The sequence below is a fragment of the Coffea arabica genome, chromosome 9e (genome assembly GCF_036785885.1).
Source record: "Coffea arabica cultivar ET-39 chromosome 9e, Coffea Arabica ET-39 HiFi, whole genome shotgun sequence".
In the NCBI taxonomy this organism is placed as follows: domain Eukaryota; kingdom Viridiplantae; phylum Streptophyta; class Magnoliopsida; order Gentianales; family Rubiaceae; genus Coffea; species Coffea arabica.
This window is the reverse complement of record NC_092327.1, coordinates 25930968-26003056: the sequence shown is the minus strand read 5'-3', so window position 1 is coordinate 26003056 and position 72089 is coordinate 25930968.

The following is a 72089-nucleotide window of genomic DNA, read 5'->3' as shown; positions in this document are numbered from 1 at the left end:
GCTGTAATCAGTACAACTCAGTCTATACAGGTCCAAATTCATTGATTCCAAAGGCATGCAGGTAGCTAAGGCATCAAGCTACATTTCATCAGAAGACACCAACATCCAAATCCAAAACAATTCCAGTCAAAACAGACGATTACAAGCGCAGTTCGCACATTCTGATCAACCCATAATAGCAACAGTAAAATCGACATATCTCATTCTACACTACTCCAATTGCCCTGAAATTTTACAGGTACCTCAAACACATCAATACCTACAACTTTCATGTTTTAAGCAAAGGCCAATTCGGCCTCTAACCATCAAAGATATCCACAACATCACATTCATATTAAACCATAAAATTCCTCAATAAATTGAAAACTTCACCATCAATTCCTTCAACCCATGAAATACTCCACAAAATAACACACATGGCCACCACAAACCATTAATTAACCAATACTAGAACAAAAGTAACTTGTATATTCAACTCACCTCAAATTCAAGAGAGCTACCAACTTAGAGCTTCCCTTCAAAAACCAATCCATCCAAAGCTTTAAACCACCATAGTGCACCCTTGTGTGAAATATTTTCCAAAACCATCGGTGAAATCGCAGGATTTTGGGACAAAATTGAAGTTGGAAAATGAAGAGGTTTCTTTCTCTCAAAGCTCACGGAAGAACCAGGGAAGAAATGAGATATTTTGGAGGCCAAAACAGTTTAAAAAGAAAGGAAACAGTCGGTCAAAGCTGGTGACCGACTGTGACACGTCACAATCCGGCCGGAATCTGGCCGGATTTCCGGCCGGATTCCTGGCCGGATTCCAGGCAGTAGCTGATCCAATTTTTTTTTCAAAACCTTCAAGCAATCCGGCCAGTAATCCGGCCAAGAACTGGCCGGATTTGTGGCCGGATTTGGCCCCTGCCATTTTTTCCAAATTTTTCTTTTCTTTTCCGAGTTTAAAAACTGTGCTACTCCGCTCGAACAACAACGATATCTATATTAAATTAAAAACCCTTCATCATACGGGGCGTCACAATCTCCCTTCCTTAAAAGAATGTCATCCTCGACATTCCATCTTGTACTAATCAATTCAAGACATTCCGCAAGAATCACTTAAACATTCCAAACAATCACTAAGGTTACTCTAATGTCACTTGTCCGATTTCTCATTCTTACGTACCCACAGTCCGGCATCCTAAACTTCAAGCCTAGGATACCCTACAGAGATCTGAAGCCTAAGCTCTGATACCAATTGTCACGACCCCACCTCCCCCTAAGGCGAATCAGAGGGTTCGGCGGGCCGCCTGCCCAGCTCTCGCCGGGACTCAGTCGATCACTACAGTCCTCAAACAAATACAAGATAAAGTCTCAAATAAAAATCAAATATTCCAACATTTACATATCAAAAGCGAAGCGTCCACGCTTCCACTGCCACTCTGATCCTTGATCACAATGATTATACAAGAGGAAGTCCAAAAGTAGCCTATTACACCTCCAATCAATTCTAAACGTTCAATACAATCCCAATATGAATGATTACACAAAAGGAAATCCACATTCAGTCCATACATGAGATAATCCAGGATTAAACACTACAAGCCCTTCCTTCGCCTTGAGCCCTGTAGAGGGGAATAAAACATTTTGGGGTGAGCTAGAAGCTCAGCGAGTAACCAGTAAAATCAGTTATCAAATCAGTTTCACAATCGTTCATTTCAATGATGTCATTTCAATATGGAGTATCAATAATTCACGAAACATTTACAATGGAAAGCGATAGTAACATTCATGAAAAGGATACGTTCGTTCTCCTGTCATTTCGTTGCATTTGGTTTCATTCGTGCATTCATTCACCCCGTCCCTGGCTTTTGGCCAGGCTCCACCAACCTACAAGGTAATACTCGAGTATACCGAAACGTTCACCCAAATTCCTAGTCGCCCGACCGAATCCGCTTCTGGCTCGAGACGACCGGTAACAAGGGGCAATGGCCAGTTCAGCCCAAAAGGCTTACATTCATGCACAATTAACATTTCAATCGCTCAATCATTAAAATTTCACAATCACTTAGGCTAAGTGCGATAAAGTACACACTCGCCTCGAAAACTCGTTTAGCAATCATTGAAAGCAAAATCAATAATAACAAGACACTGATATGCAAGCACGCATGATATGTAAGAAAACAGTTCCAAAATTAACTTTGAAAACAGCTCAAAAGTCAATAATGCAAGAAACGGTTCATAAATAATTTTTGAAAGAATTTGAGGTCACTCACCTCCACGGCTCTGAAACCATCCATCAAGCTCCAAGTAGTACTAGTACAAGTCAAGCTAGGGAAAAATCCGGAAATGAAAGTTAAGCTCAAAACCAGAAAAACAGTTTTGACGTCCTTTTGCGGTAATGGCACCAAAGGCGCTACGATTGTCGGATGAAGGTGCAAAACCCACCGTTTCGAAGCTAAGAACCAGGGCTACAACAATGTAGAAGGCCACTTAGTCCAAATCCTATCACAACTAGGTCAAATATGCAGAATACCAAACCAGAACCGTAATTGCAGGTTTACAAATCACACTATGCTGTAATCAGTACAACTCAGTCTATACAGGTCCAAATTCATTGATTCCAAAGGCATGCAGGTAGCTAAGGCATCAAGCTACATTTCATCAGAAGACACCAACATCCAAATCCAAAACAATTCCAGTCAAAACAGACAATTACAAGCGCAGTTCATACATTCTGATCAACCCATAATAGCAACAGTAAAATCGACATATCTCATTCTACACTACTCCAATTGCCCTGAAATTTTACAGGTACCTCAAACACATCAATACCTACAACTTTTATGTTTTAAGCAAAGGCCAATTCGGCCTGTAACCATATGATACAAAACCGGACAGAAAGGGGGTTATGAAACCCTAACTTTTCACGAAGTTGGAAAATGAAGAAGTTTCTTTCTCTCAAAGCTCACGGAAGAACTAGGGAAGAAATGAGATATTTTGGAGGCCAAAACAGTTTAAAAAGAAAGGAAACAGTCGGTCAAAGCTGGTGACCGACTGTGACACGTCACAATCCGGCCGGATTCCAGGCAGTAGCTGATCCAATTTTTTTTTCAAAACCTTCAAGCAATCCGGCCAGTAATCCGGCCAAGAACTGGCCGGATTTGTGGCCGGATTTGGCCCCTGCCATTTTTTCAAAATTTTTCTTTTCTTTTCCGAGTTAAAAAACTGTGCTACTCCGCTCGAACAACAACGATATCTATATTCAATTAAAAACCCTTCATCATACGGAGCGTCACAATCTCCCCTTCTTAAAAGAATGTCGTCCTCGACATTCCATCTTGTACTAATCAATTCAAGACATTCCGCAAGAATCACTTAAACATTCCAAACAATCACTAAGGTTACTCTAATGTCACTTGTCCGATTTCTCATTCTTACGTACCCACAGTCCGGCATCCTAAACTTCAAGGCTAGGATACCCTACAGAGATCTGAAGCCTAAGCTCTGATACCAATTGTCACGACCCAACCTCCCCCTAAGGCGAACCAGAGGGTTCGGCGGGCCGCCTGCCCAGCTCTCGCCGGAACTCAGTCGATCACTACAGTCCTCAAACAAATACAAGATAAAGTCTTAAATAAAAATCAAATATTCCAACATTTACATATCAAAAGCGAAGCGTCCACGCTTCCACTGCCACTCTGATCCTTGATCACAATGATTATACAAGAGGAAGTCCAAAAGTAGCCTATTACACCTCCAATCAATTCTAAACGTTCAATACAATCCCAATATGAATGATTACACAAAAGGAAATCCACATTCAGTCCATACATGAGATAATCCAGGATTAAACACTACAAGCCCTTCCTTCGCCTTGAGCCCTGTAGAGGGGAATAAAACATTTTGGGGTGAGCTAGAAGCTCAGCGAGTAACCAGTAAAATCAGTTATCAAATCAGTTTCACAATCGTTCATTTCAATGATGTCATTTCAATATGGAGTATCAATAATTCACGAAACATTTACAATGGAAAGCGATAGTAACATTCATGAAAAGGATACGTTCGTTCTCCTGTCATTTCGTTGCATTTGGTTTCATTCGTGCATTCATTCACCCCGTCCCTGGCTTTTGGCCAAACTCCACCAACCTACAAGGTAATACTCGAGTATACCGAAACGTTCACCCAAGCTCTTAGTCGCCTGACCGAGTCCGCTTCTGGCTCGAGACGACCGGTAACAAGGGGCAATGGCCAGTTCAGCCCAAAAGGCTTACATTCATGCACAATTAACATTTCAATCGCTCAATCATTAAAATTTCACAATCACTTAGGCTAAGTGCGATAAAGTACACACTCGCCTCGAAAACTCGTTTAGCAATCATTGAAAGCAAAATCAATAATAACAAGACACTGATATGCAAGCACGCATGATATGTAAGAAAACAGTTCCAAAATTAACTTTGAAAACAGCTCAAAAGTCAATAATGCAAGAAACGGTTCATAAATAATTTTAGAAAGAATTTGAGATCACTTACCTCCACGGCTCTGAAACCATCCATCAAGCTCCAAGTAGTACTAGTACAAGTCAAGCTAGGGAAAAATCCGGAAATGAAAGTTAAGCTCAAAACCAGAAAAACAGTTTTGACGTCCTTTTGCGGTAATGGCACCAAAGGCGCTACGATTGTCGGATGAAGGTGCAAAACCCACCGTTTCGAAGCTAAGAACCAGGGCTACAACAATGTAGAAGGCCACTTAGTCCAAATCCTATCACAACTAGGTCAAATATGCAGAATACCAAACCAGAACCGTAATTGCAGGTTTACAAATCACACTATGCTGTAATCAGTACAACTCAGTCTATACAGGTCCAAATTCATTGATTCCAAAGGCATGCAGGTAGCTAAGGCATCAAGCTACATTTCATCAGAAGACACCAACATCCAAATCCAAAACAATTCCAGTCAAAACAGACAATTACAAGCGCAGTTCGCACATTCTGATCAACCCATAATAGCAACAGTAAAATCGACATATCTCATTCTACACTACTCCAATTGCCCTGAAATTTTACAGGTACCTCAAAAACATCAATACCTACAACTTTCATGTTTTAATCAAAGGCCAATTCGGCCTCTAACCATATGATACAAAACCGGACAGAAAGGGGGTTATGAAACCCTAACTTTTCACATTTCCTTCCAAATCCAAAATTGGTTGGAATTTCCAATCATTTACACCTACTAGAGTCATTAACCATCAATTCCCATCATCAAAGATATCCACAACATCACATTCATATTAAACCATAAAATTCCTCAATAAATTGAAAACTTCACCATCAATTCCTTCAACCCATGAAATACTCCACAAAATAACACACATGGCCACCACAAACCATTAATTAACCAATACTAGAACAAAAGTAACTTGTATATTCAACTCACCTCAAATTCAAGAGAGCTACCAACTTAGAGCTTCCCTTCAAAAACCAATCCATCCAAAGCTTTAAACCACCATAGTGCACCCTTGTGTGAAATATTTTCCAAAACCATCGGTGAAATCGCAGGATTTTGGGACAAAATTGAAGTTGGAAAATGAAGAGGTTTCTTTCTCTCAAAGCTCACGGAAGAACCAGGGAAGAAATGAGATATTTTGGAGGCCAAAACAGTTTAAAAAGAAAGGAAACAGTCGGTCAAAGCTGGTGACCGACTGTGACACGTCACAATCCGGCCGGAATCTGGCCGGATTTTCGGCCGGATTCCTGGCCGGATTCCAGGCAGTAGCTGATCCAATTTTTTTTTCAAAACCTTCAAGCAATCCGGCCAGTAATCCGGCCAAGAACTGGCCGGATTTGTGGCCGGATTTGGCCCCTGCCATTTTTTCAAAATTTTTCTTTTCTTTTCCGAGTTTAAAAACTGTGCTACTCCGCTCGAACAACAACGATATCTATATTAAATTAAAAACCCTTCATCATACGGGGCGTCACATTGCTGTCTCGATCCAATCGACTACCAATGGGGTTGAGCTCAGTAGTATCAGTTGTGGCCGTTGGATACTCGTCCATACGACACTAAATCCAGTATTTCATGTACTATTCAAATACCACAGTTAACAGTCATATATAATACAAAAGGGGTGAGGGCGATCAAGTACACCCTCACTTTAATCAGGTTCACCGGTGCAAATAAACCTTCAAGGCATCAAGTTCAAATATAACAAAGCCACATTGTAAACAAACAAGTGAGTAGTACACTCACCAAGCAAGCAAGTGAAATTTCATGCACTTCCGCCCAACGAGCGTCTTTAATCACCGACACGTACTAAAAGATGCCAACAAGCACAATAAGACTCGATTACAAGTCATAAACCAATTTCCACATACTACCAAAAATAAGGCTTCATTAGCACGTATAAGTACTAAAGTAAGTTAGGGAAAATCCGGAAATGCAAGTTAAGCTCTAAGACCTAAAAACAGTTTTGACGCCATTAAGCGTATTGGACACAACCAGCACTGCGATTATCGGATAGAGGTGTAATACATACCGTTTCGAAGATAACAGAAAGGGCTACAATATTTTAGAAGGCCACTCAGTCCAATTTGTAGTGCAACTAGGTCAAAAGATCAATATACAAAACCAGAACCGCATAGACAGGTTAATAAACTGCATTCTGGTTAAATCATCATAAGTCAGGCTACCAAAGTCCAATTCAAGTGATTCCAAAGCCATCCGAAAGCTAAGATACCAGGCTATATTTGTTAAGAAGATATTAACAACCAAATCAATCGTATTCCCAATCAAATTAACCAATTACCAAAGCTGATTACCAAGTTCGGACAAAAATATGGCAGCAGGGGTATTTCAGTTTTTTCACAGGATACGTTGCTCCGATTGGCCTGAAATTTTGCAGGAAACTATAAAATATCATTCCCTATAACTTTCATGTTTTAACCCAAGGCTAATTCGGCCTCTAACTATGAGGAAAAGGACTGGGCAGAATGGGTTGAATTGAAACCCTAAATCCGAATTTTTTCCGTTCAATGAGGAAATTTTCCGTAAACAACCACAATTTACGCATTCTAGCTTCATTCTAAATCATTTCCAACCATCATACATGGCCACATCATAGTAATCATATTAAAACAGAAAAATCATGAATAAATAGAAAAATGTCATCAATCTCACTAAAATCATGAAATAACACCTTAATCCATCACTTCATCTCACATATGTCAACAATTAAGCATTATTGAGTTGCAAGAAAGGTCCCTTAGTTACTCACCTTAACAACCCAAGAACAAGAGCAACTTAGCACCTTAAACCTCCAAACAACTTCACTAATCACCTCACAACCACTCACTTAAGGATTTTTATGGAGCAAATGCAAGATTAAACGGTTGGAATTGAAAGATTGGGCAAGATTGGAGACTAGAAAATTGAGAGCTTTTCCTTTCTTTTCCTTGAAGAGAGCCGGCCACAATAGCTTGAAATGGAGAGGATTTTTTACCAATTTTTGGTTTATTTAGTAAAATGGTAAAAGGGTGAATAGTAGTCAAAAAATAAAAACAAGTCTCCAAGTGACACTTGTCACTATAATTAATACATGGCTATCCTTTTGTCCTCTCACACCAATCCATTTAGCAACCTCTAGTTATCTCTTAACACTCGATAAATTAAACCCAGTATCCAAAACTTAACCTAACTGACCGAATTTTTTTGAACTTTCCGCGCTAGCGGGTCCCACGTCCAGTATACGTTCTTAATTTCTCAAAAACTACCCAATACTAGAAAAATCATCTAAAAACTATATTTACTCATAAAAATTATCTGAAAATTTTTCCTAATAAAGAAAATGCAGAAAAACATGCCACTACATAGAATAAAACCTAAAAAATGAGAAACTTTACGGGTTGTCACATGTCGCGCCCCATTTTTTAAATGAAAAATAACATAATTAAGTGTTTTATAAAAATGAATGATTTTTTATTTAATTTTGATTGAAAATGATTTTTAATTTTTAGAAAATAAATAAAGAAAATGGGCCTAGAATGGGACTAGAAAGTGCGACGATTTTGACCTAAATTAAAAGTTTAAAAAGGGTTTTTTAAGAAAAAATAGGAGTCGGCACTTTGTATTGAGTTAAGGTGTACCAAGTCATCTAAAATGAATTTTTCAAGAAAAAAAATAAAAAAACTCCTTTTAAACGACTCCAAGTTTTCGAAAATCAGAGAAAAATGTTCGGGAGTCACGTTTGATGAAAGGGAATGCAAGGATAAAATCCAAAGCACCCTTTCAACCTAGTCAAGGCTAGTTGCATGATTTAGTAAAAAAATTTCTTATTTTAATCTAAGAATTTATCACATTTGGATGTCACTATATGGATGCAAAATCTAAACCTAGGAGGATATTGGGGGGTCGGAATTTTCTTCAAAGCTTAATTGTGATGCCCAAGAGTGACTCTTTGAAGAGGTCACGAATATGCAAACATATGAGATTCGAAGAAAAATAAAAGAAAAATAATAATTATACAAATATACATGACCTAAGGGAATGCATCATAATGGGTGCGGGGAACTAACACTCGTGACTTTTAATTTTCCCTTTAATAGAGGGAATACGAGCGTGCTAAGGCTAGAGAGCCATACTCGTCCATATCCCATATTTGAGAGGTTAATTCTCCTAATTTAATCAAGCAAATGATCTAACCTATTTCTAACTTAAACGAAAATGCAATTCTAATGTCATGTCTCACATGTAGGGATAAGGGATATACATATAAGGGAAATGCCATGCAAAATGATAAAAACCCTAAAAAGTAGAAAAAAATGCATGAAATGTCGTGATTATCACATAAGCATGATCTAGCGCGTGGATGATCCCTAAAGGTCTAACGTTGGATTACCCCATGTCTATAAGTTCTCACTAGCATTGAACTAATGAGAAATTGAAAAAGGGGGCCACAACTAGCATTGGACTAGTGTGGAATCGGAAGAAAGGACCACAACTAGCGTTGGACTAGTGTGATGACGTCATGCATTTATTATAATCAAATAAATCATATAAACATAATAAAGCAAATAAATACATAATATCACGTAAAACACATAGCACATAAGCATGATATCTAGATGTAAGGATCCTAAGAAAGTGAGTAACACGTAAACACACAAGCATGCAAAACACACAAAGCAAATAAAAACCTAACTATTACATTTGGGGGCCCTAACTACAATCTAAAGGGGGAAGTAATAAAATAAATAATAAAATAAATACCCAACTATTACATCTTGGCATTTAAATGCCTCTCATATAACCAAAATTAAATAGATATACAAAATTAAAATAAATAAAGAAATAAATGAAATAATAAAACATTCAAAAAAGCATGCAATTTCACACATAAAATCACATAGTAGCACATAGGATCATGTAAAATCAAAATAAAGGAGTAGAGTGTACCTCCCTTGAATTGGTGATCTAAAGAAATGAAATTTTTCTTATTTACCCTCCAAAACAAAGAAAAAGATCAAGGCATCACTTTAATTAACAAATAATCACACGAAATGGAAATAAACACGAAATTGAATCCATCAAAGCATTCAAATGAAAGTAAACAACCCATGTTCAACAAATTAAAATAAGCAAGGACCTAATTGAAGCAATTAAAAAAACTTTAAGGGTCCAATTATTATTGTGGCTAAGATTAGAAAAATAAAGCTTTTAAAAATTAATGGGGTTCTACTAATTATCTCCTAAAACCAGAAAATAATCTTACTAAAACATGGTTAAAACATAAAAACAATTATTGAATTTCAAAAAGGGTAAAATTGATTATTTTTCCATATTTTTGGGTCATAGTAGCATTATGGGGAAATTTGGGGGCAAAAGTGCAATTTTTGAAAACACGTTTCATGCAGGCTTCGCAGACAGTTTTCTTCTTCCTGCAAATGAAAGGAAAGCTTCTGCAATCCCATATCCGCAAGTTTTCCACAACTTACAGCTATGCTATTCAGTATTCACGTCTCTTTGCACAACAAAGGGAAAGGATAAAACCACCACATGCCATTTTAACAGAGAAAACAATCCCAATCTTCTAGCATAATGATCCGAAAACATTACCAAACACGAGAGAAGGAACAAGGAAGCATCAAAGTCTTAGGTTGCTTTCAAATTTCTGGTTAAGGAAGACCATTTCAACATTATGAACTCACCCTATTACCAAACACTAAACCCAGAGTAAAAGAAAAGGAGGGAGGCTACGCATATACAGAACAAGAATCGACTAAAATGATCACAAACTTCAGTTGAAGCAACTGAAGCTTCCAAAACGCGAATCGACATTGTTGCAATAGACCTGTCATATTGCAGCCTCTATCCCATCACAAAATCACTCCCAAATGATTAATGGTAGATGTTGCGCATGGTATCCCCAGCCAAACAGCAAGCAAGCCAACGAAATGCAAGACACACATATGAGGAGGGGACTAGAAGATTACAAAGGAACAACTTGTTTTGATAATGCAGCATGGAATTCATTAAGACCGTAGTTTGCAATCTTGTGGGAAGTATTAGATGATTCCATTCATGACCCTTAATAAAACAAAACCATTCCTTCGACAATCAGCTGAACATACGAAGGTTGAAAGCCACTAGAACAAGACAATAACAACAACAGGTTTGTCAACACAACAAGTCGAAAACTTCGAGCTTGTTGCGCAGATTTGCATGTCGAACGTAGTCCAACCATGACTCAAGCAAGCATCAAACTTTGAAGCCCGAGACAACAACTTTGCCCAAATCCAAATCCTGTTATCAAACTTGAATCCTATACTTTACAGAGAAAATTCTTAAATTGTGATGAAAAAAAAAAGTTATTCTACAAAGGGGGTAATTTGTGGAGTTGATTCCAGACTTGTGATCTTCGCATTTGTGAAATGCGAGTTCAGGTACCTCGCATTTCACAAATGCGAGGTAAGTCTTTTCACGAAAAAAGAAAAAGAAGATCGCATTCTCCTCGCATTAGGAGAATGCGAGATTAAGTACCTCGCATTTCATGAATGCGAGGTACTCAATCCGAAATCAACCAGACTTCCCAATTTCGCATTTCTCTTCAGTCGTGACTCCCTTTACTCTTTTCGTGCAGCCTCCTCACTCTCAAAATTGTCTTGGTCTGAGCTTTGTCATCGGAAATCAGAGCCACAGCTTTGTCGTCGAAATTTGTCGGCCTTCTCCTCGGAAGCTCTGCAATTTTGTAGAGTTGCGGCGTTTCTCCTCAGGCGAAACCAGAAAGGCCGCATTTCTTCTCGTCCGAAACTGTCATCGGAAGCTCTCTGCCATTGCAGAGCTTCCACTTTGGGAACCCATGTCTGGTAGCTAGCTCCATTTAAGTCGGGCATCCGTCTTTCTCCATTTGCCATTCCTTTCACCAGAAACAGCATAAGAGGTAAGATTTTTTTTTCTGAGTTTTAATTTTTTTCTGGGATTTTTTTCTGAGTTTTCTGGCTTTTATGATTTGGCAATTTATTGGACATTGTTGTTGTTTCGGTTGGCAATTTATTTGGACATTGTACATTGCTTGTTATCGAAGCTAAGTTTCTTCTTGTGGTTGATTACAAGAATGGCATGTCCTAAGTTTCGGTTGGTCTAATGATAAATGTAGACAATAAAGAAGATAGCATGTCAGATACCTTAAAGATCAATCATGCTATGAAAATTCATAAAGGACAGGAATCTTTTTACGTGCACACAATGCGCAGGAGTGCTTGAATATCCTTATATAATAAATTTTTTTTGATCTAACAATTAAAGATCTAGCAAGTAAATCTGATATAACTTTTAAGATCATGCTATCCTTTGAATTTTTTCCCCTGTTGTTGTCTGTACTTTGAAAAATAAATGGAGTAAGAATTTGTTTATGCACTTACAAAAAATTAAAATAAAAACAATTTATTTACACACTTTCGAATTTATCCATTAATTCTTTGTCTATCCTTTTCATTTTTCATTTTTGCAATTGAAGCATGTTAATTACTTAATCTTCTTATGCCAACTTGTTATTAAGTTATCCTTAATGGTGTAACAATGTTTTGGGCAAATCAAATGTTGGAAAAAAAAAATCTAAGTCCATAATGACATCAACTGCTCAAACAATTATACTTGAATTTAAGCACTCTTATCCTTCCAAATTTTTAAACCCTGTATACGAACTTTATATTAAACACCATTTACTAAAGCTAACATTTATGGAGAAAATTCTTAAAGTGTGATGAAAAAAAAAAGTTATTCTACAAAGGGGGTAATTTTTGAGGTTGATTCCAGACTTGTGATCTTCGCATTTGTGAAATGTGAGTTCAGATACCTCGCATTTCACAAGGTAAGTGTTTCGACAAAAAAAGAAAACCAAGATCGCATTCTTTTGGAGAATGCGAGATTAAGTACCTCGCATTTCTTGAATGCGACGTACTCAATCTGAAAACAATCAGAATTCCCAATTTCACGTTATTATCTGTCTCACTCTCCCTTCACTCTCTCCGTGCAGCCAAAACTCCTCACTGTCAAAATTATCTTGGTCACCGCTTTCTCATCGGAAATCAGATCACTCGTCGGAATCTCTCGGCCTTCTACTCGGAAGCTCTTCAATTTTGTAAAGTTGTGGCTTTTTTCTGAGTTTTAATTTTTTTCTGGGATTTTTTGTTTTCCTAATTGAAGTGGCTTTTATGATTTGGCAATTTGTTGGACATTGTTGTTGTTTCAGTTTGTCTCTTATTTGGACATTGTACATTGCTTGTTATCGGAGCTAAGTTTCTTGTTGTGGTTGATTACAAGAATGGCCTGTCCTAAGAATGTCTAATGATAAATGTAGACAATAAAAGATAAAGCTTTTGCATTGATAACGCTGATCCTTTAGGATCACTAAGAGCAAAAGAATTGTTTTTCCCTTTCCAATACGCTTAGCAATCTGCTGAACCACATCAGGTTGCTGTCTCACTAACATAGTGACGATTTTGCTGCACTGATGTGGAATGGTACGGCCACAACCGTTCCTTTGAACCATGACACAAAGAGACATGTTAGTTTTTTTCTTTTTCAAATCTGAAAATTTAAAAAAAAAAAGAAGATCAAGCTGTTTAGGTAAATGGTAGTTATATTTGAGTAAATTCTTAAGTTGTGATGAAAAAATAAAGTTATTCTACAAGAGGTGTAATTTTTGAAGTTAATTCCAAAAGTGTGATCTTCGCATTTGTGAAATGCGAGTTCTGATACTTCGCATTTCACAAATGCGAGGTCAGTCTTTTACGAAAAAAAGAAAAACAATGCGGTTGCATCCACATACTTTTTCTTTTATTTTGATTAATTTTGCTGGAGGTTAGCAGTTAGCTATTGCTTTCATGTGGAGGCAGCATGGGATTAACGTGGATCAATATTGTATTGCAGAAACATGAAAGAGAAAAAAAGGAAAAGCAGCAATCAATATTGCATTGCAGAAACATGAAAGAGAAAAAAAAGGAAAAGCAGCAATCTAAGAACCATAGCTAGTTAATGCCAAGTTCTAAGTAGCTAGCTAGCCTACCAAAAAAATAAAATCTTTAAGAAGCCATGCCGAAGCTGCAAAGAAACTTTGTCCTGGCTTTCTTAGTTTTTAGTCTAAAACACCCTGCCTCAAAGATATTAGTTGTCGCATGTGGTGATTACAGTATATGTTAGGACTGTTGATATGTGTAAATTGCTTAATTGGTTTATAGGTTTGGACTTAGTTAAAGTTTTCCTTAAGCATATGGTCTGATAGGCTTCATGAAGTTGCCCAGTTTTTTTTTACAGAAATGGAGCAGAGGATCTGCCTAGTTGCTGGGCTATCATGCTATTACAATGTCTACACATTTGACTGCTATGTGTTTTATCATAGTCTACGGTATCTGAGTAGCTTCTGGTATAATTTCTACTTTTACTGCTACTAGGGGCATCTGTACTTGGAAGTACTGGCACCCTCATGCTATCCATGCTAGCTTTAGAATCCATCACACTTTCCTGTAAACTCTGGAGAAAATTCTTAAATTGTGATGAAAAAAAAAGTTATTCTACAAAGGGGATGATTTGTGAAGTTGGTTCCATAAATGTGATTTTCGCATTTGTGAAATGCGAGTTCAGGTTTTGTGCTCATACATTTTGCTTTTACTCAGGAAAAGTAATTAAAAATATGGCTTGGTAGCAGCAAAACTTTTTTTGTTTATTTTCTTTTTAATGGACTGACTATAACCATTACTTGCTAATTGTCGCTATGAAAATGATGCTATATATATCAGATTGAAGCCATAGTTAAATTGTTGGAAATCAAAAGTGAAGGAAATGGTAAAGAGCATAAACTGTTAGACTCGCATATGAGAAATGCGAACCTAGCACAGATCGCATTTATAGAATGCGAACACCTCCCTTGTCGGAATAGGACACCAAAGTAACCCCCTTCGTGGACCTTTTTTATTTTCTATAAGTATGTTTTCTATACCTATGTTATTTAGTTTACCAACGCATATTTTCTTTGAAATTGGGGGAATAGATCCAAAAAGGTATATCGGAACAAGCAAGATCTACGGGACGAGGTGGTTCATCTGAACAAATCCCTCATTGCACCCCAGATCCTCTGCTCCAGTACCTTATCTTGGTTTTCTGTGATCTTCATCATATTCATGTAGGTGCATACAAAGTTTTCGACACAAGCCAGGAGACTTGAAGAGGCTTTGATTGGTACCACTAGGAAGTTGTCCGCAGAAGTGCATCTTCAGAATCTGAGGCAAATCATTGGGTAGGTCATGTAGTTTACAAGTAGATTTAATTGTAGTCATATTAATGTTCTAATTTTTTGAACTTTGCTTGGATTCGTTTTATGGTGAATTCATGAATGTAAAGTGAGACCTTCTACTGTAGTATATTTTTTAATTGCATGTTATGTTGGTTGACAGGGGAGTATAAGAAATTATTGTTGGGAAGCACTCTACTATATACATTATATTATTATTGTAGGTTTGTCAAATATCACAGTTCCTTGTCTTCTATAAGAAATTATTGTATATCAAATTATTCTACTGTATTTGCAGTGGTCTAAATTATCTCATATTTCTCAATTGTTTGAAAATCGATGTGCCTATGTTGGTTGGCAGGGAGTTTTAGCCTAGTTACAGGGGAAACTTTGTCAAAACTTTTTAAAAATATTTTTGGGTGTTTTTGATTAGTGGTTGCCTTAAGAGTATAATAAGACAAATTGGCGACAATATGGACTCAAAAGGGGGGGGTGCTTGGAAACGTTAAATAAAACAAGATATCTGCCTGCATTTAATAAACTTATACTCAATTTAATTAGGAATTCTTGACTAACATTTTGGCATGATGCGTAACAAAGATATGGCGGTTAGAGGGAATATTAACTTAGGTATAGAACTAAAAATATGTATACAAGACAAGCATGTATCACATTTGCTTGTACTACTAAAATATGAGAAAAATCTTAAATTGTGATGAAAAAAAAAGATATTCTACAAAGGGGGTAATTTCATGCCAACTTGTTATTAATGACAAGAACTACTCAAACAATTATACTTGAATTTAAGCACCCTTATCCTTACAAATTTTTAAACCCTGTGTACGAACTTTATATTAAACACCCCTTACTAAAGCTAACATTTATGGAGGTAAAGGCAAGGTTTGAAGTAAAAATGCTTAATATTCCCGCTCCACTACTTTTGTCTTTTATACCAATCCTATATTTAGTATCGCTATTTGGAACCTATACCTTTTGCTAAAAACAGTGGGAAAATATAAACTATTTATGATTTGACAATTCTAGTTATTATTAATTCCCTAAAGACCCCTTTCCTCGATTTTTAGTCTTCTTACGTTAACCTCTGTTTAAATTATCCTCATCATTCTAACCATTATATATGCAAAAAACAAGAGGATAATAAAACTATACCTACATAGTTGAATGTGATGCAAAGTTTAGATTTGGTGTGAAATTTGGATGAAAAAATCATGTGGGTTGTGCTATTTTGTTGCATTTTTCCTGGGTAATTCAGTGGTAAATTTGGACCACATAAAAAAGTAGGGATTGTTATTTGTTATATATTTTTGTACCACATGAGCTAACTTATTTTATTCCAAAATAGGGATTCTTTTCACACGTATGTCTATAGAAAGACCTCTGCGAGTGTCTCTTTATTGGGGAGGTAGAATACACTACGAGGATGGGTCAATTTGTTACTTGCCTCGTACGTGCAACCGTACATTCTCATTACGATCCAGAATTGGATATGATGAGTTGGTGGATAGAATTTATCAATATATGGGGGTCAATAGGGGTTGTTCAAGTTGAATATATTTCTCCGCCAACCTTGTGGCCGGAGCTCTTATAATGTCTCCCCAGTGGTGGATGATGAAACTCTAGAGATAATGTATGATGTATGGAACGAAATTGTCCCATACATCGCAGAACTTTATATCGAGAAGGAGAAAATATTCCAAAATCCTCGAGTCACCGGGACATTCATTTCACCAAATACCAATTGTGGTCCGATGATATCGCTTGTCCATGCATGCATGGATCCAACAAGGTTTCGACCAAACTTTAGTACAGCAGTACCTGAGACAGCATCGGTATCACAATTGGCCCAGGGGGATTGTGTTAGGGATTCGTTAGAGCCACGTCTTCCATCAGGCTTAAGGACGGATGTTGAATCACCGGAACATGTTGGTAGTTATGGCTTGGATTTCACTGCCGGTCCAAGTCATTGTAACAGCCCCCTAGCTGATGATTCGGAGCATGATGTGGAAGATATAGAGGAATCTGAGTCGGTTGATGTGTCAGGCAGTGACTCAGATGGCGAAATTGAACAACGTGGAGTCCACCAGGATCTCGAGAACCATCAGCCCTTTGATGCATCTGGCAACCTCTCATATGCTCCACGAGGATTGAAATTCTTCTCTAATCTTGGAAACATAGATGATGACGAGCATCTCACTGATGAAAGTGAGTTGGAGCGCATTGTGACATTCAGTGAGGAGAATAATAATATAAGGATGCATATGAGATTTCAATGCAAACAACAGCTGAGCAGGGCTATTAGAATGTGGTCTATCAATAATAATAGGGTGTTCAGGGTTGTTGAGAGCAAGAGTAACACCTGGGTTGCCAAATGTAAATCTGCAGTTGAAAGGAGTTTCACCACTGCAGCCGACTCATTGGAACCTCCATGCGACTGGTGTGTCCGAGCAGTGAAAAAAAAGACACATGGATTGTGGCAAATAACTAAGTGGGTGAACGATCACAATTGTCTAGGTGATTTGATCAGTAATAGCAATGCTAGCCTCACATCGTCGGTTATTGCCAGACACATTGTTCATAGCATTGAAGACGATCCAGGGTACAAAGTAAAGAGCATAGTAAGTCATGTTAAAGAAGTGCTGAAGGTGGATGTTTCTTATAAAAAGGCTTGGTACGGCAGACGCAAAGCTATTGAAGTTGTATTTGGTTCTTGGGATGCCAATTTTGCCGACCTACCAAGATATGTTGATGCACTTATTAAGTCAAATCAGGGTACTGTGATCAGGTGGTTGCACCATTCTGATAGTACGGATCACGTGAAGACATTTAAGTATGTGTTCTGGACCTTTGGACCGGCTATTGATGTATTTCACATGTGTCGACCGGTTATATGTGTTGATGGCACGCATTTGCGTGGCGAATATAAAGGCTAACTACTTGTTGCTGTCACGCAAGATGCCAACAACAGGATTATTCCAATAGCTTATGCCATTGTCGACGAAGAGACTATTTCTAGTTGGTCTTGGTTCATGGAGCAATTTAGATACCACGTGGCCCGTGATCGGTGTCCTATTTGTGTTATTTCAGATCGGCATAATGGTATCATTCATGCCATAACACATTTTTGACTATTGGCAAGAACCTCTGGCCTTTCATAGGTTTTGCCTACGACACGTTAGGAGTAACCTAATGACTCACTTCAAAGGTTTGCACCTAAAAAGGTTGTGTTGGGCAATGGGAAGAGCCAGGCAATTGCGCAAGTGGCGGGCATTCAAACGAGAATTGCAGAGCACGTTTCCAGGCGCATGGACTTATCTGTCTAACATTGAAATCGAAAAGTGGTGTCTAACACATGACGGTGAGCATCGGTGGGGTATTCTGACAACCAACATATCCGAAAGTTATAATAATATACTTAGAAGAGCATGTCATTTGCCTATCCGGGCTTGTATTGATTTGACTTTTCATCGGACAGTTGAGTTGTTTAAAACAAGAAGGGAGGAGGCCAGACATTGCCGTAATCCATTTCCTCCAAAGATATGGCGAAAGTTTAAGTATTCGGATCAGAAAGCGGGAAGTCACAGGGTTGTTGAGTTCGATGGCTCTTCCGGGGTGTATAAAGTTGTGACAGGGCAACGTGTGGATGGCAAAGGGGGTAATACACAAACGGTCAAATATTTTGAAAAAACTTGCTCTTGTGGTAAGTGGCAGTGCTACAGACTGCCCTGTTCGTACGTGTTGGCTGTGTGCAGGCACCGAAGGGATAATCCAGGAGCGCTTGCAGATCCTCAGTTCACAAAAAGACGATGGGCAGTGCAGTATTCAGGAAAGTTTAACCCTTTGCCACATCGGGATACTTGGCTCCAACCAGATTGGGAGCTGCAGGCAGATAGAAGTAAATATGTTGCCCGTCGGGCGGGAAGGGTACGAGCTAGAAGAATTCGGAATGAGATGGATGAGAGAGACCTTGAGGAACCAAGAAGGTGTACAAATTGTCATCAGTCGGGCCACAATAGAAGAAATTGCCCTAATTTTAGAGCTTGATTTTGTTATTTAGCCAATAGATCCATTGTACTTCTCGTACCTGGGTGGGATTTTCGAAGTAGTATATTATAAATGTGATACCTTTTGGATGAAACATTTTCATGATATTATAATTCTGATTTATTTTGAGCTGTTTCGCATATTTAAAGTCGATATAATATGAATTCGCATCTAGATCTCCTAATATACTTTTCTAATGTGTGTGGTCGTATCTCTCACCTATGCAATTTGCAGATACTGTTTTTGGTATGACAGACATCCCTATACAGCCAGACCTACATCCGGGTCCATTTGTGTATGATGTTATACCAGCAGGTTCAGTTCACCGAGCACATTCTATATTTCACGGGCATATTGTGCGTGATCAGCTGGATGTTAGGAGATGTGATAGGGGTTTTTGGGAGCATACACCTATCCCCGAAACTGTTCGGCATTATATTCGATTGGCGGGTTTTGAAGGGGTATTAGAGTGTGGATATATGATGATTGACCATGCCTTGATCACTAGTTTAGTGGAGCGGTGGCGGCCCGAGACTCATACATTTCATCTCCCCGTTGGGGAGACTACGGTTACCTTACAGGATATAGAGGTCCTGTGGGGGCTACCCATAGATGGACCTCCAGTTACAAGGATAGATACATCTCATAGCGTTGAGGAGTGGAGAAATTTATGTGATGAGTTGCTTGGTTTCTCTCCAATGATGTCCGATTTTGATGGACAACGGCTCAAATTGGGGTGTTTATCTAGAGTATTAGATTCAGAGCTGCCACCAGATGCCCAGGATGTCCAATGTCGACTGCGGGCCCACATATACCTGCTTCTGATGTTAGGGGGCCACTTATTGTCCGATAAATCCGGTAATAAAGCTCCGCTATTGTATATGCCATTATTACGAGACTTGGAAACTGTAGGACAATACAGTTGGGGCAGTGCGGTTTTAGCGACTCTGTATCGTTCATTGTGTGCCGCAACATCTCCCTTCAGATCTGCTATTGCCGGACCATTAGTTTTGGTACAGGTACAGTACCCTAATTGGTATCTTGGCTTTATGTACCTGTTAATTTACTACAACATCAAAGTCCATCGAATTCAAATCTAACTTTTTTCCAGCTATGGGCGTGGGAACGGATACCTACAATGCGTCCTGATCGAGTGCAACCGTTAGAGCACTATCCTGGACCGTATGGAGCTCGGTATTTATATCAGATATATATGTATATATGCACCTAAAAACGATAAGACACTCGAGATGTTGGGGAGTTATAAAGAGTCATGATTTATTGAATGCAGGTGGAATGTTCAATTTGATCTACACAGAGTAGCGAGACATGTTGTGTCCATATTTCGAGATCAGTTGGCAGGCCTACGTGATCTTCAGGTCTTATCACTTCGTAATAGCAATGTATTATCAAGTATCTAATTTGTTTATATTTGAGCAAATGTAAATAATTTGTTTAGATTAGTTGGACATATACAAGATGATGCTTGTCCTTGGTCAAAAAATTGTTGTGTTTGGCAGGGAGTTTTCGTCTAGTTATAGGGAAAATGCTGCCGAAATTTTCTAAAAACTAATGTGTGTTGAATAATTATTGTCTTGCAGTTCATATGGCAGCCATATTCGGAAGATGTTCTTGCTTCTCTGCCTGCATATTGTGCACCAGGACGCGATATTTGGAGATCTGTCACATATCTCATATGTTGGGAAGTTGTCGAGCCACATCATCCGTATCGCGTTATGAGACAGTTTGGATATCATCAGCCCGTGCCTGATCTGAGATTGACCGAAAATCAAGCAGCACTACATTCTTTGGATCGTCGTGGCAAGGGGAATCAGAACTGGATAACTACACATGGAGCATATATTGATGTGTGGACTGATCGTCATTCTCATGTGGAAGACGGTGTTGTAGCTGAAGATTCTAGATATCCATCCGATGAGTATCGTCAGTGGTATCGCGAGCGGACAATGCTGTATGTTTCAAATCCTACTAGGCAGCTCGTTTTTCCGGAGGGATTTCAGGGTGATAGCGCCAGAGCTCAATATCTGGTAAGTTTTTCTTACAATTAATGAAATAGATTCCCATCCAGGTCGATATAGATTTAACTCTATTAATCCTTATTCATCCCAATATTTGCACACCAGATGGATGCTATGACTCAGGTGTATTACATGGCAGAGACCTCTCTAACACAGAGTGACGAACAGCACGCGAATTATTTTAATGCAATGAAGAACTTTGCATCCATGACATTGGAAACTGTAGGGGAGTCTTCCCGACTTGCATTTCGCCCTCCACGAGTGCCACAGAAAATTCCACAGCCAGCAGACCCGCGTCGCGTTGAAAGAGCTCCTAGGAATGTTCACGGAGGCAAACATGGCGGTGGACGGCGTCGTAGATTCCGATCCCTAGAACCCACCGTCCAAACTGGATTTGATACTAGCTCACAGGCTACTGAGCATCAGGGCACGTCTACTGGACCTATTGGTCATTCTAGGTCCCCAGTGTCTATGGCGGAGTTCACGGCCAATACAGACTTACATCATGGTAGTGGTGAACAACATGTGGGAGGTACAGATGCCCTTCCGTCCCCTCGGCCCTCTGTATAATGTTTATGTACTGCTGTAATTTTTATCAATTTATGATCCTTATTAACTTGTCATTGCATATGATCCTTATTATAGGCTGATTAGCCTAAACCAACTTTTTTTTTGGTTTGTCCTAAAATAGATAAGCTGATTAGCCTAAATCAAATTAGATAAGCTGTCAGCCTATTTGTCCTGCAATTTTCATTTTTTTTTGACTCGATAGATAATTTGGTTGGCCTGTTGTTGAGTTGCGCCGTTGCTAGGACAAAAGGTTTTCGATTGTGACCCACGGACAAAAGGTTTTCGATCTAATGGAAGTAAAAGGGCTTTCAGAAACAGGAGGTCACGGAATGATTTAGTAGCAAGAGCCTAGCAAGGGACTTATATTATTTAATAAGTGGACTAGCCCCCTTAAACCGTGGGTCACAATCGAAAACCTTTTGAGGAGATTAATTAGGTGTTGTTTGATTTAATCAGTTTTGGTCAACGAAGCAACGTTGCAAACTTGAGTCAGTTGACAATGCCACCTAGGAATACGAAAAGAGGCACACGAAAGAGGAGTCGGGACCAAAACAGCGGTTCTAGCACCAGTGCAGGCCCCAACTTCGATGTTAGTAGGTTCACTTCAGTTGAAAATCAAGATTGGTATCTCGTTCGTGCTAATAATACAGTTCTAGTTGAAGTGGACCTTGATCCTGTCTTTGATGGGAAATTTCACTTTCGAGAACAGTTTGCAACAATGGGGTGGGACTGTATGTTGAATCTACCTCGATGGTATTACCCGAATTTGGTGCGGCAATTCTATGCTAACATCTCGGATAAAGGGATTGTCAGTTCTGTAGAACTACAGAGTTATGTGAAAGGGGTACATATAACTCTAACGAGACAGACTCTGTCCGAGATTTTAAGAGGTGATGACGAGGGTCCCACCTTTGAACATGGAAAGTACATAGTCCGAGGTGATCTAACATGGCAATTCGAGGTCACTCTCCCTAAGTATACCAGTAGCTTTAAATCTTTTAAAACCATAGCGGATCCTGTCACGGGGGGACTTAAGAATGGAATCAGCACCTATTCCCACAGGGTGTCTTACGCTCCGGCACAGTTTATTGGTATATTTGTTGAACCACAACATTCTGCCGGCTTCAAGCAGCAAGAATGAAGTCCGGGTAATGGATGTGTATTTCCTAGACAAATTAGAGGCTGGTTTAGGCAATGTATCAGGGATTCCGATATCCATAATCATACTCGGTGCCATGTCAAGAACTGCACGGTTTAAGGGGGCTAAGAAAGCACTACCCTATGCTAGGACACTAACGCGTATCTTTGAGCACTTTGGTGTAAATTTGATAGGTGAATCGTACAACACTGCATCAGCAATAGTGAACCAAGCCACAATGGACCGAATTGCCTATCACCATGAAACGGAATTGGGTGAGGAAGAACAACAAGAAGAGGGCGAAAATAGGCAGGCCACAACTGATGCAGGGTCTTCTCAGGCTACAAATGGGCGAACGATTCAAGACATGATTGGAGCTGTGATCACTGAGATGCGTGCAATGCATGAAGTGGTTGATCGGTTGGATGGGAGAGTACATGCAGTCGAGGGGCGATTGTCTGCGATCGAAGACAGATTGGGGGCATTGAGTGGTGGTCAAAACACAAGCCGAGTGGAGCGAAATGAACACGGAAATTAGTCACAGGCTATAATCTTTGTTTTTAGATTAATCTTTTGTAGCTAATGTGCTAGGCATATGTTACAAGTCTAACACAGTTGACATGTCAATATATTGTTATTTCAATGTAGGACTTATTGTTCAGATTAAATGTTGTCTATTTTGGATTTGCTGGCAGGGAGTTTAGGCCACTTTTAAGAGGAGACTCTGTCAAATTTTTTCCTAAAATAAAAAGTAAATGTATATATGTATGTATATTAATCATAATAAATTACAGTAAACAAATAAGCAAATCTAAGTTATAAATAATCTAAGCAAATCTAAGTTATAAATAATCACGTAATAATCATTTCATAAAGGGTTAATGCAAAAAACCCCTACAAACTATATTTTTATATATTTATAATATATTTGTATAAATATTATATATTTGTATAACTTATATGTAATATAAATATGTAATTATACATTTATTTAAATATTATATATTTAACATACATATATAATATATATTATACATTTATATATACGTATTTATGTAATTATACATTTGTATACATTTATATTAACATTTATGTATATTTATAATATACATTAATATTATGTATTATGAATAATATTTATACATTTATACATTTATATTAATATACATAATATTAATTATACATTTATATTAATTATATTAATACATTTATACATAAATTTAATATTTGTATTTATAATATATTAATTTATACATTTATATAATATTCATTTTTAATTTATACAATTTATACAATTATATTATATTTATATTATGTATTATATACAATATAATATATTTTTGTATTTTTATATAATTATATAAATATATTTATTTATAAATATTTATAAATTTATTACAAACACATAAATGTATATAAATATTTAAACAATAAAAATTATAAATTACAAATAATATTAATTATACATTTATACATAATATTAATATATATATAAATTATAAATTATAGATTTATATAATATTCATTTATAATTTATACATTTATATTAATTATACATTTATAAATATATTTATATTACGTATTATATATATTATAATACATTTATACATTTACAGATTTTTTTATCAATACATAAATACATTTATTTACAAATATTTATAAATGTATTATAAATGTCATTTAAGAAATTTAGCTTTTCCACTACATAATAGCAAATTAGAGAAATTGATTAATCAATTATTAGTAGTATCAATAACAAAAAAATAAAATACTATTCTTGTTCATTCTTATTTTTTATTTCACTATAAATAATAATTGCTAACTTTTCTTTTTTATGTGGTATATAATATGTTACTTTTAATATAAGTAGTTGGGGGCCACTACGAATTCTCAATTAGTTTATAGATACTTAAATTATTGAATTACTAGATTAATACACTTTGTAAAAATTGTTGACGTACTAGATTAATACACTTTACAACATCAGCTACATATATTTTTTAACAACAAAGAGTTTATGGTAAATTATTAAGAATGAATTTAACAAATACACAAATTTAAAAAGTAATTTAAAAAATATTAGAATTTTTTAATGCAATTTTCTAGGAATTTGTATTTATCGGATGCAAGATAAAGTCCAACCAAAAAGCTTGCTAGATTGGTTAAGATTTATTCCCCCAAATTATTATCAACTATTGATGTCAATATTATGGGATCTTTTTTTTCCAGTTGTGATGAATTTAGAGCCTTAAGTAGTAAAATTTGTAGAAATTTGCATTGCAAATTGTAAATGATTTACAATTTGCAATGAAATCATAAAGCAAGAGAAAATGGCATTACAACTGAAGCAAAAAGAAAAATTTTTAGGCAAAATCTAGAATCCTGTTGTTGGAAAGCAAACAACATAGGTACATAGTGAATACTTGATCACTAGCAATAATCATAAGTGTAAAATTGCAGTTTGCAGCGCCCACTAGACAACTGAGGTTTTGTGGAATGCGAGGTCAGCTTTTGTTTTTTGATTTTTTTTTTTAATTTCGGTGGTAGAAAATTTAAGGAGAGTTCGCATTCAGCAAATGCGAGCTCAAGGAACTCGCATTTGATGAATGCGAAGACCCAAAAAACAGAAACCAGTACACAAAATACCCCCTTTGTAGAATTTTTTTAAAAATCATCATATTTTTAGAAATTTCTCATACTTTACATTCCTAGGCATTCTCAGCCCTAGATCACACAAACAAGAACCGAAACGCAGCCTTTAGTTAATCAACTACACAGGTCACATATATGAGAAAAAAACACTATCTATCATGGCCTTTGAATCGAATTCACAGTTTCAGATATTTGTTAAACGAACACAGGAATCAACACCAGGACTATCATAGCACCACAACAGCACCAAACTTAACCATAGTCCTCGAGCATTGACAATGACAAAACTCAGGAAAGGAAGGAAAAAATCATGCATAAGGGGCCCTAATCTCTATGAAAATTACATTAACCCAATCGAGCCCTTCATACAGTGGCAGAAATGAAATCATGATCAACACAAACCCTCATAAAGATAGTAAAACCTTAATCAAAACAAGAAGAGAAGCAAACAATTCACATAGCTCTCCTAGTTCCACATATTCATCAAATATAAGAAGGGAAAGGAAAGGACGAAGCTTTATGTTGTTTCTCGAAGTTCTAACAATGGCGATGGTAGCTAGTTTCAGCAAGCGATGGCAGCTCCAGCTCCTCCTTCGTTCCTTGGCTGTCTTTTACTCTCTCATGCTCTCTTTTCCAGTTGCCAAACCCTTTGTTTCCCTTTTCCTATTTTCCTTCTCTCTGCCGATCCTTTTTCTTTTCTTGTTCTTAGTTTTTTCCTGAGTTTCCTTAGTTTTCTTAGCTTTTCTTGCCCTTACTCTCAGCCCTTTTCTTTTTCTAGTTCCTCCCATTCTCCCTCAATCTACTTGCTACCCAGATTCTTCCCTACTCTCTCTAGCCGTCTCTTTTCCCCTTGCTTTCTTTTTCTCCTAACCCTCACTCGATCTCTCTATTCTCTCTTGCTCTCTCCCTTGTTTACTCAGAAACTCCTGTAATTGCTCCTTCTTTTTGTTCCTCAGACCCGTAGCTTCCTCTTCCCTTGCCGTTGTTTTTCCTTTTCTCCTCAGCCGTCCCTCCCCAGCTCTCTCGCTTTCTCTTTTTTTTTTCCTTTTTCCAATTTCCTTTTTCCAACCAGCCCCTCTACCCGTAGCTTTTCCCTTGCTTTTTTCCTTTGCTTTTTTTGTTGTTCCCACATTATCCTAGGCCTCCAAGTGTCTAGCCACCTAAACCCCCCCTTGCATCTGTTGTCAACCAAGAATGAGAACATTTGACCTATTTGCATGCACTTCACTTGTCTAATATTCCCCTAATACACTTGTTTAATGATCCCCTAATACACTTGTCTAATGATCCACTAATACACTTCTCTTCTTATTTTTATTTATTTATTATATATTTTCCAAAAAAAATTTAGGTAAATAAATAAAAAATTGCTAATTCTTATTGCACAATTTTCATTTATCTTAAAAAAATTAAATCTAAAAGGGTTAAAGACAAATTTTGAATTTTTGTGAGAATTTTTTCTTTTTTAGAAATTTAATGCAAAAAATACCTTAAAAATGAAAATTGTAAACCTAATTTATAAAAATAAAAAAAATGAACATTAACTATCATTTAATCAATAAAAATAAAAATAAAATAAAATAAAATAAGAATTGAATAAAATAAATGAAATTTTGGTGTCTACACGCGCTAGTGCTCGATTAGGGTTGAATGTATTTAGAAATTAAATCTTTTGGTATATTTGGAATTGTATGAATGTTTGAGAAAGGAATGTACATGTACGTTCCAAATTTGGGAACTGTTATTCCATTTACTCTTGAGGTTGGGAACTATTTTATTTGAAGTGAGTAAGTGAGTCTTGGCGAGAGTTAGGCAGGCGGTCCGCTAAATCTTGGGGTACGCCCTAGGGGAAATTGGGATCGTCATAGATTCCAATTAGAAATCATTCAAATCTCAGCTCAAACTTGCTGTTTCATTGAAACAGGGCGGGAACAGTTTTGATTTTCAGTAAAGTTTGAAAATTTGGTAAAATTCACAAGAATGGAATTAGCTTCTGAAATTTATAACACAGAAAGAACTTAAAGTCAAGTTTCAAATGCAACAAGCGGAACTCAATTCAGATTTTCCAAAACCAAGATACAACAGTTTTAAGAAAACTGATTTTTGCAACCTGTTCCGCGGATTTTTAGTCATAAAGTTTCGACATAGTTTCGAAATTAGGCCATAACTAATGCTACACAAGTCCAAATTGGGAATGGTTTATGGCGTTGAAAACTAGATTCAAAATACTATAAATCATTAGAAGAAATCATGTTCAAATTCTTTTCACAGGAGGGACAAAATTGAGCCACAAGATGCGGCTGTATGATTTTCTCGGGTAAACAGTAGAAGCAGATCAGTCCACTTTGCTGGTTCTGTGATCCCCCCATTTCTCCCAAGGACAAACCCAAGGGTATTCGCGTGACGCTTGCCCAACTCTCGCCAGAACTCAAGACAATTCAATTCAAACTTAACGGTACATACCAAATAATACAAGTCTAAAATGAAGAAAAGTTACTTCTTTAACTGAATATCCAAATCTTACATTACGTTCTCAAAAGATACATCAAGTTCCAAAATATAACCATTAAAGGTCGATTAAACATTTACAACCAAGATTCCAATCAAAAGGATAACCTAGTCAACTTTTTTAAAATCTTTCAATCCACCTGTTAAGGAAAACAAATCTACGGGGTGAGCGATTGCTCGAGAGGCCAAGAAACACACATGCGGACACATAGTTCAAGTAGCAATCACCATTTAGCAAGTAAGACAGTAATATTCAAGTAATTAACAATTCGAGTGAGAAAAGAAAACATAAACAATTTAAGGATATGGGAGCTCTCAGGAGCTAAATTTCACTTGCTTTGCCAATGTACGATCAATTACCTCCCCGCGATGACACTTCGTCAACCGGGTCGGTATTTAGTCCGTACCCATTTTCCATCCACCATACATACCCCATCGGGCCTGAATTTCTATAAAGGCACTACTATACGAGTAGGCCAAGCATGATCTCTCCAATAGATCAAACTTTTAGTTTTTGTCATGGCTCACCAAACTTCCCGACCAAGCCCTTGCCGGCTCGAGTCGCAAGGTCGGCCGATGAGTTTGGGCGTCCTCCAGTTCAGTTATGTATTGAGGAGATTCACTTCAACGACATATGCAGCCATAGCATATAATTCAGCTTAATTGAGTTCAGGTAATTCAATTTAGTTCATGCAATTTAATTTCATTACATTTAAATGAGAACGAATGCGATAAAGTACATACTCGACTCAGCAGTTATCAATTATTCAGTCCAATAGGAGCAATTCACATAATTGCAACAAAACATGCACTTGGCACTCACCTAGTCAAAATAAGAGTGGTGCACAATCAAGTATTTAGGCATCCCTTGTGAGATCCTCTTGAAGGTCTCCTTGAGTGCCTAAACAATTAATAATTGACTATCATACACCATTGTTTAAAAACCCCTAGTTAACAAGGGAGATTGTACACTTGTACAATCTAAGAAAATATCATGAAAGAGAGCATTAATTACTCGTAAATCGAGACTCAAAAGTGGGGTTTAATAATACAAGGAAAAACCGATTTTCATCTTTGAAATCAAGTGTAAAACGGTTAAGCAATATCGGAGGGTAATGGAGAGTTTCCAACAACTCAATTCCCTTCAAGTTCAGAAATTTCAGATTTGAGGTGCAATTTTTGAAAATTCATATCTCACTCTCTGTAGGTCCAAAATTGGAAAACTTGGTAAAATACATCCAAAGTACTAAAAGTTCCTAGAAGACACTTTTTTATGATTCTAAATGGAAGACACTCAAATTTTGGCTTAAAGTTGCTGACTTACACTTCCAAGACAAATTTGGGGTTGGTTTTCGGCAAACTTTGGAAATTCGAAAAAATTCACAGAATATGAATTAGCCTCTAAAATTTGAAACTCAATTAGAGTTACAATCAAAATTTAAAACACAACTAACAGAATTAAAATCGGAGTCTCGAGCATCAAGATATAGCAGTCCAAAGTTAGCTAAAAATGAGGACAGATTGCACATTTTCCAGATTTGGAAAAACAAATTTGGACCATCATTTGAGTATCGAAATGGTCTTGGATTGACACCGAAATTGGTACAGCTCAACTTCCATATGAGGACTACTTCTCTACCAAATTTCATTTGAAAATACACATGGGAAGGTAGTGTTCCAAACTATCAAAGTTCAAGAAAATCCCAAGACCAATCTGTCTTTTGCTTTCTTCTTCCTTTTTCAAACATTTTGTCAAATGAAAATGACTCAAATCTGGCTCATTTATGAAGCAAAAGTCTAAGAAACATCCAATATATATTTGGTGGGTGATTGTGTGACAGCCCCACCTCCCACTAAGGCGAACTAGAGGGTTAGGCGAATCGCCTGTCCAACTCTCGCCAGGACTGTTAAGCCGAACACGCGAAGTCCAAACCACTTCGAAGGATAGTACCGTGATCGAACACTTCAATGAAACAAAGAACGAATAATGAAAACAAAAATTAAAATGAAAAGCTGTGGTCACGTCACAACCTGACCAAGACTTGGCCGGATATCCGATCAGATTCCGTGAACTGTTTTCCCCTCCAAATTTTGTTTTTCTCTTCTCGTTCAAACTTCATACTCGTCCAAAATCCCCAACGGATACCAGAAGTGTTCACCAAAGCCAAATAAAAGTACCATCTTAAACAAGTATACTTAATTTACATGGTTAAACACTTTGAGATATATACAATGAAAGGTTCAAAAGTTTAACTAGCAATACAAGTCGGAATATTCACAAGTGATCAAAGTACAATTAGGGTTTTCTTGTACAAAAGAGCATAATCAAAAGGGATGTCTATCACTAGCTCTACTCTTTTCCTCAAAATCATGGTTTCCAACACGTTGAACCCTGTAAGGAAAACAAAGGTAACGGGAAAGGGTGAGCGTATGCTCAATGAGATACCAAAAATACAAGCAATCAAGAATCATGGAGATTTACTTTTAATCAATCAAATATACACACCCAATAAGGAAATGAATAAACATCTCAATTAGAAAGGATACAGGTGGCTCTCAAGAGCCGAATTCCCGTTGCAGTACTTGATCCAAACTCGTTGACCCTCCGTCAACATTTAATGAAACAAATATGTCCGTAGACCCCTCTTACACCAAATCCCGTTCACCAAACATACCCCTTGTTGGGCCCGAACGCCAAACATGAACAAGAATGGTAATACTCGAGTATACCGAGAATCCAGAGTCTCCAATACCCAAAGATTCCCCAGGAACAGTCCCCATGATTTGTCAATTTTCCTCGATCAAGCCCTTGCTGGCTCGATTCCATTGACTCCCTATGGGGTTGAGCTCAGGTTTAACAGAAAGGTCGTTGGATACACATCCAAACAACATCAGGTCAGACACAGTAACAAGTTCAAGCGTATAACATTCACGAGTAACAGGTTTAAGCATATACAGTGACTCGACAAGTAAGCAAGAGAGACGAGTGTGATGAAGTACACCCTCGTCTCGTCTAGAATTAAGCAGGTGTTACAGTCATTCAAGTCACACATTGCAGGTACAAGTAAAACAGTTAAGCAACAAGTCATGTGAATGGGTACACTCACCAGTTCAAACAAGGATAACTTCAAAAGTTTCTTTCCAAAAGATGCCTTTGATCACTGGCACATCCTAGAACAACCAAGGAAAACCATTGAGACTCGAGTACGAGTCGTATGCCTATAGTACGTAATAGGGTGCTAAAGGTAACAAGATAACAAGGTAACCAGGCAACAAGTGAAATCATGACACGAGTGATTTTAAGGCTTTAATACTTAGAGGTAACAAGATACAAATTTGTAAATTTTCGCAGCCATGACACAAGTGAAATCATGAGGTTGTTCACCTCCTAATCGAAATAGTATTCACTCAATTTCAAGCACAAAGGTTTAACCAATGTGTGGAACAAGTTTTGGCCAAAACCAAATCATGAAAAGGTTGGAAAACACAAGGTAATAGACTTCGCTATCACTTGACCAACGAACGAAAATTTCAGCCAACAACTTGGAGGAAAATACCAATGCAAATCCTTCCATTTCAACCAAAATTCAACATCTAAATAAAGCTTATAGATATATCAAGCATCTTAAGCAAGTTTATCACCAAATCGACCCAAACTTGAAGGAATCAAGTAGCCCTAAAATTTTGGACAGCATGCCCTTTGTGTTTACCTATTTTCCAGCCATTTATGGCTTCATTATTTTTCTCAATTCAGCCCCAAAATCATACACAAATAATCTAACCACAATAGCCTTTCAATAGGCTCAAAGTCATTCGATTACAAAACAATGCTAGAAAATGGACCGGAACTAATGTTTACGACAATTAACAAAATCACAGGTTTGACATCTCTTAGCATTTTGGTCACCATCGAAGCTACACTATCAGATTGGGGTGTACCTTATACCGTTTCAAAGTTAAGACAAAGGGTTACAAATTTTATGAAGACAACTCAACCCAGTTCACATTTGATCTAGGTCGAATTTGCAAATTACAGAACCAGAAGTTCATGGTCAGTCTGGTTGTCAGTACTGAATTCAAACGGCAATAACTCAAGTTACACACTTCCGTTTGAGGTGTTTTCAGATGCGTTGGAAAGCTGAAATATAGGGCTAAAAGTTTTGTGTTTTGGCTAAAGGCTGATTTGATATGGATCAAGGTGAAAAACGAAGCCAAACTTGTGAAATCTCAAACTGTCCATGAAATGGGGCTTTTGGCAGTCAGGGGTATTTCGGTCATTTCACATGCTACAGTGCTCCAATCGAGTTGAAATTTATAGGCAGCTATATAACATCATTTCCTACAATGTTCATGATTTTAACCTAAGCCTGATTCGGCCTCTAACATGGACAAATTACATAGGTCAGAAACAGGACAGCTTGCCCTCTAAAGCTGGAAATCAACCATACAAGCTGGAATTTTTGTAAGCAACCAAAACCAACATATAAAAGCTTCAATTTTTCACATAACAAAGCTATCATTCCATGGCCATCCTTAATCATCACATGAGGGCAGAAAATTCACTATAAAACTGAAAATTCCATAATACTACTTCAAACTATGAAATATTCTCATAAAACTACCAAAATTACAACCTTAAACCACTAATTTACAACTATTAGAAGCAAAAAGGGATTTCTTGGCAAGTTACCTTAGAGCCACTAGAAAGATGGTAGCTTAGTACTTCTTCCACCAAAATCACTCCACCAACACCTTGGAAGCTACCTTAGTTAGCACTTTATGGAGTGGTTTGAAATTTGGTTGGTTAAAACTCAAGATTCAAGCAAGTTTGGGTGTTGGAAAATGAAGTTTCTCTCTTGTTATTTTCTCTCAAAACAGCCGGCCAAGCTAGAGGAAAAATGGAGGAAGTTTGGTCAAATTTGGCTAATTAGAAGGTAAGATGGTCTTGAGTCAAAGTCCACCCTCCAATGGTGTCATGACACTTAGCTTCTAGAGTTTACTTTAATTGTCTTTGTCTTCCAACACTAATCCACCTATTTAATCCCTAATAATCCCTTAACACCTTATACCATAATAACCCTTTATACAAACTTCAACTAATCGCCAAAATTTTACAGCACTAACCGCACTAGCGGGTCACACATCCTTAACACACTCAAAACTTAACATGAACTAACTTATACCTGGAAAATGAGGTAAAACTATACTCACTTATAAAATTCTCTAGAGAATTAATATAATAAAATCAATTAAGGAAAATACATGCGAATAAATAAAATAAGGAAATTTTGCGGGTCCTCACAGATTGACATCAAAATTTGCAAAACAACAAGTCTCAAGTCAAGCTAGGCCATTCGGCTAGCCAAAATTAGGGTTTTCTATCACTGCTGTAGTTTTGTAATTTGGCCACAACTCACTCAATTCAACTTGGAATTGAGCATGGTTGGTGGTGTTGGAAACTACATTCATAAGGCTACCTGGAAAAAAGGACAGGTAACTTTGAAGAACTACTACGGTTCACTCCGTTCGAATCAGGGGATGCATTTTATACTGTTAGAAAACTGGAAGTGTCTAGTTTCAAATGCCACAAACGGCACTTGATTTCGATGTCTGAGCAAAGAGTTATGATCGTTCAAAATTTACTGCCAGAGTGCCCCTGTTACCCGTTTTCCAGATTTGAAGATATTTCAAAAATTCGACTTTTACTCAACCAAATCACATGATTTTTGGTGGAAACTTTCCACACATCCTACACATCATATCTACATCAGATTCAAGGTCATTTGAGCATCAAAATTTTGGATTAAAGCTCCGAGAAAAACAGGGCAGAATTCGGTTAACAGTCCAAGTGAAATTTCATTCGGTTTCCTTCAATTCTCTACCCATAACTAACTTAAATAACACCAAAGCAACTCAAACCAAGCACTAAATCATCATATCAGTCCAATATATCCATTGTGGGATTTCATAGAGCCCACTCCAATCATTTTCAACCAAATAACAACACCCACATGAAGATACAAGCTCCAAGGCCAAATTTAACTCACTAAAACCAAGTTTCAAGGGTTGGATGATTACTACCTCTTAGATGATGAAAAACCAAAAATTTTGGGTCACCAAAAGCTCCAAGAAACTCGGCTAGAAGACCTCCTCCTCCAAGCCAAGATGAATCTCCAATTGTTTGTGAGTTTGTGTGAGAAATTTGGAGTGAAATGGTGAGATGATTGGAAGTGAAATGGAGTGAAGCTTCCTTCTTCTTCCTTGCTAAGTGTTTCAGCCAGCCTTGAGTGAAGAGAGAGAGAGAGAAAAATCTAATGGCTAAAGCTTCTCTTGGAAGCTTGATAAAACTTGGGGCCAAAGTTTGGTGAAAGTCAACTATCAATAGTAATCGCGCGCGCGTGTTTCGTGTCCGTTTCTCTTGGGTTTATTTCACTTGTGTCCTAAACCTCTAATGCACTTCCTTTAACATTATAATTATCCACTCTTACTAGTCTAGATTAAGTTTTTTAAATCTCCACTTAGCTGTTCCGGCTCGATATACGTGAAATTCCAATTCGCGCGCAATAACGCGAAATTTACGAGAAATTCATATAACGATTATATAATTAACTACTACTAATGTAATTAATTATGAAAATAACCATTTTAGAAATAAAACATGAGTTCTCACAAATATTAATTCCTTAAATCTCCATTTTGTCGCGCGGTATGACTTTCGAGAAACTATCGATGTGCGTACAGTAAAAGCTTTAAATAACTTAATCACATCTAATCCCTCAATTAAATTTTCTTAATCTACTTGTAATCATTCTTAATCCTCCAAGATTTTTTTTTTGCACTCTCGAATCGAATTTCGCCTCGAAAAGCATGTATCGTTATTCCTCACTAAACGAGTCTTCGAAAAATAAATTTTTCTAGCGAAACGTTTTAAAAACATAAGGGAGATGTTGTTCCATACAAATAGACTTAAAATAGTTGAAATAAATTATTCGGAGAAAACAAGTGAATAAATAATTAAATAAGCCAGTAAATTATGATAAAAATAAGAGAATTTTCGGGTCCTCACAAGTTCGCTACGGTTCACACAAAACGAATTAGCAGGGAGATTTTATACCGTTAGGAAGCTCTTGGTGTCTAGTTTCAAATGTTGGAAACGGTACTTGATTTCGACTCTTGTAAATTTTTTTATGTGTGGTCAAAGATACCATGGTCGGCCATCCTGAACCAGTTTTCTAGATTTACTTCATTTTACAAAACTCAAATTTTACCCAATCAATTGAAACGATTTTTGAAAGATAATTTTTACACACATAATACAACATATAACAAGCATTTTTGTAGCCATTTAAGCAACAAAATTCGAAACTAAATCAAGGAGATAAACCAGCAAAATTTCGGCAACACCTTTCCCCTTCATCTTCAAGTTTCTTTCCAACTTTCAAGCCAACAACCAAGCCATAACCCATAAGAATACAACCAAACAAGTAAGAATCCTCAAGTCCTCTACCTAGAAGTTCACCTCAAGGCCACTACCTAGGATTAAATCAAGAAAAACAAGGAGATCCTCAAGTCCTCTAGCTTAGTTTTTGGTTAGGGTTTTCAAATCCATGCAAAACTGTGACGCCCCCACTTCTTCCTAAGACGAACCAAAGGGGTATCTGTGGGACGCTTGCCCAGCTCTCGCTAGAACTCGGTACAATTCCCGTTCAAGCTTAATACAATAATAACCCATAAGACAAGACAAAGTAAGGAAGTGCGGAAACTTCTATAAATAAAATCTGATCATACACTACAAGTTCAAAATACATCAATTCCCAAAATATACAACTGCCAAAGTCTAGTCGATTACTTTTGGAACTCTAATACAAAAGTAATTCCCAAAGGTTTCTTCGAGTTTCACTCCCAGTCCATTCCTATTAAGGAAAACAAATCTACGGGGTGAGCAATTACTCGTGAGGCCAAGAACACGCATGCAAGCACGTTGTCCAAGTAACAATTCCAATTTTCAAGCAGAACAATAATATTCAAGTCATATTACAATTCGAGCGAGAAAAGTAAAGAGAAACAATTCAAGGATATAGGAGCTCTCAGGAGTTATTTTTCACTTGCACGATCAAGAACCTCCACGAATTGACACTCTGTCAATCGGGTAGGTTATAGTCCGTAGAACTTCACTTAGCCTATCCCCGTTCACCGTTACATACCCCTGTACCGGGCCCGCCTTTCATTTGTTTGAGGCGATACTGCTCAAGTATGCCAAGCAAGACCTCTCAATAGGTCAAACTTATATTTTCTCATGGTTCACCAAGGAGCCCGACCAAACCCATGCCGGCTCGAGTCCAAGGTTGGCCAGTGAAAATTGGGCATCCCCCACGCTTACACTTAAGAGTCGAGGAGATTCACTCCAATCGACTTATGCAGCCATAGCATAAATAGTCACGTAAACACTTCACTTAATTCACTTAACAAGTTATTTCAAGCAATTCAAGCATTTCATGTCAAGTAATTCGAGTACACTTCACTTAAATGAGAACGAGTGCGATAAAGTACACACTCGACTCAACATTTTCAAAATCTCCAATCACTAATAGCAATTAAGCACGTATCAAGTTCACATGCACTTGACACTCACCAATCACAAAAGAAACAAGTGAGCAATGTCCACTCAAGGGTTCAGGCATCTACCGTGGGATCCTCTTGAAGGTCCTTTTGAATACTTGAGCAATTAATAATAAACTATTACATACTATCGCTTAAAACCCCTAATTATCGAAGAAGATTGTACAAGTGTACAATCTAAGAAGATAACGCGAAAATGAGCCTTAATTACTCGTAAATCGAGACTCAAAGAGTGGGGTTTTAAAAACACAAGAGAAATATGGTTTTCATCTTTGAAATCAAATATAAAACGGTCAAGTGGTATCGAAGGAAAAATAGAGAGTTCGAAAACTCAATTTCCTTTAAGTTCGGAAATTTCAGATTTGACATGCAATCTTTGAAAAATCGTATCTCACTCCCTGTAAGTCCAAAATTGGAAAACTTGGTACTGTTGGAAACTACTTCCAAAGTACTAAAAGTTACTAGTAGACACTTTTCCATGATTCTAAATGGAAGACATTCAAATTTTGGCTTCAAGTTGCTGTTTTGGCTATCAAGACAGTTTTGGGGTTGGTTTTTGGCCAACTTTGAAAATTCGGAAAAATTCACACAATCTGAACTAGCCTCCCAAATTTGAAACTCAATTAGAGTTACAATCAAAGTTTAAAACACAAAAAGCATAACAAGAATCGGAGTTTTGAGCACCAAAATATAGCGGCTGAAAGTTACTGAAATTTCCTCATTGAACAGGGATTTTCCAGATTTGAAGCATGAACTTTGAGGCTTTAGTTGGGCATCAAAATGGATTCAGAATGGCACCAAATTTGGTAGTATTACACTAGAACATAAGGGATATTTCTCTGTCAAATTTTGTATAAAAATTCATACGGAAAGTCAGTTAACAAAGCCACTAAAGTTTCAAGAATTTCTAAGGCAAATCTGCCTTGTACTTCAATTTTCCTTTTCTCAAACATTTGGCCAACGATCACATCTCAAGCATGGTTCATTTGTGAAGACAATGTCTAAGAAACATCCAAAATGTGTTTGATAGGTGATTAACACGAAGGGTTTCAAAATAACAAGTCCCAATTCAAAATGAGCCATTGGCTAGCCCAAAATTAGGGTTTTCAATCACTAACGCAGTTCTGAAATTCGGCCACAACGCACTCAATTCAACTTGGAATTGGGTGTGGTTGGTGGCGTTGGAAACCAAATTTATAGGGATACAATTTCTCAGAAGAAATCATTTTGAAATTCTGTCCATAACTAGCTCAAATTCAAGCAACAAGTTCTAGCACATAATAGGCTTCCTAACACAGCCGAGAAACAGGGCAGGTGACTTAAAAAGGCTGGTACGGTTCACTCAAGTGGAATCAGGGGATACATTTTATACCGTTGGAAAATTGGAAATGTCTAGTTTCTAATGCCACAAACGGCACTCAAATTTGATGTCGGAGCAAAGGGTTATGGTCGATTCAAAATCGCTGCCAGAGCAACTCTGGACAGTTTTCTAGCCATGAAACCATTTCGAAATTTAAACATTTACCCAACCAAATCAAGTGATTTTTGGTGGACACTTTTCACACAACCTATACAACATATCTATATCAAAATCAAGTCAATTTAACTACAAAAAATTGCACCAAGGATCTCGGCCAAGACAGGGCAGATTCGGCCCTTCAACATGCAACACTTCCTTTGATTTCCTTTTCACTTTTACCACTTATTTCTACTAGATTAACACTTAATCAACACAATTAACATCCAATCTCATCAAATCAGATCATCAAGTCCATTGTGGGATTTCATAGAGCCCACTCACAAGATTTCCAACAATCCAAAGTTACCCACATGAAGCTACAAGATTCTAAGTGCAATATAACTTACATAAACTACGATTCAAGGGTTCGATCGTTTGTTACCTCCTTAGATGACAAATCCAGAAATTTTCGGTCCTTTGAAGCTCAAGAAAACCATGGAAAGGAAGCTCTTCTCCTAGCTTAAGATGATCACCAAGTGATTTGCAAGGTGTGGTAGGAATTTGAGGTGATTTGGTGCAAGTTTGGGTGATGAGATGAAGAAATTTCTTTGGTATTCTTCCCTTGGTGTTGCACGGCTGCTTAGATAGAAAATGGAGGGTTGTTGGCTGATGGTTGAGGCTTCCTTGAGAAGCTTAAAAGTGTGTGGCCAAAAGTGTTTCAAAAGTCAACTAGGAATAGTGCGCGTACGTGCGTGTTTCGTGCTCGTTTTCTCTCGGGTTCATTTCACTTGTGCACTAAATGTCCAATACACTTTCTTAAACATTATAATTATTCACTCTTAATAGTCTAGAATAAATTTCTTATATCTCCAATTAACCGCTTCGACTCGATATACGCGAACTTTCGATTCGCGCGCGGTACGGCGAAATTTCTAAGAAATTCTTATAACGATGGTATAACTAACTAATACTTGAGTACTTAAACATAAAAATACCTATTTTAAGACTAATGTATGAGTCTTCAATTTCTAAGCTTATTGTACCCTCAAATCGATTATTACCTCCAAACGCGAATTCACTATTCTCACTAAACGAGCTTCCCAAAAATTAATTTTTGTAACGAGTCATTTTAAAAATACATGCAAGCCATAGTTCCATGTAATTGGGTCTAAAAAGGTTGGAATAAAATATTCAGAGCAAACGGCCAATTAAATATTTAAATAGGCTAGTAATAGGAGTTTAAAATAAGTAAATTTGTGGGTCCTCACATGAGTCTAGTATTACTTTCTCAAATCTCCAATAAATTTGTATCAGCGCGTCTTTCGGAAAACTATCGACGCGTGAGTGGTATGCACTTAATTAGAACTCATTCACCTTTAATTTCTCAATTAACTTTTCTTAATCTACTATTAATCATTCTTAATTTCCCTAAGACAATTACACTCTCGATAGAACATCACCTCGAAACACATGTACTCATTATTCCTCACTTAAACGAACCTCCGAAAATTAAATTTGCTAATGGGATGTTTTAAAAACATAAGGAAGACATTGTTCCATATGAGTGGACTTAAAATGGTTGAAATAAATTATTTGGAGAAAACAGGTGAATAAATATTTAAATAAATCAATAATATTCGATAAAAATAAGAAATTTTTCGGGTCCTCACAAAAACAACCACTAACCATTACTAACTCTTGTATAAAATTTAAAGATCAAGAGAGGTGAAACTTGTTACCTCTTCAAAGCCTCTTGAACCCTAGTTAGAGCCAAGCTTTGCACCAACAATCCACCAAGAAACCACCACAAGATAGCAACTTTCCTCTAGCTAGATCAATGTCCAAAGGTTTGGAGGGTTTTTGTGTGAATCTTGGAGCAAGATTGGTGATAAAAGTTGAAGCTTTCTTCCTTCCTCTTGAAGCTAGAGGATTCGGCCAAATGAGAGAGAAAATGAGAGGAGATGGTGTTGATTTGTGATGTGAGGTTGAGTGGAAAACTAGTTTTGTGGTAGTTGAGATAGTCAACTTTAAATAGTGGTTCAATAGTGTCACGTACTACCAATTCCTTCTTGTTTGCTACACTCAAATACTAATCTTCCAAAGTAATTCCCTTTGCACCACTAATACTCATTTTTACCAGTCTAAAATTAATTCTCCAAATCTCCATTTAGTCACGCCGGTGCAACTTTTGAAAAATTTGGCGCATAAACGATAAAAATATAATTTAACTAAAATTCATGCTAAAATAATAAAATTACATAATATCAATGCAAATAATTTTAAAATAGGCTAAATTAAGAATAAAAATATAAGTTCTCACAGAAGCGCCTTAACTGCACAACCTCAAGAGGATGATGTGCAACGTGAGAACATCTTCTATACACACTACCTAGTCAAGGAGAAGTTATGTAGCCTTGTCATCGAAGGCGGAAGTTGTACGAACGTTGCTAGTGCCACTATGGTGGAGAAGTTGAATTTGCCAACTACAGAGTACCCTTGACCATAAAAGCTCTAATGGTTGAACAACAGTGGGGAGGTTCGAGTAGCTAAGCAAGTGTTGGTGTGTTTCAAGATTGCTCGCTCTAAAGACGAGATTCTGTGACGCCCCCACTTCTCCCAAGGACGAACCCAAGGGTATCGGCGGAACGCCTGCCCATCTCTCGCCAGGACTCGGTACTAATTTAATTTAAACTCAATAATAACCAATTGATACTAAAATCGAAGAGAAAAAGGAAGGTCAATTCCTTAATAAATGTTCAAGTCTTGCATCATAATCTACACAATAACTTTACATTTCCAAAATATACAGCTTTCAAAATCAAATTCTAAACAAATACATTCACAATTCCAAACAAATGAAGCATCAAGTAAGCTTCTCCAGAATTCCTCCCATTTCAGCTCCTGTTAAGGAAAACAAATCTAACGGGGTGAGCGGATGCTCGTGAGGCCACGAAAACATGCAAGACAAGTAATTCAATAGCAATAGCACTTACATAATAGTGAAAACTATAACATTCAAGAAATTCACAATTTATAATAAACCCCCCTTGAGTAGGATGTAGGAGCTCTCAGGAGCTAAATCTTTACTTACTTTGCCCAAATTCAATTCAATACCTTCTCATGAAGACACCCCGTCACCCGAGTAGATAATTAAATTCATAGCAATTCACGTATTCCATTAATGTTTCTGAGACGTCTCGAGAGGCACCTCCCACCCAAATCGGTGTGGTACTTACTATCGCTCAGTTTATAGGTCTGAGTTGATTCGAGAGGTACCTCCAACCAAATTGGTGTGGTACTTGCTATCGTTCAGAGGTCGATCAGACACCGTTCCAATCGACTTAGAATGCTTAATGGTTCTGAGACGATTCGAGAGGTACCTCCCACCCGAATCGGTGTGGTACTTGCTATCGTTCAGAAGTTTAGGGTACTGAGACGACTCGAGAGGTACCTCCCACCAAATCAGTGTGATACTTACAATCGTTCAGTGGTCGATGAGGCATCGCTCCAATCGACTTATGCAGCCATAGCATAATTAATCATTTCATTCAATCATTCAATATATTCAATCATTTATTTCATTTCAATCAAGTCATTCATGATTCAGTCATTTCAATTCAATCAAATCATTCATGATTCATTCAAATGAGACCGAGTGTGGTAAGGTACACACTCGACTCAGTATTTTCAAAATCTCCAATCACTAATAATAATTAAGCACATATCAAGTTTACATACACTTGACACTCACCAAGTAATTCAAGAAGCAAGCACATGCGATTGTTTAGGCGTCTTCCGTGAGATCCTCTTGAAGGTCCTCTTGAGTGCTTGAACAATTAATAATGAACTATTACACACTATCGCTTAAAACCCCTAATTATCGAGGAAGATTGCACTCATGTACAATCTAAGAAGATGTCATGAAAATGAGTCTTAATTACTCGTGAATCGAGACTCAAAAGTGGGGTTTTAAATAATACAAGGAAATCTGATTTTCATTTTTAAAATCAAGTGTAAAATGGTCAAACGATATCGAAGGAAAATGAAGAGTTCAAAAACCTCAATTTCCATTAAGTTTGGAAAAATTCAGATTTGACCAGCAATCTTTGGAAAATCGTATCTCATTCTCTGTAAGTCCAAAATTGAAAAACTTGATACCGTTGGAGAACTGGAAGTGTCTAGTTTCTAATGCCGTAAACGACACTCAATTTTGACATCGGAGCAAAGAGTTATGGTCGATACAAAATCGCTGCCAGAGCAACATCTAGACACGTTTTCAGTTAGGAAGAAATTTCAAAATCTCAACTTTTGGCCAACTAAATCATGCGATTTTTGGTGGAAACTTTCCACACAACCTATACAACATATCTACATCCAAATCAAGTCAATCAGACCACAAAAAAATGCACCAACAGGTGCGGCAAAACAGGGGCAGAACCGACACTTTTTCTTCCTTTTGTTTCATTTGAGTTTCTTTCAAATTTTCAACTTATAATCACTAGTTTAAGCACTAATTCAACATAAACAACACCCAAACTCATTACATCAGTTTATCAAGTCCATTGTGGGATTTCATAGAGCCCACTCACAAGATTTACAACAATCTAGAGGTACCCACATGAAGCTACAAGCTTCCAAGTGCAATATAGCTTACATAAACTAAGATTCAAGGGGTTGATCGTCATTTACCTCCTTAGATGATCAAACCAGAAATTTTCAGTCCTTTGAAACTGAAGAAAACCGTGAGATGAAGCTCCCTTCCTAGCTCAAGATGATCTCCAAGTTATTTGCAAAGTGTGGTGTGAATTTGAGGTGATTTGGGCAAGAGATGGTGTAAAATGATGAAGAGCTTTGGTCTCTTCCTCCTATGGTGATGCACGGCTGTTATGAGAGAGAAAGAGGGAGTGTTTTGCTGATAATGAAGCTTCCTTGAGAAGCTTAAAGTGTGTGGCCAAAAGTGCTCCTAAAATCAATTGGGAATAGTACGTGTATGCGCGCGCTTCGTGCTCGATTCCTCTCGGCTTTGTTTCACTTGTGCACTAAACCTTTAACGCACTTCCATTCATACTATTATTATTCACTCTTAATAGTCCAATAATAAGAGTCTAAAGTCCCTCAATTTATCTCGTGCGTGAAAATGCGTACTTTCGATTTATGCACGATAGAGTGAAATTTCAAAGAAATTCTTATAACGATAGTATCACTAACTAATACTTGAGTACTTAAACATAAAAATAATTATTTTTAAACTAATGTTTGAGTCTTCAATCTCCAAGGTCACTGTACTCTCAAATCGATTATTGCCTCCAAACACATATTCACTAAATCTCAGTAAACGAGCTTCCAAAAATATAATTTATTAACGGAATATTTTTAAAAATATTTGCAAGTCATAGTTCCATGTAAATGGTTCAAAAGGGTTGAAATAATTATTCAGAGGAAACAGGTGGATAAATATTTAAATAAGCCAATAATATTCGATAAAAATAAGAAAATTTTCGGGTCCTCACATCCTCCCCTCTTTAAAAGAATTTCGTCCTCGAAATTCACACTTAGAATAATATCATATCCCTTATTTGTCCGATCCACTAGATCTGCCAAAATTCACAGCTTCTATACTTTCCATTAACAATTAAACACTGATTTCCCCATAGGAGTCCTAACCTTCAAGCTATAGGGCAACGATCACACTTTACTTGTACCACTCATGAAACTAGGGTTTTCACAAGAATAATCGACTCCAGAGTCAATTAAAAGTCTAGTTAAATGATTCAATCTGTGAATATGATGATTGGAAATGATGTTTAAGGACTCTATGAGGTGGAAAAAGTGGTTAATTGCAAACAATTTCTGTTTTGGAAGAAATATTGGAAAGTTAGGGTTTGATGTTCTTCATTCTGTCCAAATTTGTACCTCCTAGTTAGAGGCCGAATTGGCCTTGATGTAAAACATGAAAGTTGTAGGGAATGACATTTTAGAGGTTCCTACAAAATTTCAGGTCAATCGGAGTAGTGTAGAATGAGAAAAGTCGAAATTACTATTGCTATTCTGGTTTTACCCGAATGTAAGAATTGCGCCTGTAATTGGTTGTTTTGGCTGGAATTGCTTCCGAATTGGTTGTTGAGGTCTTCTGATGAAATGTATCCCTATTTCTTAGCTTTTATCTGGTTTTGGAATTTCTGGATTTGGACTTGGATAGCCTGATTTATGATGTTTCCGCTAGAATGCGTTCTGTGAATCTGTTTTTGTGATTCTAGTGTAGTATCTTACATTTTTGACCTGGTTACACTCGAAACTAGGTTGAGTGACCTTCTTCAATATTGTAGCCCTATCTCTTAGCTTCGAAACGGTGTATCTTTCACCTTCATCCGACCATCGTAGTATCTTTGGTGCCATTACCGCAAAATGACGTCAAAACTGTTTTTCTGGTTTTGAGCTTAACTTTCATTTCCGGACTTTTCCCTAGCTTGACTTGTACTAGTACTACTTGGAGCTTGCTGAATGGCTATTGGATGAACTTGTTGTTGTGTGTGTACCTTTGGGTTGGAATGAGGAAATAATGAAGCCATGATGGCTGGAAAAGTTAGCAAATTCAGGGGAAGTGCTGTCCGAACTTTGAAGGGATTTGTTTGCATTGAGTTTGTGATCTAAGACTTGGATTTGAGCAAGGCAATGTTATATGCTGGATGATTTCTGAGCCATGGAGGTGAGTGACCCTAAACTGTTTCCAAAGTTATTTTTGAAATGTTTCTTGCATTATTTACTCGACGGCATCTCATGCGTGCTTGCATGTGAATTCATGATATGATTTTGGCTTCAATGAGTTCTGGGAAAGTCTTGTGCTGGACACCAACGTCTCCACCCTGTTTATGGTTCATGTTCATGTTTATCTGGAGCTCAAAAAGGGGCTCCCTCTCTCTGTTAATGTTAAATGATCTATTTGAGCGTTGGGTGTTCAAGTGCAATGATTTCACTGGCTCACGAGAGCAATAAACGTACATTTGATCTTGGAATCATGACATCATTGAAATGCATTATTGTGAAATATATTTGATGACTGCTTTTACTGGTTACTCGCTGAACTTCTAGCTCACCCCAAAACGATTTTATTCCCCTCCACAGGGCTCAAGGAGAAGGAAGGGCGAGTAGTACTTATTCATGTGGCTGGATGGCATATATCTTGTACAGTTTGGTTTTGGAATCATTTGATGTATAGTTGAAAATTTAGTTTCCGCTTCGCTTATGACATGTAATTTTTGGAGAATTTGATGTATATTTGGGATATATCTTGTAATATTTGAGGTTTATTCTTGTAATTCATTTGAGGATTGTAGTGAACGACTGAGTCCCGGCGAGAGCTGGGCAGGCGGCCCGCCGAACCCTCTGGTTCGCCTTAGGGGGAGGTGGGGCTGTCACATTAGGCGTCTTCCGTGAGATCCTCTTGAAGGTCCTCTTGAGTGCTTGAGCAATTAATAATGAACTATTACACATTATCGCTTAAAACCCCTAATTATCGAGGAAGATTGCACTCATGTACAATCTAAGAAGATGTCATGAAAATGAGCCTTAATTACTCGTGAATCGAGACTCGAAAGTGGGGTTTTAAATAATACAAGGAAATCTGATTTTCATTTTTAAAATCAAGTGTAAAATGGTCAAACGATATCGAAGGAAAATGAAGAGTTCAAAAACCTCAATTTCCATTAAGTTTGGAAAAATTCAGATTTGACCAGCAATCTTTGGAAAATCGTATCTCACTCTATGCAAGTCCAAAATTGAAAAACTTGATACCGTTGGAGAACTGGAAGTGTCTAGTTTCTAATGCCATAAACGGCACTCAATTTCGACATCGGAGCAAAGAGTTATGGTTGATACAAAATCGCTGCCAGAGCAACATTTGGACACGTTTTCAGTTAGGAAGAAATTTCAAAATCTCAACTTTTGGCCAACTAAATTGTGTGATTTTTGGTGGAAACTTTCCACACAACCTATACAACATATCTACATCCAAATCAAATCAATTAGACCACAAAAAAGTGCACCAACAGGTGCGGCAAAACTGTGACAGCCCCACCTTACCCTAAGGCGAACCAAAGGGTTCGGCGGACCGCCTGCCCAGCTCTCGCCAGGACTACGGAGTCGAATCACACAAATCCGATATTACACGAGATAGGACCCAAAAGAATTGAATGATTGAAAACCGCCAAACTTAACAGTAACTTACCAAAATCACATGGAAAAAAAAACACATTTTCATATATACTTGTCGCTAGGTGTACAATTCAGATGGAACCAGTGAAACGAAGTACATTTAGAGTTTGCTTCCCCTCGAGGAGCTATACAAAAGAACAAAAGATTATCTAACTAGCTCAACTCGCTTTTCAAAATCATGATTTCCAAAAGAGGTTCCTGTAAGGAAAACAAAAGGAACAGAAAGGGGTGAGCTTGCGCTCAATGAGGTACCAGACATATAGCAGAAAAATCATGGCATTTCATATTTAACAAATCAGATACACATGCTAGATGTAAAGTAAAGTAACTAATGATTCACATAGGAAGGATACAGGTGGCTCTCAGGAGCCAAATTCCCATTTGCGTCACCGAAGCTTGATCGAAGTTGACACTCCGCCAACGTATATAGAACCAACGTCCGTAGACCCCTCTTTACACCGAATCCCGTTCACCAAACACCCCTTTACCGGGCCCGCTCACCGTAAACGAACAGAAATGGTAATACTCGAGTATACCCGGAATCAAGGGTCTCAATACCCAAAATCACCGAACAGACTACCGTGGTTCGTTATCTAATCGTCCAGGCCCTTGCCGGCCCGACTCGAATAACTTAGCCATAGGATTGAGCTCATAGGTCATAGAAATCCGAACAGATGCAGACACAGATAACAGATTCAAATTTTGCATGGTAAATTGGCATATGAACAGACAAGAGAACGAGTGTGATAAAGTACACCCTCGTCTCAAACAAATTAAATAGATTGCAGAGCAGAAATCAAGTTAAACAGCAATGGAGGGGAGTGGTACACTCACAGGCTCAACTTCAAAAGTTTTCACTTCAGATTGGCCTTAATCGCCAAGAAACCCTAAAATAATCAAAATAAACCAATTGAAGGTTTCATATCCAAATCGAGCAAACGGAATGCACAAGTGAGGCTCGACTACACGTCGTATGCCTTGCCAAATAAATACTAATGCAAGGGTGCAAAAACATGATTTTCTTGGAAACAAAAAGGTAACATGAAGACTTAGGCGCAAACAACCCAAAAGCCTTTCATTTCTACCAAAAGGCAAAATCCAACTTAAAGGAACCAAACGGCCTAGAAAATCGGGCAGCACTTCCCCTAAATTTCTTACTTTTCCAGCCCTTAAGGCTTCACTATTACCTCAAATCAGTCCCAACATCTCACACAAAAGTCATCTCATTTCCCAAAAGCCGTTCACTACGCTCAAAGTAGTACAAGTACAAAAGTTAGCTAGGAAATGATCGGAATGAAAACAAGCCTTAAAACTATTCAAATAAACACAATAAGATTCGTTTACAAGTCATAAACCAAGGCCAAGTATTACCAAAATAAGGTTCCATAAGAATATATAAGCATTAAAGGAAACCAGAAAATCCGGAAATGGAAATAAGCTTCAACCCAAGAAAACAGTTTTTGATGTCATTTTGCGGTTTTGACACCAAAGACACTACGATTGTCGGATGAGGGTGAAAGACCCACCATTTCGAAGCTAAAAGACAAGGCTACAACATCACAGAAGGTCACTCAGCCTAGTTTTGAGTGTAAACAGGTCAAAAATACAAGATACTTCATCAACAACGTAAAACAGATTCACCAAAACGCATTCAAGCGGAAACATCATAACTCAGGCTCTACAAGTCCAAATCCAGAAATTACAAAACCAGTTGAAAGCTAATAAACAGGGATAAATTTCATCAGAAGACCTCAACAACCAATTCGGAAGCAATTCCAGGCAAAACAACCAATTACAGTCGCAAATCCCAATTTCGGGTAAACCAGAACAGCAATAGTAATTTCAACTTTTCTCACTCTACACAACTCCGATTGACCTGAAATTTTGTAAGAACCTCTAAAATGTCATTGTCTACAACTTTCATGTTTTGAGCTAAGGCCAATTCGGCCTCTATATAGGACCTAAAAATTCGGACAAAATGTTCATCACAAAACCCTCACTTTTCAATTTTTGGTCCAAAACAGAAATTGGTTGCAATTAATCACTTTTCCCACCTCATAGAGTCCTTAAACATCATTTCCAATCATCAAACATAGCCACACAATCATGCTTATATTAAAACAGAAAATTCCCCAAAAATAATAAAACTTCATCATTTCAACCACAAATCAAGAATTAATCCATAAACTTGCATCTTATACAACCACTAAGCATGCTTTAAGCATCAATTAAAGGAGGAGGGTGGTTCTACACAACTTACCTTTAAAACAAGAGAGAGAGAGCTATGAGTCATCTTAACTTTTCAAACAACTTCACACACCAACTCACAATCACTACTTGAAGAGGTTTTATGGAAGGAATTCAAGATTAAACGGTTAGTTTGTGAGATTGGACAAGATTGGAGCAAGAAACTTGGAAGCTTTTCTTTCTTTTCTTGTAAGAGGAGGTTCGGCCAAGCTTGAAGGAAAAATGGAAGATTTTTGGTCAATTTTGATATTAATTTGGTAAAGGCATGAATAGTGGTCAAATGGCAAGACTAACTCTTATGGTGACACTTGTCACCTTTTTAATGCAAGTCTATCACTTTGTTCCCTCTCACATCAATCCAAATTGCTTCCTCTAACTATCTCTTAACACCCAATAAAATAATTCCAGTATTCAAAACTTAATCTAGTTGGCCGAATTTTTTCGAACTTTTCGCACTAGTGGGTCCCACGTCCGGAATACGCTCTTAGTTTCTCAAAATCTATTTGATACTAGAAAAATCATCTAAAAACTATATTTACTCATAAAATTTATCTAGAAAATTTTCCGGATACAGAAAGTGCAGAAAACAAGCCATTGAAAACAAGAAAACCGAGAAATATAATAAAACCTAGAAAATGGAAAAATTACGGGTTCTCACACTCTCTCCCCCTTAAAGAAATTTCGCCCTCGAAATTTTACCTTCAAATTTAAAATAACCAATGGCCTGTACCTTCTTCGTCGTCAGAGTCAGAAGAAACGAGGTTCTTCATCCCAGTCCCTTCTCCACTTGACGGTCCAGGGTCGGTCTTGGTTGGCTGCTGGGTTCCCTTCTTTTCGGGCACTAAACCCGGGCAATTAGCAATCAGATGCTCGGCGCTCCCACAACACAGACATCTCCTTCCCTTTAACCAACAATCTACTTCAATATGATTGGATTTTCTACAATAACTACAATTTGTCACACCACCCGATCCACGGCCCCTCTTAGCAAATGGCCTTCCAGCTTTACCCTTTTTCTTTGCATGGAAGATCTTCAGTTGTGGCCTTGCAATTCCTATCTTTTGAACTTCCTCTGGAATCCCCATAAAAGTATTGCTTTGTGCCCTTTCTACTGTCTCCTTGGAAATCTCTTCGTATTTCCTCTTTAGCTCCATGTTTTGGTGTAAAAACTCAAGTTTCTCCGAATACTCTTGCTTCCATCGCCCTTCCCAGTACTCGGTTAGCCTCCTTTGAACCTCTATTTCGTCTCGGAGAACCGAAATTTCTTGATACGGATCAACCCAGTGTGTCATCTTACGGAGTTGCTGGAACTCGAAGGCTAGCCTGTCGGCAAAACAATGGGTCATAATACATTCCTAAGTACAAGTGGCATTCTCGGTCCTTGTCCAGCTATTGTTTCCCTTTCTTCTCTTGATTCTTGGCCTCGCTTAGCTCCACGGCCACGACCACATCCGTGTTTCCGTCTTTCTTACATATATATATATATTTTTTTTTTCCTCTCCTTTTTTTTTCCCCCCAAAGATATTTTAGTAAATAAACATAGCAATAGGAAATTGACTAAAGTATCTAAAATTGAGACCACCAATTACACAAATAAACATATATGCACATAACATTCCACATATCAAGGAAACAAATGATCAAATATACAAATACGTATCAAATTAGGCAATTATTCATATACACAATTATACAACCGACGGCATGTGGTAACAACATACGAGCGAATCAAAAGAAAAGGGATATACGTCTCAAACCTTGCTAAAATAACCCCGTCCGGTCTCTCACATCACCTATTATCCAAAAGAAATATCCATTAATCTCTTGTACTCATTCCAGTCGAACAAAGCCTATTCATGTTCCCAAAATGCAAATCTCACCTACGAACACCGCCTCAACTCTGGAGTACTCAGGCACAAGAATCCGAAATAAGACAATTCACCTCTCGAGCTGGCCAGTCCCAAGAGTAAACCATCTACAATCGAAATTCCCACCAGACGTACCGATCTATGATCCTCAGATATCACAAGAAAAGTTAAGGCCTATAACATTCATAATTCAGAGCTTAGGCTCGAACGAGCACTTAATCCTTCATACCTATTCACCACTTAGTCCAGGCTCACTCCGCGCAGAGACCACGCGAAACAGGCTCTGATACCACCTGTGACAGCCCCACCTTACCCTAAGGCGAACCAAAGGGTTCGGCGGACCGCCTGCCCAGCTCTCGCCAGGACTACGGAGTCGAATCACACAAATCCGATATTACACGAGATAGGACCCAAAAGAATTGAATGATTGAAAACCGCCAAACTTAACAGTAACTTACCAAAATCACATGGAAAAAAAAACACATTTTCATATATACTTGTCGCTAGGTGTACAATTCAGATGGAACCAGTGAAACGAAGTACATTTAGAGTTTGCTTCCCCTCGAGGAGCTATACAAAAGAACAAAAGATTATCTAACTAGCTCAACTCGCTTTTCAAAATCATGATTTCCAAAAGAGGTTCCTGTAAGGAAAACAAATGGAACAGAAAGGGGTGAGCTTGCGCTCAATGAGGTACCAGACATATAGCAGAAAAATCATGGCATTTCATATTTAACAAATCAGATACACATGCTAGATGTAAAGTAAAGTAACTAATGATTCACATAGGAAGGATACAGGTGGCTCTCAGGAGCCAAATTCCCATTTGCGTCACCGAAGCTTGATCGAAGTTGACACTCCGCCAACATATATAGAACCAACGTCCGTAGACCCCTCTTTACACCGAATCCCGTTCACCAAACACCCCTTTACCGGGCCCGCTCACCGTAAACGAACAGAAATGGTAATACTCGAGTATACCCGGAATCAAGGGTTTCAATACCCAAAATCACCGAACAGACTACCGTGGTTCGTTATCTAATCGTCCAGGCCCTTGCCGGCCCGACTCGAATAACTTAGCCATAGGATTGAGCTCATAGGTCATAGAAATCCGAACAGATGCAGACACAGATAACAGATTCAAATTTTGCATGGTAAATTGGCATATGAACAGACAAGAGAACGAGTGTGATAAAGTACACCCTCGTCTCAAACAAATTAAATAGATTGCAGAGCAGAAATCAAGTTAAACAGCAATGGAGGGGAGTGGTACACTCACAGGCTCAACTTCAAAAGTTTTCACTTCAGATTGGCCTTAATCGCCAAGAAACCCTAAAATAATCAAAATAAACCAATTGAAGGTTTCATATCCAAATCGAGCAAACGGAATGCACAAGTGAGGCTCGACTACACGTCGTATGCCTTGCCAAATAAATACTAATGCAAGGGTGCAAAAACATGATTTTCTTGGAAACAAAAAGGTAACATGAAGACTTAGGCGCAAACAACCCAAAAGCCTTTCATTTCTACCAAAAGGCAAAATCCAACTTAAAGGAACCAAACGGCCTAGAAAATCGGGCAGCACTTCCCCTAAATTTCTTACTTTTCCAGCCCTTAAGGCTTCACTATTACCTCAAATCAGTCCCAACATCTCACACAAAAGTCATCTCATTTCCCAAAAGCCGTTCACTACGCTCAAAGTAGTACAAGTACAAAAGTTAGCTAGGAAATGATCGGAATGAAAACAAGCCTTAAAACTATTCAAATAAACACAATAAGATTCGTTTACTAGTCATAAACCAAGGCCAAGTATTACCAAAATAAGGTTCCATAAGAATATATAAGCATTAAAGGAAACCAGAAAATCCGGAAATGGAAATAAGCTTCAACCCAAGAAAACAGTTTTTGATGTCATTTTGCGGTTTTGACACCAAAGACACTACGATTGTCGGATGAGGGTGAAAGACCCACCATTTCGAAGCTAAAAGACAAGGCTACAACATCACAGAAGGTCACTCAGCCTAGTTTTGAGTGTAAACAGGTCAAAAATACAAGATACTTCATCAACAACGTAAAACAGATTCACCAAAACGCATTCAAGCGGAAACATCATAACTCAGGCTCTACAAGTCCAAATCCAGAAATTACAAAACCAGTTGAAAGCTAATAAACAGGGATAAATTTCATCAGAAGACCTCAACAACCAATTCGGAAGCAATTCCAGGCAAAACAACCAATTACAGTCGCAAACCCAATTTCGGGTAAACCAGAACAGCAATAGTAATTTCAACTTTTCTCACTCTACACAACTCCGATTGACCTGAAATTTTGTAAGAACCTCTAAAATGTCATTGTCTACAACTTTCATGTTTTGAGCTAAGGCCAATTCGGCCTCTATATAGGACCTAAAAATTCGGACAAAATGTTCATCACAAAACCCTCACTTTTCAATTTTTGGTCCAAAACAGAAATTGGTTGCAATTAATCACTTTTCCCACCTCATAGAGTCCTTAAACATCATTTCCAATCATCAAACATAGCCACACAATCATGCTTATATTAAAACAGAAAATTCCCCAAAAATAATAAAACTTCATCATTTCAACCACAAATCAAGAATTAATCCATAAACTTGCATCTTATACAACCACTAAGCATGCTTTAAGCATCAATTAAAGGAGGAGGGTGGTTCTACACAACTTACCTTTAAAACAAGAGAGAGAGAGCTATGAGTCATCTTAACTTTTCAAACAACTTCACACACCAACTCACAATCACTACTTGAAGAGGTTTTATGGAAGGAATTCAAGATTAAACGGTTAGTTTGTGAGATTGGACAAGATTGGAGCAAGAAACTTGGAAGCTTTTCTTTCTTTTCTTGTAAGAGGAGGTTCGGCCAAGCTTGAAGGAAAAATGGAAGATTTTTGGTCAATTTTGATATTAATTTGGTAAAGGCATGAATAGTGGTCAAATGGCAAGACTAACTCTTATGGTGACACTTGTCACCTTTTTAATGCAAGTCTATCACTTTGTTCCCTCTCACATCAATCCAAATTGCTTCCTCTAACTATCTCTTAACACCCAATAAAATAATTCCAGTATTCAAAACTTAATCTAGTTGGCCGAATTTTTTCGAACTTTTCGCACTAGTGGGTCCCACGTCCGGAATACGCTCTTAGTTTCTCAAAATCTATTTGATACTAGAAAAATCATCTAAAAACTATATTTACTCATAAAATTTATCTAGAAAATTTTCCGGATACAGAAAGTGCAGAAAACAAGCCATTGAAAACAAGAAAACCGAGAAATATAATAAAACCTAGAAAATGGAAAAATTACGGGTTCTCACACTCTCTCCCCCTTAAAGAAATTTCGCCCTCGAAATTTTACCTTCAAATTTAAAATAACCAATGGCCTGTACCTTCTTCGTCGTCAGAGTCAGAAGAAACGAGGTTCTTCATCCCAGTCCCTTCTCCACTTGACGGTCCAGGGTCGGTCTTGGTTGGCTGCTGGGTTCCCTTCTTTTCGGGCACTAAACCCGGGCAATTAGCAATCAGATGCTCGGCGCTCCCACAACACAGACATCTCCTTCCCTTTAACCAACAATCTACTTCAATATGATTGGATTTTCTACAATAACTACAATTTGTCACACCACCCGATCCACGGCCCCTCTTAGCAAATGGCCTTCCAGCTTTACCCTTTTTCTTTGCATGGAAGATCTTCAGTTGTGGCCTTGCAATTCCTATCTTTTGAACTTCCTCTGGAATCCCCATAAAAGTATTGCTTTGTGCCCTTTCTACTGTCTCCTTGGAAATCTCTTCGTATTTCCTCTTTAGCTCCATGTTTTGGTGTAAAAACTCAAGTTTCTCCGAATACTCTTGCTTCCATCGCCCTTCCCAGTACTCGGTTAGCCTCCTTTGAACCTCTATTTCGTCTCGGAGAACCGAAATTTCTTGATACGGATCAACCCAGTGTGTCATCTTACGGAGTTGCTGGAACTCGAAGGCTAGCCTGTCGGCAAAACAATGGGTCATAATACATTCCTAAGTACAAGTGGCATTCTCGGTCCTTGTCCAGCTATTGTTTCCCTTTCTTCTCTTGATTCTTGGCCTCGCTTAGCTCCACGGCCACGACCACATCCGTGTTTCCGTCTTTCTTACATATATATATATATATTTTTTTTTCCTCTCCTTTTTTTTCCCCCCAAAGATATTTTAGTAAATAAACATAGCAATAGGAAATTGACTAAAGTATCTAAAATTGAGACCACCAATTACACAAATAAACATATATGCACATAACATTCCACATATCAAGGAAACAAATGATCAAATATACAAATACGTATCAAATTAGGCAATTATTCATATACACAATTATACAACCGACGGCATGTGGTAGCAACATACGAGCGAATCAAAAGAAAAGGGATATACGTCTCAAACCTTGCTAAAATAACCCCGTCCGGTCTCTCACATCACCTATTATCCAAAAGAAATATCCATTAATCTCTTGTACTCATTCCAGTCGAACAAAGCCTATTCATGTTCCCAAAATGCAAATCTCACCTACGAACACCGCCTCAACTCTGGAGTACTCAGGCACAAGAATCCGAAATAAGACAATTCACCTCTCGAGCTGGCCAGTCCCAAGAGTAAACCATCTACAATCGAAATTCCCACCAGACGTACCGATCTATGATCCTCAGATATCACAAGAAAAGTTAAGGCCTATAACATTCATAATTCAGAGCTTAGGCTCGAACGAGCACTTAATCCTTCATACCTATTCACCACTTAGTCCAGGCTCACTCCGCGCAGAGACCACGCGAAACAGGCTCTGATACCACCTGTGACAGCCCCACCTTACCCTAAGGCGAACCAAAGGGTTCGGCGGACCGCCTGCCCAGCTCTCGCCAGGACTACGGAGTCGAATCACACAAATCCGATATTACACGAGATAGGACCCAAAAGAATTGAATGATTGAAAACCGCCAAACTTAACAGTAACTTACCAAAATCACATGGAAAAAAAAACACATTTTCATATATACTTGTCGCTAGGTGTACAATTCAGATGGAACCAGTGAAACGAAGTACATTTAGAGTTTGCTTCCCCTCGAGGAGCTATACAAAAGAACAAAAGATTATCTAACTAGCTCAACTCGCTTTTCAAAATCATGATTTCCAAAAGAGGTTCCTGTAAGGAAAACAAATGGAACAGAAAGGGGTGAGCTTGCGCTCAATGAGGTACCAGACATATAGCAGAAAAATCATGGCATTTCATATTTAACAAATCAGATACACATGCTAGATGTAAAGTAAAGTAACTAATGATTCACATAGGAAGGATACAGGTGGCTCTCAGGAGCCAAATTCCCATTTGCGTCACCGAAGCTTGATCGAAGTTGACACTCCGCCAACATATATAGAACCAACGTCCGTAGACCCCTCTTTACACCGAATCCCGTTCACCAAACACCCCTTTACCGGGCCCGCTCACCGTAAACGAACAGAAATGGTAATACTCGAGTATACCCGGAATCAAGGGTTTCAATACCCAAAATCACCGAACAGACTACCGTGGTTCGTTATCTAATCGTCCAGGCCCTTGCCGGCCCGACTCGAATAACTTAGCCATAGGATTGAGCTCATAGGTCATAGAAATCCGAACAGATGCAGACACAGATAACAGATTCAAATTTTGCATGGTAAATTGGCATATGAACAGACAAGAGAACGAGTGTGATAAAGTACACCCTCGTCTCAAACAAATTAAATAGATTGCAGAGCAGAAATCAAGTTAAACAGCAATGGAGGGGAGTGGTACACTCACAGGCTCAACTTCAAAAGTTTTCACTTCAGATTGGCCTTAATCGCCAAGAAACCCTAAAATAATCAAAATAAACCAATTGAAGGTTTCATATCCAAATCGAGCAAACGGAATGCACAAGTGAGGCTCGACTACACGTCGTATGCCTTGCCAAATAAATACTAATGCAAGGGTGCAAAAACATGATTTTCTTGGAAACAAAAAGGTAACATGAAGACTTAGGCGCAAACAACCCAAAAGCCTTTCATTTCTACCAAAAGGCAAAATCCAACTTAAAGGAACCAAACGGCCTAGAAAATCGGGCAGCACTTCCCCTAAATTTCTTACTTTTCCAGCCCTTAAGGCTTCACTATTACCTCAAATCAGTCCCAACATCTCACACAAAAGTCATCTCATTTCCCAAAAGCCGTTCACTACGCTCAAAGTAGTACAAGTACAAAAGTTAGCTAGGAAATGATCGGAATGAAAACAAGCCTTAAAACTATTCAAATAAACACAATAAGATTCGTTTACTAGTCATAAACCAAGGCCAAGTATTACCAAAATAAGGTTCCATAAGAATATATAAGCATTAAAGGAAACCAGAAAATCCGGAAATGGAAATAAGCTTTAACCCAAGAAAACAGTTTTTGACGTCATTTTGCGGTTTTGGCACCAAAGACACTACGATTGTCGGATGAGGGTGAAAGACCCACCATTTCGAAGCTAAAAGACAAGGCTACAACATCACAGAAGGTCACTCAGCCTAGTTTTGAGTGTAAACAGGTCAAAAATACAAGATACTTCATCAACAACGTAAAACAGATTCACCAAAACGCATTCAAGCGGAAACATCATAACTCAGGCTCTACAAGTCCAAATCCAGAAATTACAAAACCAGTTGAAAGCTAATAAACAGGGATAAATTTCATCAGAAGACCTCAACAACCAATTCGGAAGCAATTCCAGGCAAAACAACCAATTACAGTCGCAAATCCCAATTTCGGGTAAACCAGAACAGCAATAGTAATTTCAACTTTTCTCACTCTACACAACTCCGATTGACCTGAAATTTTGTAAGAACCTCTAAAATGTCATTGTCTACAACTTTCATGTTTTGAGCTAAGGCCAATTCGGCCTCTATATAGGACCTAAAAATTCGGACAGAATGTTCATCACAAAACCCTCACTTTTCAATTTTTGGTCCAAAACAGAAATTGGTTGCAATTAATCACTTTTCCCACCTCATAGAGTCCTTAAACATCATTTCCAATCATCAAACATAGCCACACAATCATGCTTATATTAAAACAGAAAATTCCCCAAAAATAATAAAACTTCATCATTTCAACCACAAATCAAGAATTAATCCATAAACTTGCATCTTATACAACCACTAAGCATGCTTTAAGCATCAATTAAAGGAGGAGGGTGGTTCTACACAACTTACCTTTAAAACAAGAGAGAGAGAGCTATGAGTCATCTTAACTTTTCAAACAACTTCACACACCAACTCACAATCACTACTTGAAGAGGTTTTATGGAAGGAATTCAAGATTAAACGGTTAGTTTGTGAGATTGGACAAGATTGGAGCAAGAAACTTGGAAGCTTTTCTTTCTTTTCTTGTAAGAGGAGGTTCGGCCAAGCTTGAAGGAAAAATGGAAGATTTTTGGTCAATTTTGATATTAATTTGGTAAAGGCATGAATAGTGGTCAAATGGCAAGACTAACTCTTATGGTTTTTTTTTTTTTTTTTTTTTTCAAAATAAAACCTTTATTAAACCAAAAACACAAACACAGCGGACCAAACGAAAATAAGGAGTACTTACTCCTTTACAAAGAGCACCAATAAAAAGTCAAACCCGCACCTCCTCAGTACTATCTGAACCCCTAAGGCCGGCCAAACTACCACACTACCCACCCTCAGAAAACCACCGCACCCCTGGCACTCCCAGGGAATCCAGAACTATGGCCGACCTAACAATTGCCGGCAAATGTGAACCCTCCTCAAACACATGAGAACCAGTTAACCCAACCGCTGCAAGCCTATCAGCGGGACCGTTGGCCTCCCGGAAAACATGTGAGATGGTAGCCGGAAAACCCTCCAAAAAACGTCTCACCTTCCTTAGAGAGTTACATAGTGGCCACTTCGCAACCGCCCCAGATACCACTAAATGAACCAAAACCTTGGAGTCGACCTCAACCAGCGAAGGAACCAGCCCCCTTTGAAGACACAACTGCAACCCCTCCAGAAGCGCCAAGCACTCCGCCTCAAGCACCCCGTGCTCCCCGAACTCCTTATAAAAGGCAAAAATCAATTTTCCCTGATAGTTACGCAACAGCCCACCACCCATGGCCCTCCCGTTAATCACACTAGCATCTGTATTCAATTTAAACACTCCACAGGGAGGCTTTTCCCAGGCAATCACCCGAGGGGAACTTCGCCTGGCAGGACCGCTGACCAACCGCCGCCACTCACAATCCTCATCCCCCTTGAAATGAAACCCCCTAAGCTTATTTGCCCTCCCCAACTGTTCTATAAAATTCTCCACATCCCAAATTATCCGGTTGACCTCCCACCGGCCCCCCTGAAAGCGCTCCTGGTTCCTAGCCCTCCAAAGAAACCAACACACCACAATTGGTACTATCACCCTAATATGATTCTTGGACGATGTATCAGAAGATAGAACTCTTATGGTGACACTTGTCACCTTTTTAATGCAAGTCTATCACTTTGTTCCCTCTCACATCAATCCAAATAGCTTCCTCTAACTATCTCTTAACACCCGATAAAATAATTCCAGTATTCAAAACTTAATCTAGTTGGCCGAATTTTTTCGAACTTTTCGCACTAGTGGGTCCCACGTCCGGAATACGCTCTTAGTTTCTCAAAATCTATTTGATACTAGAAAAATCATCTAAAAACTATATTTACTCATAAAATTTATCTAGAAAATTTTCCGGATACAGAAAGTGCAGAAAACAAGCCATTGAAAACAAGAAAACCGAGAAATATAATAAAACCTAGAAAATGGAAAAATTACGGGTTCTCACACTCTGTCCCCCTTAAAGAAATTTCGCCCTCGAAATTTTACCTTCAAATTTAAAATAACCAATGGCCTGTACCTTCTTCGTCGTCAGAGTCAGAAGAAACGAGGTTCTTCATCCCAGTCCCTTCTCCACTTGACGGTCCAGGGTCGGTCTTGGTTGGCTGCTGGGTTCCCTTCTTTTCGGGCACTAAACCCGGGCAATTAGCAATCAGATGCTCGGCGCTCCCACAACACAGACATCTCCTTCCCTTTAACCAACAATCTACTTCAATATGATTGGATTTTCTACAATAACTACAATTTGTCACACCACCCGATCCACGGCCCCTCTTAGCAAATGGCCTTCCAGCTTTACCCTTTTTCTTTGCATGGAAGATCTTCAGTTGTGGCCTTGCAATTCCTATCTTTTGAACTTCCTCTGGAGTCCCCATAAAAGTATTGCTTTGTGCCCTTTCTACTGTCTCCTTGGAAATCTCTTCGTATTTCCTCTTTAGCTCCATGTTTTGGTGTAAAAACTCAAGTTTCTCCGAATACTCTTGCTTCCATCGCCCTTCCCAGTACTCGGTTAGCCTCCTTTGAACCTCTATTTCGTCTCGGAGAACCGAAATTTCTTGATACGGATCAACCCAGTGTGTCATCTTACGGAGTTGCTGGAACTCGAAGGCTAGCCTGTCGGCAAAACAATGGGTCATAATACATTCCTAAGTACAAGTGGCATTCTCGGTCCTTGTCCAGCTATTGTTTCCCTTTCTTCTCTTGATTCTTGGCCTCGCTTAGCTCCACGGCCACGACCACATCCGTGTTTCCGTCTTTCTTACATATATATATATATTTTTTTTTTCCTCTCCTTTTTTTTTCCCCCCAAAGATATTTTAGTAAATAAACATAGCAATAGGAAATTGACTAAAGTATCTAAAATTGAGACCACCAATTACACAAATAAACATATATGCACATAACATTCCACATATCAAGGAAACAAATGATCAAATATACAAATACGTATCAAATTAGGCAATTATTCATATACACAATTATACAACCGACGGCATGTGGTAACAACATACGAGCGAATCAAAAGAAAAGGGATATACGTCTCAAACCTTGCTAAAATAACCCCGTCCGGTCTCTCACATCACCTATTATCCAAAAGAAATATCCATTAATCTCTTGTACTCATTCCAGTCGAACAAAGCCTATTCATGTTCCAAAAATGCAAATCTCACCTACGAACACCGCCTCAACTCTGGAGTACTCAGGCACAAGAATCCGAAATAAGACAATTCACCTCTCGAGCTGGCCAGTCCCAAGAGTAAACCATCTACAATCGAAATTCCCACCAGACGTACCGATCTATGATCCTCAGATATCACAAGAAAAGTTAAGGCCTATAACATTCATAATTCAGAGCTTAGGCTCGAACGAGCACTTAATCCTTCATACCTATTCACCACTTAGTCCAGGATCACTCCGCGTAGAGACCACGCGAAACAGGCTCTGATACCACCTGTGACAGCCCCACCTTACCCTAAGGCGAACCAAAGGGTTCGGCGGACCGCCTGCCCAGCTCTCGCCAGGATTACGGAGTCGAATCACACAAATCCGATATTACACGAGATAGGACCCAAAAGAATTGAATGATTGAAAACCGCCAAACTTAACAGTAACTTACCAAAATCACATGGAAAAAAAAACACATTTTCATATATACTTGTCGCTAGGTGTACAATTCAGATGGAACCAGTGAAACGAAGTACATTTAGAGTTTGCTTCCCCTCGAGGAGCTATACAAAAGAACAAAAGATTATCTAACTAGCTCAACTCGCTTTTCAAAATCATGATTTCCAAAAGAGGTTCCTGTAAGGAAAACAAATGGAACAGAAAGGGGTGAGCTTGCGCTCAATGAGGTACCAGACATATAGCAGAAAAATAATGGCATTTCATATTTAACAAATCAGATACACATGCTAGATGTAAAGTAAAGTAACTAATGATTCATATAGGAAGGATACAGGTGGCTCTCAGGAGCCAAATTCCCATTTGCGTCACCGAAGCTTGATCGAAGTTGACACTCCGCCAACATATATAGAACCAACGTCCGTAGACCCCTCTTTACACCGAATCCCGTTCACCAAACACCCCTTTACCGGGCCCGCTCACGGTAAACGAACAGAAATGGTAATACTCGAGTATACCCGGAATCAAGGGTCTCAATACCCAAAATCACCGAACAGACTACCGTGGTTCGTTATCTAATCGTCCAGGCCCTTGCCGGCCCGACTCGAATAATTTAGCCATAGGATTGAGCTCATAGGTCATAGAAATTCGAACAGATGCAGACACAGATAACAGATTCAAATTTTGCACGGTAAATTGGCATATGAACAGACAAGAGAACGAGTGTGATAAAGTACACCCTCGTCTCAAACAAATTAAATAGATTGCAGAGCAGAAATCAAGTTAAACAGCAATGGAGGGGAGTGGTACACTCACAGGCTCAACTTCAAAAGTTTTCACTTCAGATTGGCCTTAATCGCCAAGAAACCCTAAAATAATCAAAATAAACCAATTGAAGGTTTCATATCCAAATCGAGCAAACGGAATGCACAAGTGAGGCTCGACTACACGTCGTATGCCTTGCCAAATAAATACTAATGCAAGGGTGCAAAAACATGATTTTCTTGGAAACAAAAAGGTAACATGAAGACTTAGGCGCAAACAACCCAAAAGCCTTTCATTTCTACCAAAAGGCAAAATCCAACTTAAAGGAACCAAACGGCCTAGAAAATCGGGCAGCACTTCCCCTAAATTTCTTACTTTTCCAGCCCTTAAGGCTTCACTATTACCTCAAATCAGTCCCAACATCTCACACAAAAGTCATCTCATTTCCCAAAAGCCGTTCACTACGCTCAAAGTAGTACAAGTACAAAAGTTAGCTAGGAAATGATCGGAATGAAAACAAGCCTTAAAACTATTCAAATAAACACAATAAGATTCGTTTACAAGTCATAAACCAAGGCCAAGTATTACCAAAATAAGGTTCCATAAGAATATATAAGCATTAAAGGAAACCAGAAAATCCGGAAATGGAAATAAGCTTTAACCCAAGAAAACAGTTTTTGACGTCATTTTGCGGTTTTGGCACCAAAGACACTACGATTGTCGGATGAGGGTGAAAGACCCACCATTTCGAAGCTAAAAGACAAGGCTACAACATCACAGAAGGTCACTCAGCCTAGTTTTGAGTGTAAACAGGTCAAAAATACAAGATACTTCATCAACAACGTAAAACAGATTCACCAAAACGCATTCAAGCGGAAACATCATAACTCAGGCTCTACAAGTCCAAATCCAGAAATTACAAAACCAGTTGAAAGCTAATAAACAGGGATAAATTTCATCAGAAGACCTCAACAACCAATTCGGAAGCAATTCCAGGCAAAACAACCAATTACAGTCGCAAATCCCAATTTCGGGTAAACCAGAACAGCAATAGTAATTTCAACTTTTCTCACTCTACACAACTCCGATTGACCTGAAATTTTGTAAGAACCTCTAAAATGTCATTGTCTACAACTTTCATGTTTTGAGCTAAGGCCAATTCGGCCTCTATATAGGACCTAAAAATTCGGACAGAATGTTCATCACAAAACCCTCACTTTTCAATTTTTGGTCCAAAACAGAAATTGGTTGCAATTAATCACTTTTCCCACCTCATAGAGTCCTTAAACATCATTTCCAATCATCAAACATAGCCACACAATCATGCTTATATTAAAACAGAAAATTCCCCAAAAATAATAAAACTTCATCATTTCAACCACAAATCAAGAATTAATCCATAAACTTGCATCTTATACAACCACTAAGCATGCTTTAAGCATCAATTAAAGGAGGAGGGTGGTTCTACACAACTTACCTTTAAAACAAGAGAGAGAGAGCTATGAGTCATCTTAACTTTTCAAACAACTTCACACACCAACTCACAATCACTACTTGAAGAGGTTTTATGGAAGGAATTCAAGATTAAACGGTTAGTTTGTGAGATTGGACAAGATTGGAGCAAGAAACTTGGAAGCTTTTCTTTCTTTTCTTGTAAGAGGAGGTTCGGCCAAGCTTGAAGGAAAAATGGAAGATTTTTGGTCAATTTTGATATTAATTTGGTAAAGGCATGAATAGTGGTCAAATGGCGAGACTAACTCTTATGGTGACACTTGTCACCTTTTTAATGCAAGTCTATCACTTTGTTCCCTCTCACATCAATCCAAATAGCTTCCTCTAACTATCTCTTAACACCCGATAAAATAATTCCAGTATTCAAAACTTAATCTAGTTGGCCGAATTTTTTCGAACTTTTCGCACTAGTGGGTCCCACGTCCGGAATACGCTCTTAGTTTCTCAAAATCTATTCGATACTAGAAAAATCATCTAAAAACTATATTTACTCATAAAATTTATCTAGAAAATTTTCCGGATACAGAAAGTGCAGAAAACAAGCCATTGAAAACAAGAAAACCGAGAAATATAATAAAACCTAGAAAATGGAAAAATTACGGGTTCTCACACTCTCTCCCCCTTAAAGAAATTTGGCCCTCGAAATTTTACCTTCAAATTTAAAATAACCAATGGCCTGTACCTTCTTCGTCGTCAGAGTCAGAAGAAACGAGGTTCTTCATCCCAGTCCCTTCTCCACTTGACGGTCCAGGGTCGGTCTTGGTTGGCTGCTGGGTTCCCTTCTTTTCGGGCACTAAACCCGGGCAATTAGCAATCAGATGCTCGGCGCTCCCACAACACAGACATCTCCTTCCCTTTAACCAACAATCTACTTCAATATGATTGGATTTTCTACAATAACTACAATTTGTCACACCACCCGATCCACGGCCCCTCTTAGCAAATGGCCTTCCAGCTTTACCATTTTTCTTTGCATGGAAGATCTTCAGTTGTTGCCTTGCAATTCCTATCTTTTGAACTTCCTCTGGAATCCCCATAAAAGTATTGCTTTGTGCCCTTTCTACTGTCTCCTTGGAAATCTCTTCGTATTTCCTCTTTAGCTCCATGTTTTGGTGTAAAAACTCAAGTTTCTCCGAATACTCTTGCTTCCATCGCCCTTCCCAGTACTCGGTTAGCCTCCTTTGAACCTCTATTTCGTCTCGGAGAACCGAAATTTCTTGATACGGATCAACCCAGTGTGTCATCTTACGGAGTTGCTGGAACTCGAAGGCTAGCCTGTCGGCAAAACAATGGGTCATAATACATTCCTAAGTACAAGTGGCATTCTCGGTCCTTGTCCAGCTATTGTTTCCCTTTCTTCTCTTGATTCTTGGCCTCGCTTAGCTCCACGGCCACGACCACATCCGTGTTTCCGTTTTCTTACATATATATATATTTTTTTTTTTCCTCTCCTTTTTTTTTCCCCCCAAAGATATTTTAGTAAATAAACATAGCAATAGGAAATTGACTAAAGTATCTAAAATTGAGACCACCAATTACACAAATAAACATATATGCACATAACATTCCACATATCAAGGAAACAAATGATCAAATATACAAATACGTATCAAATTAGGCAATTATTCATATACACAATTATACAACCGACGGCATGTGGTAACAACATACGAGCGAATCAAAAGAAAAGGGATATACGTCTCAAACCTTGCTAAAATAACCCCGTCCGGTCCCTCACATCACCTATTATCCAAAAGAAATATCCATTAATCTCTTGTACTCATTCCAGTCGAACAAAGCCTATTCATGTTCCCAAAATGCAAATCTCACCTACGAACACCGCCTCAACTCTGGAGTACTCTGGCACAAGAATCCGAAATAAGACAATTCACCTCTCGAGCTGGCCAGTCCCAAGAGTAAACCATCTACAATCGAAATTCCCACCAGACGTACCGATCTATGATCCTCAGATATCACAAGAAAAGTTAAGGCCTATAACATTCATAATTCAGAGCTTAGGCTCGAACGAGCACTTAATCATTCATACCTATTCACCACTTAGTCCAGGCTCACTCCGCGCAGAGACCACGCGAAACAGGCTCTGATACCACCTGTGACAGCCCCACCTTACCCTAAGGCGAACCAAAGGGTTCGGCGGACCGCCTGCCCATCTCTCGCCAGGACTACGGAGTCGAATCACACAAATCCGATATTACACGAGATAGGACCCAAAAGAATTGAATGATTGAAAACCGGCAAACTTAACAGTAACTTACCAAAATCACATGGAAAAAAAAACACATTTTCATATATACTTGTCGCTAGGTGTACAATTCAGATGGAACCAGTGAAACGAAGTACATTTAGAGTTTGCTTCCCCTCGAGGAGCTATACAAAAGAACAAAAGATTATCTAACTAGCTCAACTCGCTTTTCAAAATCATGATTTCCAAAAGAGGTTCCTGTAAGGAAAACAAAAGGAACAGAAAGGGGTGAGCTTGCGCTCAATGAGTTACCAGACATATAGCAGAAAAATCATGGCATTTCATATTTAACAAATCAGATACACATGCTAGATGTAAAGTAAAGTAACTAATGATTCACATAGGAAGGATACAGGTGGCTCTCAGGAGCCAAATTCCCATTTGCGTCACCGAAGCTTGATCGAAGTTGACACTCCGCCAACGTATATAGAACCAACGTCCGTAGACCCCTCTTTACACCGAATCCCGTTCACCAAACACCCCTTTACCGGGCCCGCTCACCGTAAACGAACAGAAATGGTAATACTCGAGTATACCCGGAATCAAGGGTCTCAATACCCAAAATCACCGAACAGACTACCGTGGTTCGTTATCTAATCGTCCAGGCCCTTGCCGGCCCGACTCGAATAACTTAGCCACAGGATTGAGCTCATAGGTCATAGAAATCCGAACAGATGCAGACACAGATAACAGATTCAAATTTTGCATGGTAAATTGGCATATGAACAGACAAGAGAACGAGTGTGATAAAGTACACCCTCGTCTCAAACAAATTAAATAGATTGCAGAGCAGAAATCAAGTTAAACAGCAATGGAGGGGAGTGGTACACTCACAGGCTCAACTTCAAAAGTTTTCACTTCAGATTGGCCTTAATCGCCAAGAAACCCTAAAATAATCAAAATAAACCAATTGAAGGTTTCATATCCAAATCGAGCAAACGGAATGCACAAGTGAGGCTCGACTACACGTCGTATGCCTTGCCAAATAAATACTAATGCAAGGGTGCAAAAACATGATTTTCTTGGAAACAAAAAGGTAACATTAAGACTTAGGCGCAAACAACCCAAAAGCCTTTCATTTCTACCAAAAGGCAAAATCCAACTTAAAGGAACCAAACGGCCTAGAAAATCGGGCAGCACTTCCCCTAAATTTCTTACTTTTCCAGCCCTTAAGGCTTCACTATTACCTCAAATCAGTCCCAACATCTCACACAAAAGTCATCTCATTTCCCAAAAGCCGTTCACTACGCTCAAAGTAGTACAAGTACAAAAGTTAGCTAGGAAATGATCGGAATGAAAACAAGCCTTAAAACTATTCAAATAAACACAATAAGATTCGTTTACAAGTCATAAACCAAGGCCAAGTATTACCAAAATAAGGTTCCATAAGAATATATAAGCATTAAAGGAAACCAGAAAATCCGGAAATGGAAATAAGCTTTAACCCAAGAAAACAGTTTTTGACGTCATTTTGCGGTTTTGGCACCAAAGACACTACGATTGTCGGATGAGGGTGAAAGACCCACCATTTCGAAGCTAAAAGACAAGGCTACAACATCACAGAAGGTCACTCAGCCTAGTTTTGAGTGTAAACAGGTCAAAAATACAAGATACTTCATCAACAACGTAAAACAGATTCACCAAAACGCATTCAAGCGGAAACATCATAACTCAGGCTCTACAAGTCCAAATCCAGAAATTACAAAACCAGTTGAAAGCTAATAAACAGGGATAAATTTCATCAGAAGACCTCAACAACCAATTCGGAAGCAATTCCAGGCAAAACAACCAATTACAGTCGCAAATCCCAATTTCGGGTAAACCAGAACAGCAATAGTAATTTCAACTTTTCTCACTCTACACAACTCCGATTGACCTGAAATTTTGTAAGAACCTCTAAAATGTCATTGTCTACAACTTTCATGTTTTGAGCTAAGGCCAATTCGGCCTCTATATAGGACCTAAAAATTCGGACAGAATGTTCATCACAAAACCCTCACTTTTCAATTTTTGGTCCAAAACAGAAATTGGTTGCAATTAATCACTTTTCCCACCTCATAGAGTCCTTAAACATCATTTCCAATCATCAAACATAGCCACACAATCATGCTTATATTAAAACAGAAAATTCCCCAAAAATAATAAAACTTCATCATTTCAACCACAAATCAAGAATTAATCCATAAACTTGCATCTTATACAACCACTAAGCATGCTTTAAGCATCAATTAAAGGAGGAGGGTGGTTCTACACAACTTACCTTTAAAACAAGAGAGAGAGAGCTATGAGTCATCTTAACTTTTCAAACAACTTCACACACCAACTCACAATCACTACTTGAAGAGGTTTTATGGAAGGAATTCAAGATTAAACGGTTAGTTTGTGAGATTGGACAAGATTGGAGCAAGAAACTTGGAAGCTTTTCTTTCTTTTCTTGTAAGAGGAGGTTCGGCCAAGCTTGAAGGAAAAATGGAAGATTTTTGGTCAATTTTGATATTAATTTGGTAAAGGCATGAATAGTGGTCAAATGGCGAGACTAACTCTTATGGTGACACTTGTCACCTTTTTAATGCAAGTCTATCACTTTGTTCCCTCTCACATCAATCCAAATAGCTTCCTCTAACTATCTCTTAACACCCGATAAAATAATTCCAGTATTCAAAACTTAATCTAGTTGGCCGAATTTTTTCGAACTTTTCGCACTAGTGGGTCCCACGTCCGGAATACGCTCTTAGTTTCTCAAAATCTATTCGATACTAGAAAAATCATCTAAAAACTATATTTACTCATAAAATTTATCTAGAAAATTTTCCGGATACAGAAAGTGCAGAAAACAAGCCATTGAAAACAAGAAAACCGAGAAATATAATAAAACCTAGAAAATGGAAAAATTACGGGTTCTCACAAAAACAGGGGCAGAACCGGCACTTTTTCTTCCTTTTGTTTCCTTTGAGTTTCTTTCAACTTTTCAACTTATAATCACTAGTTTAAGCACTAATTCAACATAAACAACACCCAAACTCATCACATCAGTTTATCAAGTCCATTGTGGGATTTCATAGAGCCCACTCACAAGATTTACAACAATCTAGAGGTACCCACATGAAGCTACAAGCTTCCAAGTGCAATATAGCTTACATAAACTAAGATTCAAGGGGTTGATCGTCATTTACCTCCTTAGATGATCAAACCAGAAATTTTCAGTCCTTTGAAACTGAAGACAATCGTGAGATGAAGCTCCCTTCCTAGCTCAAGATGATCTCCAAGTTATTTGCAAAGTGTGGTGTGAATTTGAGGTGATTTGGGCAAGATGTGGTGCAAGATGATGAAGAGCTTTGGTCTCTTCCTCCTATGGTGATGCACGGCTGTTATGAGAGAGAAAGAGGGAGTGTTTTGCTGATAATGAAGCTTCCTTGAGAAGCTTAAAGTGTGTGGCCAAAAGTGCTCCTAAAATCAACTGGGAATAGTACGTGTATGCGCGCGCTTCGTGCTCGATTCCTCTCAGCTTTGTTTCACTTGTGCACTAAACCTTTAACGCACTTCCATTCATACTATTATTATTCACTCTTAATAGTCCAATAATAACTAACTAATACTTGAGTACTTAAACATAAAATAATTATTCACTAACTAATACTTGAGTACTTAAACATAAATAATTATTCAGAGGAAACAGGTGGATAAATATTTAAATAAGTCAATAATATTCGATAAAAATAAGAAAATTTTCGGGTCCTCACAGATTCTATGTGACTTGTAACCATGCATGCAAGTCACATAATTCTTGGGAGACCGTGGCAATACGATAGGCAAGTGAGCTTCGAAGGAATGAGTAACAAATACTCATTTATGTACAAGGATCGCAAGATCACTCTTGCACCTCCATCACCTAAACAAGTTCAAGCAGACCAAGAAAGTCTACAAAAGGAGTTCGAACTAGAGAGTGAGAGGGAAAAGAAAGAGCTTAGAGCCGAGAAAAATGAAAAGAAAAAGGCAATTATGAATTCGGTTAGTGAGGAAAAGAAATGAAAGAGAGGAAAAATGAGGGAAAGCACTTGATACTTATAAAAGCCAAACAAGTAAAGCGAGTTTTAAGTGAACGACAACTGGTTCTTGTACTTGTGTGCAATGAAGTGGGGTTGTTATGTGATAGCCCCACCTCACCCTAAGGCGAAACAAAGGGTTCAGAGGACCGCCTGCCCAGCTCTCGCCAGGACTACGGAGTCGATTCACACAAACCCTATATAGTACGCGCGAGAACTCAACGAAAACGTACAATTGGAGACCACCAGGGGTTAAACAGAGCTTACCAAACCATACGGAAGTACGGGACGTCGATTAAACACTTATACATATATTTACATCGGAGTCTTGAACCAATGAACCAAAATACAAGCCAGAGTATTCACGCTACACAAAATACAATTAGGGTTTCAGTTACAGAGGAGCATAAACAGGAGAAGTCCTACAACTAGCTCAACTCTTTTCTTCCAAAAATCTTGGTTTCAAAACATGGAACCCTGTAAGGAAAACAAAGGTAACAGAAAGGGGTGAGCTTGCGTTCAATGAGGTACCAGACATATAGCAGTAAAATCATGGCATTTCACGTTTAACAAATCAGGTACACATGCCAGATGTAAAGTAAAGTAGTTAGACATAATGATTCAAATAGGAAGGATACAGGTGGCTCTCAGGAGCCAAATTCCCATTTGCTTCACTGAAGCTTGATGGAAATAGTAGTTGACACTCCATCAACGCTAAAGGAATAACCAATACCGTAGACTCCACTTTCTCCGATTCCTTCCACCTCACATACCCCTACCGGGCCTGAACTCCAATCAGTTCAGAAATGGTAATACTCGAGTATACCGGAATCAAGGGTCTCAATACCCAAAGATCCCAAAACAGACTACCGTGGTTCGTTATCTAATCGACCAGGCCCTTGCCGGCCCGACTCGAGTAACTAGCCACAGGTGTTGAGCTCAGAGGTCACTGAAAGGTCGTTGGATACCAGCCTCCAAACGACGTCCGAACAGATACAGATACAGATAACATATTCAAATTTTGCACAGTAAATTGGCATATGAACAGACAAGAGAACGAGTGTGATAAAGTACACCCTCGTCTCAAACAGAATAAACAGATAGTACATTCGGTCATATCACAGATTGCATATACAGACCCCAAGTTAATCAACAAATAAGGGGAGTGGTACACTCACCGGTTCAAGTACGGATACTTCAAAAGTTTTCACTTCAAACTGGATTTAATTGCCAAGAAAACCTAAAATCATCAAAGTAAAACAATTGAACGTTTCACACATCCAAAATCGAGTAAACGGAATGTACAAGTGAGGCTCGACTACACGTCGTACACCTTTCCAGGTTAAATACTAGTACAAGAAAATAAAAATATGACTTTTGAGTGAAAAGATGACAGTTGGTCCTAGGGTTACAAACAACCCTCAAAACCCTTCATTTTTTTCAAAAGGCAACTCAAACCTAAAGAGACTAAACGGCCTAGAAAATTGGACAGCATTTCCCCTAAATTTGCTTACTTTTCCAGCCATCATGGCTTCATTTTCCTCAAATTAGCCCCAATGTCACACACAAAATAATCTCATTTCAATAGCCGTTCAATAGGCTCAAAGTGGTACAAGTACAAATTCAAGCTAGGAAAATGTCCGGAAATGAAAGTTAAGCCCTAAAACCCAAAAACAGTTTTGACGTCGGTTAGCGTATTGGACACAACCGGCACTGTGATTATCAGATGGATGTACAATATACACCGTTTCGAAGCTAAAAGAAACCCCTCAGTCCAGTTTGTAGTGCAACTAAGTCAAAAGTTCAATGTACTAAACCAGAACTGCATAAACAGGTTAACGAACCGCATTCTGGTTAAATAACCATAATTCAGGCTGCCAAAGTCCAATTCAAGTGATTCCAAATCCATCCGAAAGCTAAGATACCAGGCTATATTTCTTAAGAAGATATCAACAACCAAATCAGTAGTATTCCTGGTCAAACTAACCAATTACAGAAGCGGATTATAATGTTCGGACAGAAACAGGGCAGCAGGGGTATTTCAGTCTTTTCACAGGCTACATTGCTCCGATTGAGCTGAAATTTTTCAGGAGACTATAAAATATCATTCTCTAAAACTTTTATGTTTTAACCCAAGGCTAATTCGGCTTCTAACTAGGGGAAACAGTACCAGGCAGAATGGGTTCAATTGCAACCCTAATTTCCGAAATTTCCTTTCAAAGCGGAAATTTTCCGCAAATAGCCACAATTTACGCACTATAGCGTCATTCTAAACCATTCCCAACCATCATCCATGACCAACCAATACTAAACATATAAAAACAGAAAAAACATGGATAAATATAAAATTCACCAAATTCTACCAAAAGTCCAGAAATAACACCTCAAACCATCTCTTTAACTCACATAAGCCACTAATTACACATTATTGAGAAGAAAATAGGGGTTCCTTAGCTACTCACCTTACCAACTCAAGAAAATAAGCACTTAGCACCTTGGGAGCCCAAACCACTTCACAACCAACCTTAATACCACTAAACTAAGAGGTTTTATGGAGGAAATCCAAGTTTAATCGGTTGAACTTGAGGATTGAGCAAGATTGGTATGAAGAAAGTTGAAGGGTTTTCTTTCTGTTCTCTCCAAAGAGTTCGGCCAAGAGGATGCAAAATGTGATGGATTTTTGATCAATTTTTGGTTAATTGGTAAAGGTAAGTAAGATGGTCAAAGTCAAGAATAAATCACAAGGTGACACTTGTCACCCTTATTTAATGCAACTCTATCCTTTTGTCTCTCCAATGATAATCCATCTAGGTAACTTCT